The 72,089-nt window shown below is 36.2% G+C and overlaps 1 protein-coding gene and 1 non-coding gene across 11 annotated transcripts; one reads left to right on the top strand and one right to left on the bottom strand.

The window, feature by feature from the left end:
* Positions 1–28,396: 28,396 nt before the first annotated feature.
* Positions 28,397–28,467, top strand: TRNAG-UCC. The gene has a single exon. It is a non-coding gene; the product is annotated as a tRNA-Gly (tRNA).
* A 1,668-nt stretch (positions 28,468–30,135) lies between these two features.
* On the bottom strand, positions 30,136–42,340 carry LOC110889054 (type IV inositol polyphosphate 5-phosphatase 3). 10 transcript variants are annotated; one of them, XM_035979461.1, is made up of 13 exons: positions 42,149–42,340; positions 36,978–37,071; positions 36,797–36,905; positions 34,900–34,977; positions 34,146–34,218; positions 33,933–34,037; positions 32,951–33,806; positions 32,690–32,874; positions 31,852–31,960; positions 31,008–31,150; positions 30,693–30,924; positions 30,564–30,593; positions 30,136–30,451 (listed from the first exon to the last, which is right to left on the bottom strand). In XM_035979461.1, the coding sequence occupies exons 2-13, from the start codon at positions 37,053–37,055 to the stop codon at positions 30,431–30,433; spliced, it is 2,019 nt and encodes a 672-aa protein (XP_035835354.1). In that variant the 5' UTR covers positions 37,056–37,071; positions 42,149–42,340; the 3' UTR covers positions 30,136–30,430. The 10 variants fall into 10 exon arrangements, 8 of the variants coding, with proteins under 8 accessions (XP_035835354.1, XP_021992236.1, XP_021992235.1 ...); XM_022136544.2 differs by having other exon boundaries at positions 30,559–30,593; XM_022136543.2 differs by having other exon boundaries at positions 30,559–30,608.
* Positions 42,341–72,089: the final 29,749 nt, after the last annotated feature.

Consider the following 72,089-nt stretch of genomic DNA (forward strand, 5'->3'; position numbering starts at 1 on the left):
ATCGAAGTAAAAATAAGAAACTAGAAAATAAAAGAAATTGTAAGGTAGAACCCGTAAATTTCTTAATCTCTAAGCTTCCCACTTGACCCTAATGATTCCAAAAGCTTGATTTCTTGCAAAACAATTCGACCAAAATTCGTGTGTTATTACTTCGTGCGTCTTCTGTCTCTCCAGCCGTATATATCTCCCTGATGTATGTGCGGCTGATATCTTATATTCGTTCCCAGCTCCCAAAACCCAAAAATAATAGCCGCCTTCCAAGTTAATATTTATAATATCTGTTCTTTTTTTCCACCGATTCCTTCATGAAATGGGCCCCATTGCCCCATGAGCTTAGCAATACATGGAACGGCCCAATAGAAAACTAAAATGGTATCAGATCTTCGAACACAACAGTAGGCCATGCTTCATCCAATGTTATTTTAACTCTTTTTTGACCAAGAAGCTTCTGGGCTTCTTTTATTTTTTTCTTTGTTACTCGATCACATCACAGCTCCATAAATTGATTTATGCCCAACATTTACCATTTATTCATCCAACCCAATTAATAAATAGACTAATAATTCCACTTTAATTCTTCATTCCATGTCATAGAGATGGCGGGCGCGACCCAATCAAGGAAAATAGCGGCAATTTTAATTCGGTCTCTGGCACTTCACTCTGCTCAACTGGCTGGTTATTTCCATATTACTCGTTTTTGCTCCATTTGCACAAGGACCTGCCAAAACACCAAATAATGTAATCTAATACTAAAACTAAATAAAAATAAATAAAACCTACACAATAATTATACAATTTACACGGGACAAATATGTGTATTTTACCACTTATCAGTTGGACACAAGTTGCATAGGTTTAAACAAGTTTTTGATGAACATAAAAACAAACAGAAAGTTTATGGACTATTTCGGGGCATTTCCAGGTCTGATTTCTCCAAGGAGAAGTCTAGGAATCGAACCCCATGATTATACAAGCAAGTAGGAAAAAGAATCGAGTGAATCGGATAAGAATTGAGTGAGTTATGCTCATTTTCGTGAAGGGGTGTCAATCTACTCGAACCCTTGCTTTCAGCTACGGTTTGGTGGATGTTTTGTGAGTTTTTAGGGTTGCAAAAGTGGTAGGGAGGCTGGTTATAAGTGGTATTTTTAGGGGGAAGGATTAGGGTTTCAATGGGTTGGGCTTTGGAAGTGTTTAGAAGGGGTTACACCTTGAAACTAGCCCACAAAACCCAACTATATGGGCTGAATTTTGCTGAATTGGGGCTGCCATATTTCTTTATTTTTTATTTTTTTAAAACATTATAATGAGTAATTTTGTTAGTTAAGTTGTGTAATAATGTGCAACAATGTTTCCCCTAACTTGTAACAAGGTGAAATATGAAATAAAACATGATTTAACTAGGTAAAAAGTGTAATGTACAAGTTTTATTTACGAAGCAAGTTCCGTATTTTACAACGATTACAATGAAAGAATGGTTATAAGAACACAAGATTTCCAAAGTTAGAATTTCACGTAAGGTTTCTAAATGTATGAAGTTTGAAAACGCAGGGCGTTACAGTCTCCCCTCCTTTAGGAAATTTCGTCCCGAAATTTATTCAAGAGGAAGGCTTGAAAGAGTTTTTGGCATAAAGGTGATCATTAAGAATTGAAACTTGGGAAGTTTGAAAGTTTTGAAAAGTACCAAATTTTGGAGAACATCAAGGTAGATTTGCAAGGGGAAGTTTTTAAGGATAGTATAAAAAAAATCATACTTTCGTAAAACCTGTTTATTGAGAGGAACGAAAAGGTTTGTTACTTTAAATAAAGCAATAGAGAGATACTAAGTATAGTTACACAAGAATCAAGAATAGGGAGGCTATTTTATAGGTAATGAGGTAAGTTAGGACTCAAATGTTTAAACAAGCTGGATTGCGAACGAGTTTTGTATAAAATAATACGAGTATAGAATGAACGAATGGCTCTTAAAGAGTACAAGTATGTGAATAGCATAAGTGTTGGATAGATGAACGTAGTGTGTTAAGGATGAAGTCTCGTCATGAATAATCGGATATAATGCGTTTGTGAGTTGCGTGAAGTTGTATTAGGTCCAAAAGGTCTGCAACACACTGAATTTCTCATGGCACGTTTTACGAAAGTTTGGTAACATGGTGAAAACACTTATATATAGGAAGTACCAGCGGCGTATCCACCATGTTTTAACCACATTACGTCCGTTTCGTTACTCGGGGTCATGTTACGTTCCGTGTCTTACCATACACAGTAGTACACTCTATGGTTCTCATACGCCTATCACTATAATCCCGTGTGCACCCGCGATTATACTGATCGTCGCATGATCCACATAGCTTGTACTAGTTATGTATGAATCAAGGTATACATGAATTTGAAAATAAGAATGTGTACGTAGAATAATGTCGTATGTAAGCATGTTTATGTTTAAGCATGTATGGGACCCACGTAAGCGAATCCCTCGGATTACGCTCGCGTATAGGTACGAATGTACGAATCATGAGTAAGGATGAAAGTATGAGCATAAGTTTAAGTATGAATACGCATGAATGTATGAGCATAAACATAAAACGTGTAAGTAGTATGTGTACAAGTAGAAGCGTAAAACGTATAAGTAGTATGTGTATGAGTACAAGCATAAAACGTATGAACATAGGTGTAGGTATGAAAAATAAATATTGCGTATATGGTGTACGTTGAGACATTGCGGAGAAAAAAAAGGTTAAGTATGTAGATACGAACGATATAAATGATGTTATCGCGAGATATCGTCTAAAATGTGTATGATGATGTGCATGTATAGTTGTTTAAACAAAATGTTGAGTTTGTCGAATCGAAATTAGATTGAGCTTGGTTTGAAAGGTAGAATATAGTTTGTATATGTAAAGGAACATAAAGTACTCATTGGTCATGCTTAACGTATTTTGTAATGATTGAAATGCTACTTTTGTTAAAAAAAGGAGTTCACGTATGTTGAAAATTGTCGGTCCCCATGAAGTCTTCTAGCCCACGTGTTTTGAAATTTGGATGACGAGTTAAGCGTTGTAGAGAAGGTTTTTTTTTTTTATTTTTTATTTTAAATAACGGGTTTGTTTCATTTGCATCAAAACATGAAATTTTGAACTTTGAAAGTTCTTGTGAAAACGTCGACCCTTAGAAAAGAAATTTAGTAAAAGAACTTAGTGATTGTTTAAAAATAATTTTAACAAAGGATTTATTGATGTTGGAAAGAGTATTTGGTAAAACGATCATATAACATCTATGAGGCCTTATAAGTAATTGAGAAAGGTTAGTTTGATTTCGATTAAGAGTGGAAGTCTCTAGTATGATGATATAATGTGAACGTGTTTCAGCTAATAAGTCAGATGTGAAGTTCGTGGGCAAGAGATTCATTAGACCGATTAAATTGATAGGTAGCATTTCGTAAGGTTTGGAAATTCGTGTAGTAAAACGGTAAAGACATGATTAAGAATCTCGTGTATATGATTTGAGTGAAAATGGATGGTAGAATAAGAAGTACGTTTGATAAACAATGTATTTTGAAATCGGTATAAGTAGGTATTTTGAATAATGATAAATGATTTAGGTATAAAACATGATCGGGTTTGCATAATAAAATATTTTGAAAGAGAAGTTTTGGGTAACGGTCACCTAAGTAAGGGAATCACCCCTGGTGAGGTCGTTTTAAGGGAAGAGGGGTGGAGTCACTTGTCAAGGTAAGGAAGTCACTCCAATCTCGATGATACCTCTCCACTAGTTGTTACAAGGAATATGAATTTAAATTATATGAAAATCATGCATATATAAATGTATCGAAAAGGTTCGATATGTTGTGCGTGTGAAAAGAGAAATCAAAGGTAAACTCGAGGTTGAAAGATTGCATCGTATAAAATGAACAATAGAAACACATGTTTGACCAAAGTTTGGAGTGTTCCAAATGGAACTTTGACTAACCAAAGTGGTCGAAAAGTCTTTTGAATTTGAGGAGCATGCTTTGGCCTAATAGGTAAAATACTCTCGCCGACAAGTCGGTTAACGGTATTTACCCTTCCGGTTACTACATGTCCCAAATCAATCGAAATTTCGAGACTTGGCGGGATTTATGAAAAAATCAAGGAGTGGAACTAGTCGACAAGGTGCGGGTTTCACCCCTATCTTGACGATTTCGTATCCTAAGTGTGGTTGGTACTCGTCGGGTCAAAATTTGAATTTCGACATGTTGACGAGGGTCCACTAGAATTTGAAATTTGATATTTGCCATTTAGATGTGGATTTCACTCCTAGCTAAATGGCGATATCTCGTGTAAAAAGAAGAATAGATAGATTGAGAGTCGTTCACTAAACTGTGGGTTTCACGCCTATTTTGGTGAATTCGTCTCATTTGTACAATATGAGTGTTGTCGGATTTAGAATAATCGAGTAAAATGCATGAGGGAAGTGTGTGTTGAAGGAAATACACAAGCAAGTATAAACACATAAGAAAGCATATCAAGAATGGTACTTAAATAATGAAATGATAAAACAAGTGTTAACACATAATAGAACAAGCTTTAATGCGTACGAATAACATGTCAAATATTACACATGAGTAACATACATGTTTAAAAGAGCATAAATAAATAACAAATAAGGTATCATGTTGTAACGCCCGGCTATTTTGTACTTTCCATTTATAGAAAGTTTGATTCATAATTCTATTTTTGGAAACTTTGTATTCTTGTAATCGTTTCTTTCCTTGTAATCTTTATCAAATCGAGACTTGGATCATTAATGAAGCTTATATTTTGTTACATCTATGTTAAACGCATTCTATGTATACTCGTATGTTCGATTTGGTGAATCAGTCTATGTTTAATCGTGATTCTTGGAAACTATGTGCGAAACTTGTAATTAATCTAAACTTATGCATTGAACGTCTTTTGAACGAGAACGATACTTGAATATGACTCTTATACGCTTAAATATACTTTGGTTATGATCATCATGCTTAACTACACCTTATACTATGCTTTTATATCAAAACAAGTCCCTAAACTCTCAAGTTTGCACCAAAAGGGATTAAAAACAAACTTCAGGGACTAAAGTGTCACAAAACGAAAGATGGGAGACCATACCCGCCGCGTGACACCTAGGTCCCTCGCGTCACGCGAGGCCCTTGTTTCGGCAGATTGTGTTTTCTTCCAGCTTTGTGCACGAAATCCCATTAACCTAAACCACCCAATCACCTTTAATCCACCTCTAATCACCTCCAATCACCTTCTAACTCCTCCATTATAAATACCCACCTTCTCCAACCCATTTGACACTTTCACAACTCTCTAATCTTCACTAAACTACTCTCTAATCAGCTGAGAATCTGAGTTTTGGACAGATTCGTGAAGACTTACAAAAGTGAGTGTAACTTGCTCATTTCTCAACCAAATCACTTGGTTCTTCTTCCTATTGCTTTGTTATTTCCTTGGGTTTGAATCCTTGGTTTTTCCTTGGAAGAATCAGGCTTGGATTTGCCCTAAAATGGACTAAAACTTTCTGTTTTGTTTCAAACCTATGCAAACTTCATCTAACTTGTGTGAAACACATCTCAAACCAATGTCCTAACGCTTACAACCCCTCTCATGGTTGGTTAAGCTTAAAAGCATGGTTGAGACATCTAAATCAGAGGTTAAAACCTCATAAACTTTCTGTTTTAATTAGGGTTTTACCCACAAGTAGTGTTCAAGTGTGAAGCTTGATGTATGTGTGATGGTTGGATTAGCTTGGGCTATCCTTCATAAGAATCCACTCATTACTTGATGTTTTACTATAGAATTAGTTGTTGTTTATACCTTGATACTTGTATGTTCATGACCCTCCTTGTCGTTTATAACAACAAGCGTAGTGGTGAACAATAGAGGTGCCTAAATGGAAGCTTGTTCTTCCTACCTCATGTATGTATTCTATGACACAAAGAGGTACCTAAATGGAGACATTAATCTCCTACCTCATGCTTGAATCTTAGGACTTGTAAAACTATATAATATCTAAGTTATTCTATACGTAAACATCTAAGTAACTAAGACTTGATGATGACTTAATAGTTATTTGTTAAGTGGACGTTACATCATCTATGACCATGCCCTTGTTACGACTCTAATGGATCTTAGAATCCATGAAATCATACCAACTCTTTTGAGTTTCAATAGTGTCAAGAACAAGAGTTATGTGTACAAGATGATTATTTTCACCTATGTTACTTTCTTTATATCTTAAACTCCGAATCTATAATCTTCCGTATACGCCAAACTCACACACCTACGTTTCCTTGTGTAGAAGGACAAGGTGCTCCAAACTAACTCATCTACAAACTTGCTCTCGGAACTTCAAGTCACCACTTGTAAACCGTGAGTATACTCGAACCCATTTTTACTTTTAACACTTTGGGTGCAACATGTATTATATATTAAACACACACGACACTTGAAACTTATTTGAAACTTACTCTATCCATTTAAACATGAAACATGAAACTTGTGAATCTTGAGACTATTTTGTGCATTGTGAACGTTTAATTCTTGTGTGTAGTTCCGCCTTAACAATAGTAGCGCTATAGGAGTAATGCACCTCCCCGTTAGTCTTTGGGGTATTGTTAGGAGGAGACATATATACCTCCCGTTAAACTTTGGGTTAGGTACTTTAAACGCATTGGGAAACTTGGGCTATCACTTGGACTACGTAAACTAGCACGTTTAAACTATTTTATTATGTTCATGTTGGATATGAGTTGTTATTCTATTATGCTATGTAAACAAACTTGTATACTCGCTCTTTGCTTTTGCATTGAAACTCTATTTTAATACATGTTGCAGGTTGATTTTTGAAGTATGGATGATTCATGAAACAAGTTTAGGGTGGACTAGATACACACCTAGATTAATCTATCATTTTGTTTGTTATGTTATGTTATGAAACAAAGTTGTTATTTCCTTTTGAATTATGTATGACATCTAGTTTTGAAATGAAATTTGAATTTAAATCAATTATTGTCACATAGTGTTATGACGTTTTGAGCAATCTACACACTTCGTCTCATCCCGATGTTTCCGCCATCGGTTGGGGTGTGACAGATTGGTATCAGAGCCATAACTATAGGGAATTAGGAAAAATTGCCATGCTTTTGCCCTAATCTATAGTTCTAGGAATTTTGCCTCTTATTTGTTGTTTAAAACTTTGTACTCTACCATGCATGCTTCCTAGCTATACTTTTGATTAAATTTATGTGCCTTTCCTAAGGCTAACACGAATACACTTATGCTATTTTTATACTCTTGTAACACCAACGAGAAGAATTTACCAAAATAGGCGTGAAACCCACAATTTGGTGAACGACTCTCATTCTACCTTTAATCTATTTTTGCACGAAATTTCACCATTAAGCTAGGAGTGACATCCACAACTTAATGGTAATTTCCATTTCAACTCTAGTGGACCCTCGTCAAAGTGTCAAAATTTATTTTGGCCGACGAGTACCAACCACATTTAGGGTACGAAATCGTCAAGTTAGGGGTGAAACCCGCATCTTGTCGATTAAGTCCCATTCCTTGATTTTTATTCTCGCCAAAGTCCCGAATGTTTCAATCATTTAGAGATGTGTAGTAACCGGAAGGGTAAGATACCGTTAATCGCTTCTCGACGAGAGTATCTTACTTATAGGCCAAAGCACAATATCTCTAATTCGAAAGAACTTTCGACCCACTTTGGAATAGTCGACGTTTCTCTACCCGAAACACTCCAATGTTTTATTGAGCCTCTCTTTTATGTATCTCAATTTATATGTGATTTTATACTTGAACGTTCGTTCATTTCAAAATGTCGTTTTAAACATTTCGCACGTTATCGCAATCACAAACAATAATAATCCCTCGTGAACAAACTAAATTTACAATGCTTTCGTTTATTCATGTTATGCTATGTGGAATTCATGACTATGCTATATGAAATGTTTAAGTTTTCATGCTATGAAAATCAACTTGAACCTTTATGCTATGTGACTCTTTATGCTATGTGATCAATTTCATTTTCATAAACAAACATTATGACCAAGTCTCACTCATTTCGTTCTTTAAATCTTAGATGTCTTCTCGTCTCTCCAACGCGTCTAAGAAGTCAAAGTCTCGCTCCACCAAGAAGATGATGGCTTTCATGGCCGATCAATTCGCTCGCGTCGTCCCAAAGGTCATTTCCGAGATTCGTGCATCTGAAGCTCCTCACTCTTCCGTCGACTCTAAGGTTGAAACACGCAAGCCCGTCTCGTTCCGCACCAGTATCAAATGCGGACAAAAGCTTTGTGTCCTTAGAATTCGAATCATTGTTAAAATGTGCACGCTCTAAGCTACCTAAGTCGTTTTCCGTTGAAGTCGCCAATGGCAAATCTATCCTAGTCGATTCCATTCTCCTCGATTGTCGTCTTATTCTTAACGAACACGTTTTCTCTATCGATCTCATACCCATGCAACTGGGTAGTTTCGACGTCATCATAGGCATGGATTGGCTTCAAAAGAATCATGCCGAAATCGCTTGTCGCGAGAAATTCGTTCGCTTACCTCTTCCCTCTGGTGATGTTTTACACGTTTATGGAGACCGACCTTCAAGGGGACTGAAGTTGATGTCCTGCACACAAGCAAACAAGTACTTACGCAAACAGTACTTTGCCTTTTTAGCCCACGTTGTGGAAGAAAAAAGCAAGGGAAAGAGCCTAAGTGATGTTTCAGTGGTGCGCGATTTCCCTGACGTCTTCCCTGAAGATTTGCCCGGTCCTCCTCCTCCTCGATCCGTTGATTTTCGTATTGATCTCGTACCTGGCGCAACTCCTGTTGCCAAGGCTCCTTATCGTCTTGCACCTTCTGAGATGCAAGAATTATCCTCGCAACTCCAAGAACTCCTCGAGAAGGGTTTCATTCGTCCAAGTACCTCTCCTTGGGGTGCTCCCGTGCTCTTCGTTAAAAAGAAAGATGGTTCCTTTCACATGTGTATCGATTATCGTGAGCTCAACAAACTCACCGTCAAGAATCGTTACCCTCTTCCGCGTATCGACGATCTCTTTGATCAACTCCAAGGCGCTACCTGTTTCTCCAAAATCGATCTTCGTTCTGGTTATCATCAACTTCGAGTCCTCGAAGAGGACGTTCCCAAAACCGCTTTTCGTACTCGCTATGGACATTACGAGTTCGTGGTTATGCCTTTTGGCTTAACCAACGCACCCGCGGTGTTCATGGACCTCATGAATCGTGTTTGTAAACCTTATTTTGATCGCTTCGTAATCGTCTTTATTGACGATATCCTCATTTATTCTAAATCTCGAGCCGATCATGAGCGTCATCTTCGTCTTATACTCGAACTCTTGCGTAGTGAACGTTTATACACTAAGTTCTCTAAATGCGAGTTTTGGATCAAAGAAGTTCAATTCCTTGGGCACGTCGTTAGTGAAAAAGGAATTCATGTCGACCCTTCAAAAATCGAAGCTGTGAAGAATTGGACCGCGCCTAAATCTCCTTCTGAAATCCGTTCTTTCTTAGGATTGGCGGGTTATTACCGTCGATTCATCTCGAATTTTTCAAAGATCGCCGTTCCTCTCTCTTCGTTGACTCAAAAGGAGAAACCTTTTGCTTGGGGTCCTGAGCAAGAGGAATCTTTTCAAACTCTCAAGGACTTGCTTTGTAACGCTCCTATTCTCGCTCTCCCTGATGGGAATGATGATTTTGTGGTGTATTGTGATGCATCAAATCGTGGTCTTGGTTGTGTGCTCATGCAACGAGACAAAGTCATCGCTTACGCCTCTCGCCAACTCAAAATACATGAGAAAAATTATACTACCCACGACCTCGAGCTTGGCGCAGTTGTTTTTGCGTTAAAGATTTGGCGACACTACCTATATGGTACTAAGTGTGTGGTTTTCACTGACCATAAGAGCCTGCAACACATCTTTGACCAAAAGGAACTCAATATGCGACAGCGACGTTGGGTGGAATTACTTAACGACTACGATTGCGAGATTCGCTACCACCCTGGTAAGGCGAATGTCGTGGCCGATGCACTTAGTCGTAAAGCTCACGTAGATGTCATTCGTTGTTTTCATATCTCGAGCGATCTTCACGATCGTATTCGTGAAGCGCAATACTCATCTATCAATGAAGGTTCCATGGCCGTAGAAATACGTGGAGCATCTGAGAGTCAACTCGTTTCAAAACCTGATGGTCTTCTTTATTGTTGTGATCGCGTCTGGATCCCAGATCGCGACAATCTTCGTGATCTCATCATGAACGAAGCACACAAATCTAGGTACTCAATTCATCCTGGCGCTGACAAGATGTACCATAATCTACGTACATCCTATTGGTGGCCTGGTATGAAGAGAGACATTGCTGTGTACGTTTCCAAGTGTCTTACCTGTTCGAAAGTCAAAGCCGAGCATCAACGACCTTCTGGTCTACTCGAACAACCTGAAATCCCTGTTTGGAAATGGGATAGCATTGCGATGGACTTCATAACTAAACTTCCTCGTACACCTGCTGGTTACGATAGTATTTGGGTGGTCATTGATCGTTTGACCAAGTCCGCACAATTCATTCCCATTCGTGAGGATTTCAAGGTTGAACGACTTGCTCGTATCTATACCAGTGAAGTCATACGCCATCATGGTGTTCCTCTCGACATCATTTCTGACCGTGATGGTCGATTCACTTCGCGTCTCTGGCAAACTTTTCAGTCCGCTATGGGTACTCATTTGAATCTTAGTACGGCTTTTCATCCCCAAACGGATGGACAGACCGAACGTACTATCCAAACCCTAGAGGACATGCTCCGTTCTTGTGTCATCGACTTTGGTGGTAGTTGGGATGTGCATTTACCTTTGATCGAGTTCTCGTACAACAATAGCTACCACTCTAGTATTCAAATGGCTCCTTTCGAGGCATTGTATGGTCGCAAATGCCGATCTCCTTTAAGCTGGCACGAGATTGGTGATAAGCATTTTTCTGGCCCTGAGATCATACAAGAGGCAACGGATAAGATTCTCCAAATCCGCGACAATCTGCTCAAGGCTCGAAATCGTCAAAAGAGCTATGCTGACAAGGGACGAAAACCAATGGAGTCCAACGTTGGGGACCATGTCCTACTCAAAGTATCTCCTTGGAAAGGAGTGGTTCGTTTTGGTAAAAAGGGAAAACTTGCCCCTCGTTATGTCGGTCCTTTCAAGATACTCGAAAGGATTGGTAAGGTGGCTTATCGACTCGACTTACCCCAAGAGCTCAACAACGTTCATCCAACGTTCCACGTCTCGAACCTAAAGAGATGTCTCGCTAATGAAGGACTTCAAGTTCCTCTCGAAGATCTTCAAATCAACGATACTATGCATTTTGTGGAAAAACCAGTGGAAATCGTTGAGCAAGAAGTCAAGCTATTAAGGCGCAGCAAGATTCCTATCGTCAAAGTTAGATGGGAAGGAAAACGCGGCGCTGAATTTACATGGGAACTCAAAAAGGATATGAAGTCAAAGTATCCTCATCTTTTCCCTACGTCTTCCTAAATTTCGGGACGAAATTTCCTAAAGGAGGGGAGACTGTAACGCCCGGCTATTTTGTACTTTCCATTTATAGAAAGTTTGATTCATAATTCTATTTTTGGAAACTTTGTATTCTTGTAATCGTTTCTTTCCTTGTAATCTTTATCAAATCGAGACTTGGATCATTAATGAAGCTTATATTTTGTTACATCTATGTTAAACGCATTCTATGTATACTCGTATGTTCGATTTGGTGAATCAGTCTATGTTTAATCGTGATTCTTGGAAACTATGTGCGAAACTTGTAATTAATCTAAACTTATGCATTGAACGTCTTTTGAACGAGAACGATACTTGAATATGACTCTTATACGCTTAAATATACTTTGGTTATGATCATCATGCTTAACTACACCTTATACTATGCTTTTATATCAAAACAAGTCCCTAAACTCTCAAGTTTGCACCAAAAGGGATTAAAAACAAACTTCAGGGACTAAAGTGTCACAAAACGAAAGATGGGAGACCATACCCGCCGCGTGACACCTAGGTCCCTCGCGTCACGCGAGGCCCTTGTTTCGGCAGATTGTGTTTTCTTCCAGCTTTGTGCACGAAATCCCATTAACCTAAACCACCCAATCACCTTTAATCCACCTCTAATCACCTCCAATCACCTTCTAACTCCTCCATTATAAATACCCACCTTCTCCAACCCATTTGACACTTTCACAACTCTCTAATCTTCACTAAACTACTCTCTAATCAGCTGAGAATCTGAGTTTTGGACAGATTCGTGAAGACTTACAAAAGTGAGTGTAACTTGCTCATTTCTCAACCAAATCACTTGGTTCTTCTTCCTATTGCTTTGTTATTTCCTTGGGTTTGAATCCTTGGTTTTTCCTTGGAAGAATCAGGCTTGGATTTGCCCTAAAATGGACTAAAACTTTCTGTTTTGTTTCAAACCTATGCAAACTTCATCTAACTTGTGTGAAACACATCTCAAACCAATGTCCTAATGCTTACAACCCCTCTCATGGTTGGTTAAGCTTAAAAGCATGGTTGAGACATCTAAATCAGAGGTTAAAACCTCATAAACTTTCTGTTTTAATTAGGGTTTTACCCACAAGTAGTGTTCAAGTGTGAAGCTTGATGTATGTGTGATGGTTGGATTAGCTTGGGCTATCCTTCATAAGAATCCACTCATTACTTGATGTTTTACTATAGAATTAGTTGTTGTTTATACCTTGATACTTGTATGTTCATGACCCTCCTTGTCGTTTATAACAACAAGCGTAGTGGTGAACAATAGAGGTGCCTAAATGGAAGCTTGTTCTTCCTACCTCATGTATGTATTCTATGACACAAAGAGGTACCTAAATGGAGACATTAATCTCCTACCTCATGCTTGAATCTTAGGACTTGTAAAACTATATAATATCTAAGTTATTCTATACGTAAACATCTAAGTAACTAAGACTTGATGATGACTTAATAGTTATTTGTTAAGTGGACGTTACATCATCTATGACCATGCCCTTGTTACGACTCTAATGGATCTTAGAATCCATGAAATCATACCAACTCTTTTGAGTTTCAATAGTGTCAAGAACAAGAGTTATGTGTACAAGATGATTATTTTCACCTATGTTACTTTCTTTATATCTTAAACTCCGAATCTATAATCTTCCGTATACGCCAAACTCACACACCTACGTTTCCTTGTGTAGAAGGACAAGGTGCTCCAAACTAACTCATCTACAAACTTGCTCTCGGAACTTCAAGTCACCACTTGTAAACCGTGAGTATACTCGAACCCATTTTTACTTTTAACACTTTGGGTGCAACATGTATTCTATATTAAACACACACGACACTTGAAACTTATTTGAAACTTACTCTATCCATTTAAACATGAAACATGAAACTTGTGAATCTTGAGACTATTTTGTGCATTGTGAACGTTTAATTCTTGTGTGTAGTTCCGCCTTAACAATAGTAGCGCTATAGGAGTAATGCACCTCCCCGTTAGTCTTTGGGGTATTGTTAGGAGGAGACATATATACCTCCCGTTAAACTTTGGGTTAGGTACTTTAAACGCATTGGGAAACTTGGGCTATCACTTGGACTACGTAAACTAGCACGTTTAAACTATTTTATTATGTTCATGTTGGATATGAGTTGTTATTCTATTATGCTATGTAAACAAACTTGTATACTCGCTCTTTGCTTTTGCATTGAAACTCTATTTTAATACATGTTGCAGGTTGATTTTTGAAGTATGGATGATTCATGAAACAAGTTTAGGGTGGACTAGATACACACCTAGATTAATCTATCATTTTGTTTGTTATGTTATGTTATGAAACAAAGTTGTTATTTCCTTTTGAATTATGTATGACATCTAGTTTTGAAATGAAATTTGAATTTAAATCAATTATTGTCACATAGTGTTATGACGTTTTGAGCAATCTACACACTTCGTCTCATCCCGAAATTTGAATTTAAATCAATTATTGTCACTATAGACTAGGTGAAAGCATTCCTACTTTTCCTAATTCCCTATAGTTATGGCTCTGATACCAATCTGTCACACCCCAACCAATGGCGGAAACATCGGGATGAGACGAAGTGTGAAGATTGCTAGAGACATCATAACGCTATTTGTGACAATATTTAGAAAATCCAAATTTCATTTCATTTCATAACTTCAAATAGTCAACATTACAAGAAATTCAAATACAACAAGTTTAACATAACAACATGATAACATAACAAAATTTGATACAACATATTAAACCCTAACGTCTATATGTGTATCTAGGCATCAACGCTACTTCTTTTCTTAGCATCATCCTCATCAACCTGTAACATGTTTAAAATAATTCAATGCAAAAGCAAAGGCGAGTATACAAGTTTGGTACGTACATAGCATAAGATAAAAATGTGAACAATCCCTCATAGCAAGCATGCGATTCAAGATAAACATTAAATATGGCATGTGTCTAACATATCAAACCAAGAAAACGCAACTTGCTCATGACATAACCAAAGTTTCAGTAGAGGCGGGTCGTTAATCCTATAGCGCTACATATGTCAAGGTTTGGCTCGTACGAAGTTAATGATAAGTTCTACACATAAGAATCACCCAAATTTAAAGTATCAAGCCATCACATATACAAGCATGTTATAGGAATGTTCATGTGTTTAGACAAAAGTTCATGTGTAAGTTTCAATAGGTAAACATGTTACACCCCAAAAGTGTTAAAAGTAAAAAGGGGGAATACGAGTATACTCACAAAGTTTGCATATGTTTTCCGATTATCCAATTGTTGACGAGTAGAGATTTAGAGTCCGAATGTATAAGGGTTAAAGTTCAAGTATGTTTAGAGTCGAGATTCGGTGTTTAAAACAACGTAAAAATAAGATATGAGAATAACATGGAAAATAATCATTTAGTACATATGATGCTTGTTCTTGACACTAGGAAACTCGAAGGAGTTTAGATGTTTTCATGGAACAAGGTTCCATTAGAATCGTGACAAGTTATCATAGTCTAGGATGATGTAATCTAGTACCCCGACATATGAACACTAGTTCATCATCAAAGATTCGATTATTCGAATAATATATTTAGGTTATATAATATATGTCCAATAGTTCAAGCATGAGGTAGAAGATTAAAATCTTCATTTTGGTACCTCTAAATGTCATAGAAGTCATGTAGGAGGTAGGAAGATCAAGTCTTCCATTTAGGCACCTCTATGTGTTCACCACTACACTTGATGTAAAAAAACAACCAAGGAGGGTCATGAACATACAATAAAGAATAAGAAATATACACACTAACTAAGAGAAATCATCAAATCATGTGAGGATTGTATGTTTGGACAACCCAAGTTGTTCCATAATCACTCATGTATCAAAGACAAAGTTTGACATGACTTGTGGGTTAAAAACCCTAAACAAAACACCAAGTTTATGAGGTTTAATCCTCTGATTTTAAATGTCTCAACCTTGTTTTTAAGCTTAACCAACCATGGGATAAGTTGTAAGCATTAGGACATAGGTATGAGATGTGTTGGACACAAGTTGCATAGGTTTAAACAAGTTTTTGATGAACATAAAAACAAACAGAAAGTTTATGGACTATTTCGGGGCATTTCCAGGTCTGATTTCTCCAAGGAGAAGTCTAGGAATCGAACCCCATGATTATACAAGCAAGTAGGAAAAAGAATCGAGTGAATCGGATAAGAATTGAGTGAGTTATGCTCATTTTCGTGAAGGGGTGTCAATCTACTCGAACCCTTGCTTTCAGCTACGGTTTGGTGGATGTTTTGTGAGTTTTTAGGGTTGCAAAAGTGGTAGGTAGGCTGGTTATAAGTGGTATTTATAGGGGGAAGGATTAGGGTTTCAATGGGTTGGGCTTTGGAAGTGTTTAGAAGGGTTTACACCTTGAAACTAGCCCACAAAACCCAACTATATGGGCTGAATTTTGCTGAATTGGGGCTGCCATATTTCTTTATTTTTTTATTTTTTTAAAACATTATAATGAGTAATTTTGTTAGTTAAGTTGTGTAATAATGTGCAACAATGTTTCCCCTAACTTGTAACAAGGTGAAATATGAAATAAAACATGATTTAACTAGGTAAAAAGTGTAATGTACAAGTTTTATTTACGAAGCAAGTTCCGTATTTTACAACGATTACAATGAAAGAATGGTTATAAGAACACAAGATTTCCAAAGTTAGAATTTCACGTAAGGTTTCTAAATGTAGGAAGTTTGAAAACGCAGGGCGTTACATAAAGTGGGTCATTTAGCTTTTGAGTTGAAGGGTTTGGATAATAATAATACACTTACTCTTTGTTCAGCTGAAAAGTGCAATGATATGATCAACAAGAAGTCTGCTGTAGCTTCTTGTCAATTGTTTAGTATCCAGGATCAAAATAATGATAGGAATCAATTAGAACCTGCAATACAAGATATTGTACAAGATGATGCAATACAAACTTTGTTGAAACAGTTTGAAGATATTTTTCAAGAACCCACTCAGTTGCCTCCTTCAAGGCAATGTGATCATAAAATTGTCCTCACCAATGAAGAAGCTGCCATCAATCAGAGACCATATAGATATCCTGCTGGTCAAAAAGATGTTATAGAAAAGATGACTCAAGAAATGTTAGACTCAGGAGTGATCAGGGAAAGTCAAAGCTCCTTTGCATCTCCTGTGGTATTGGTTAAAAAGAAGGATGGTTCTTGGAGAATGTGCATTGACTACAGGAAATTAAACAATGCAACAGTTAAGAACAGGTATCCTATTCCTCTCATTGAAGAGCTTTTGGATGAACTGCATGGGGCTACTATTTTTTCAAAACTGGATTTAAGGGCAGGTTATCATCAAATTCGAATGTATGATAAAGATGTGCACAAGACAGCTTTTAGGACCCATCAAGGGTTATTCGAATTCTTAGTAATGCCATTTGGCCTTACTAATGCCCCAGCCACTTTCCAGGCTTTAATGAATTCAGTTTTTAAGGATCTCATCAGGAAATGTGTTCTTGTGTTCTTTGATGATATTCTGGTATTCAGTTCTGATCTACATCAGCATGTGAAGGATCTGTCACAAGTGTTTCTGTTGTTTAGACAACATGCTTTGCTAGCTAAAAAGTCTAAGTGTTCTTTTGCTGGTTCAAGAATAGATTACTTGGGGCATATCATATCAAAGGAAGGGGTTTCAACTGATCCAACAAAAATAATGGCCATCAAAGATTGGCCTTTTCCAGAGACAGTCAAACAGTTAAGGGGCTTCCTGGGGTTAGCAGGGTATTACAGGCGCTTTATTCAAGGTTTTGGTTCAATTGCTAAGCCTTTAACTGATTTGTTGAGAAAAGATGCTTTCAAATGGACTGAGGAAACTACTCAAGCTTTTAATGAGCTCAAAAATGCTTTGATTCACTATCCTGTGTTAGCTTTACCAAACTTTAATGAACCTTTTATTCTAGAAACTGATGCATCATCTAAAGGTATTGGGGCAGTGCTAATGCAAAAAGGACACCCACTGGCTTACATGAGTAAAGCCTTATCAGCCAGACAACAGAGTCTATCTGTTTATGAAAAGGAACTCCTAGCAATTCTGATGGCAGTCAAGAATTGGCATCATTATTTGATCATCAATAAGTTCATTATCAGAACTGATCAAAAAAGTTTGAAGCATCTGTTAGAACAAAAGGTTGTTACCCCTTTACAACATACTTGGCTGTCCAAACTTATGGGGTACAACTATGAGATTGAATACAAAAAGGGGTGTGAGAACAAAGTAGCTGATGCATTATCAAGGAAGCAGGGTATGTGCTTGTTACAGATGGGATTAAGTGCTGTGGAACCCTTATTATGGAAAAAAATTGAAGCTTCATGGAAATCTGACTTAAACTTGCAGGATATAATGAAGAAGTTAACTGAGGGTAAAATAGTCAAAAATTTTGTTTGGGATGGCCATAAATTGTTGAAGAAAAATAGGATTGTCATTGGTTGTGATCAGCAGTTAAGGCAGGAGATTATTACTCTTTACCACAGCTCAACTCTTGGAGGGCATTCTGGGTTCATTCCTAGTTATAGGAGAATCAAACAGTACTTTACTTGGTCCAGATGTGCTAAAGATGTGAGAAATTTCATTAAACAGTGCAATGTGTGTTTAAAAGCCAAGTATGAACCAATAGCATCACCTGGGTTGTTGCAGCCCTTACCTCTTCCTCAAACTGTTTTCAGTGATTTGACAATGATTTCATTTCAGGGTTACCTAAAGTGAATGGGAAGGAATCCATTTGGGTAATTGTGGACAGGTTCACCAAGTATGCTCATTTTTTACCCCTGGTGCATCCCTACTCAGCTTCTCAATTAGCTCAACTCTTTTTGGATAATATTTTCAAACTGCATGGCTGTCCACAGACCATAATCTCTGATAGGGATACATTATTCATGAGCAATTTTTGGCAAGAATTTCTTAAACTCCAAGGCATTGTGTCTGCTATGTCAACTTCTTACCATCCGCAAACTGATGGCCAAACAGAAGTCTTAAACAGGTGCTTGGAGACCTATTTGAGGTGTATGGTGATGGAAGTTCCTAAAGAATGGCCAAAGTTTTTATCTTTAGCTGAATGGTGGTATAATACTTCCTTCCACTCTGCCATTGGTATGTCCCCTTTTCAAGCCTTATATGGAATGATACCACCTTTACATGTTCCATTTATACCCTATGATACAAATGTGGCTTCTGTGGAACAACTGTTTTTGGAAAGAGAAAATGTGCTGCAAGTGCTGAAGTTCAATTTGTCAAGGGCAAGAAACAGAATGAAACAGCAGGCAGATCTGCATAGGTCAGACAGGAACTTTGATGTGGGACAATGGGTGTTTGTGAAATTACATCCTTATGTGCAATCTACTTTAAGAGCCAACAGATACACTAAATTGAGCCCTAAGTTTTATGGACCATTTCTGATTATTCAGAAGGTGGGCAAGGCTGCTTATAAGTTGGATTTACCACCAGATGCTCAAATCCATCATACCTTTCATGTGTCCTTGTTGAAGGCTGCTACTGGACCACTTATTGCTCCTACACCACTGCCTATAGCACCACGTTTTAGCCTACAACCTCAAGCTATATTGGACAGAAAAATGGTTAAGAGGAATTCTAAGGTGGCTATCAAAGTCTTGGTTCATTGGGCTGGGTTGCCGGCTTCTGATGCTTCATGGGAGTTTTTGGATGATTTTCGTTTGAGATTTCCAGATTTTGATACTTGAGGACAAGTATGTTGTTGAGGGGGAAGTATTGTTAGATTAGAAAACACTGTTGATATGTAGCAGTGGATAGTTATATCAGTGGTTAGTGTAAGGTCATTAGTTATATCAGGGGTTAGTTGATATGTAGCAGTGGATAGTTATATCAGTGGTTTGTTGCTGTAATAAGTTCAGGGACTAAAATGTCAATTCTGTAATAGTTCAGGGTCCTTAGTGTTAGTCAGTCATTGTAAATGCTGTTATAAATGGTTGAAAGTCTGTTAATGGAAGTTAGCTTGGTTTTTGGGTCTTTTCTCTCTCTCTCTCTCTCTTGTGTTTCTCTCTCTAAAATTGAGCTCCAACAGGGGGTGTCATCCAGCCCAGGTCATCAACTATAGCACCTCGGGGCGCTATACCTCCACACCCAGAGATTTAAAAGGGGGGGGGGGGCGTTATACAAAGGGCTCCATCATGTTAACGTCAAAAATAAAAGGTTCAGGTGAGGCCCACTAGATTTAATCCAATGAAATCTATTTTTTTTAATTTTGTTTAATAGGAGGCTTCATCCACACCATGCAAATTAAAGAGGGCTCCATCCACACCATGGATCCTACGTGTCGCTTACGTGGCCTGATAAAGCCCCTAGGGGACTCCAACCACACTCTCCAGTCTTAGCATTTCATTTTTCTTAGCTAATCATGATTTCCAGGCAGTACCCATGATCCCATTTTCACGGTTCATCTTTACAATTGTTTTCTTCTTTTGCTATCGTTTGAATTCAACAAAGATAATCATAAAAATTGGCTAAAGAAAATTGTATTGATCATTTCGAATACTTCTTATGCAATATGTTCAATAAATGATATGTTTTCGATATGTCTTTTTCTAATAAAAAACCCTCCTATTTACCTATATGATAACTTATCCAAATCTGTAAATGGCCAAATTCTTCATTTAAGTCCCAATTTCAAACCCAATTAAAATAATAACAAGGATGGGTGCTAAAACATAAACAAGGATTAGGGTTTCCCACTCCCAACGACATCGCAGAACAACGCACCAGCCATTCGGGGTTTCGATCATCATCAGCGATTGGGTTTCCATTCTTGCAATATTTCGTTTTCAGAATCAGAAGCTACACCGAATCCAACACAAAATCCACTTAGGGTTTGCAATTGCATTCTTGCTTCACAAATCACTAATCAGGTATGAAATTGCGAATTTGAATGTAAAATTTTGATTTTTGACGCCATTGCTTGATAAATGATGTTTTTTTGTCATGTTTGATTGTGTGCTTTGTATGTTTTAAAGATTGAAAGTTAAAATGTCAAAGTTTAGATTTAGAATTAGCCTTTAAATATTAATATTTATGCAAGATGAACTAATATCTATGTTTAAACTTTAAGTATGGTTATGTACTTGTGTGATTTACTGATTTTGATTGAGAACTTTACTTCCAAAAATGTTATGAGAGCCTCATGATTTGCTTAAGTAAGTTAGTTCGATCATTTTGTTACACCACTATTGTTTTGTTTATTTTATAACAATTAATCACTTATTGTTGTATTGCGGTTTTTGTATATATAATTGATAAGTTTATATTATAGGGAGGGGACCAATTTTTTCGTCTCACACGAGGCCCAAAAGTTTTTTTTGATCATTCTTGGGGACGATCCTGCTGAGTGTAGTGTATCGATCTTGCATAGTAACATCTTCAAAGCCCCTTTTTGCTATATTTACAATCTCCATTATCACCACTAGAAGGGATGATGTTGATGGAATCGTGGCGAGTTGATTGATGCGTGGAATGTGTATATATTGTTTAAGTTTTTTTTTTTTGACACAAATCTTTGTTTTAAATTCAAACAAATGGTTTTCACTATGGCAAAAACAAGTGTACATATTGTGACTTGTGTGGTGTGGTGAAAACTAATCATGGATCCATGGCCTTGGTGGCTCCCCTACTCAATCCATATTGTTGTACAGTCCATTAGAAAGTGAGGGTTTTGTACAAGTAAAAGCAAATAAACATAAATGAAATAAAAACAAAAATAATAGAGGGTGAAGGCAATCAATCAGAGATAGATATCACTTTGCCTTCGAATCCCCTTGACGTATAATATAATACTTGAAGTGATTTTACATAGTATGGTATATAGGGTATCACATCATGAGATGGAAAGACCACATCAAAGGAACTCTTTGTGCCAAACTAAAAAGTTCAAATGATTGAATTGATTGTTAGGTTTTACACTAGATAGAAGATATAATAGTTGAATACATAGTGTAAGGGGTTGTTTGGCAACTACTGAATGGTTAAGTGCTGAACGAGTAAGATGTCTGAATCAATAAGTGCTGAACCAGTAAGAGGTCTAAACCATTAAGAGCCAATATAATGCTTAATCGTTCAGAGGCAAATGTCTGACCAATTCAGATTAGAGGTCTTAACCATTCAGACTCTGTATAATTCTTAACCATTCAGAGGCAAATGTTTGAACCATTCAGACATTTGCTCGTGAAACAAACAGTCTGAACCATTAAGTGCTGAACAGTAAGAGGTCTGAATTATTAAGAGCCCCATTAAGAGGTAAACAAACAGCCGCTAAGTAAAAGAAAAAATGTAAGGATGTAATTCTTCTAGATATGACAAACGACTCTTAATTGGCAATCATCAATGGTTGTCATGATCTCTCAAATATGGAAATGATGTTAATGTTGATCATATAATTTTTTAAATATTTATTTTTCTAACCCCCCTCCCCCTCTCAAGTTGAGTAGTGGGATCTTCAATACTTAACTTATCAAGACATTTGCTAAAAATCCTTCTGTTAACGGATTTTGTTAGTATATTGGCTAATTGGACTTCAAATCGGACAAAAGGAAGCTCTATAATCCATACTTCAAGCTTCCCTTTGGTGAAGTGCCTATCAATTTCAACATGCTTCGTCCATTGTTTGGAACTGGTTTTATTGAAATTTGGATTGCTGCTTTGTTATCACACACCAGTTTACTGATTTTGTTGGGAGGAAAATCAATTTCAATCATAAGTTTGTGTTTCCATATAATATCTATTGTACCCCATTCGAGTCACAAGATTCCCTCCAGTTGTGGTGAAATTCACCACAACTTTATATAGATCTTTTGTTTCCTTTGTAACCTCCCAGTCTGCGTTGGTGTACCCAAGAATCTCTAGATGCCCATATGGTTTGAAAAATAATGCCATGCCTAGCTGTTCCTTTGATACACCTGATGATTCGCCATACTGCATTCATGTGTTCATCTTGAGGTTGATGAATAAACTGACTTACCACTCCAACAACATAAGCAATGTCCAACCGAGTGTGAGATATATATTAGTTTGCCTAATAGGCATTGGTATATCTCTTTATCTACCAATTTTACTTTTTCTTCGATACAAAGTTTATGGTTAAGGTTAATCATCATTGGAGTGTCAACATGCTTGTAGTCGATCATTCCTGTCTTGGCAAGAATGTCAAGCACATATTTCTTTTGACATATAGAGTTCCCTTGTTTAGACCTTAGTACTTCAATTCCAAGGAAATATTTAAGTCTTCCCAAGTCTTTCCTTTCAACGAACTTGTCCTTAACTTCTTCATTTCTTCCTCATCATTATCTGTACTAATCATGTCATCAACATATATAATCAAACAAGTGATAAGTTTACATCTTCATTTAAGAAATAATGTGTGGTCAGATTTACTTTGTTGAGATCCATATCATTTCGTTGCTAGAGTAAATTTGCCAAACCATGACCGAAGAGATTGATTAAGCCCATAGATAGATTTTTTAAATGGCATACTTCCTTTGTCTTAAAGTTTTCCATGAATCCAGGTGGAGCTTCCATATAAACTTCTTTTTTAGCTCTCCATACCAGAAGGCGATATTAGATCAAACTGTTGATACAAACATCACTGGTGTATTTAGTGTTTTAACTCCTACTAACGCGTATGCGTTAATCGAGAAACGAGCTACAAATGACTATCAAGCATCTTGAAAGCTTGCTCAAGTCAAGAGGACCGGTATCCATCAAGTTGATGCAAATGTTGCACTTAATCAAAGGTAGGGACACTTGCCATTCAAATGGAGCGATTCTTTGCAAAGAAGGGCCCCACCATAACTGAAAGTTGCATAACATGTGGAGGGGATCATGATGCTAACGTTTATCCTTTCGGAGGAGGTACTGAGGATGTCTTGTTCAATGGAAATCAAGGAGATAGCAAAACAACCCTTATAGGAACACGTCTCCACGAGGATTTAATCAACGGTTAAATTTAGGGAATAACAAGAACAATCAAACCTTGAATATATATCGAAGAAGTACACGAAGGAAAATGATACAAAGACACCTAACACTAAGACTGAACTAAAGCAAAAAGGAGCTCAATTTAGAATATTGAGAAACGCATAGACTAACTGGCTCAACAAATCTCTGAAAGACCACCAGGGGGATTATGAGGCAAAACCCCACTGCTCAAGTAAAAGTTATCATGAATAGCAGTGGAGACCACTCAATATCTCGTTATTAAGCATGGAGTTTCAAAGGGGGTAGTTCAAGAAGAACCACATGTGGAAAAAAAGCACTTGAGAAAGAGTAGCTTGTGAATAAGGAAAGAATCCAGTGCATGAGTACAAACCTTGTATTTTGTATCCATGTAGGCTAAAAATGACAAAATGGAAGAATAATATGAGAAGTTCCTTTAACTTTTCAAATCCTTACATATCAATCTCCTATTCATTGATGCATTAATGCATATGTATAATTATGTCAAGTTTCTTAAAACATTGTTATCTAACAAGAAAAAACTTGAAGAGGTTTCAAACATGAAGCTTAATGAAGAATTCTCTACCATTCACCATGAGAAATTTACATGAGAAGTTATTTGATTCGCGAAGTTTTACCCTTCCTAGTGAGATAGGTAAAGTATCGGTTAATAACACGTTAGTTGACCTTGGCGAGAGCATTAACCCGATGCCTTATTTAATGTTTGCCAAGTTAGGTTTAAGTGATCTTTCACCTACACATATGAGTATATAGCTTGCTAACACATCGGCGAAACACCCTCGGTGTATTGTGAAAAATGTGATGGTCAAGACTAGTGAATTTGTACTCCTTGCAATTTTCATCATCTTGGACATGGACGTGGATACAAGAGTTCTTTTAATCTTAGGACATCCTAGAGCCTTGATTGATGTTTATGAAGGAACAATAGAGTTGATGATAATAAGATATTGTTTAACATCAAGACTAACTCCACCAACCACAAGGAACACTTGAAGGCGACAACATACTTAATTGAGACTATGAGAATTCCTAACCATCATGAATTAGAAAGCAAATGTGAATCAAGTATGTCATGGTAAGAATAATTGAAGGATGAATTTCTGAATCTACCATTGGTATATGGGAGGAACAAAAACTTTAACTTGCTGAAAAAGACATTAAAGAATTAGAACAATTAATCTTTGGGAAACCACCTGATGAGGTGACTGAAAAGCTAATAACTCCCAAAGAAGTGATTGAGGATTTAGAAAAATCTAAAGAGGTGACACCTATCCAAGAAGATAATTGTGGGGATGGGAATGTCAGAAGTGATGTTATAAGTGATACAACCATAGTCGGAAAAAATGTTAAGATCAAGCACCACAAAATTAGACCACATTGGAAAAAAGTTTTAAAAAAGGAGTTTCATTGAAAGGAAACGAATTCAATCCAAGTGGTTAATATTGTTCCAACAATGGATTACCATGCTGACCCACACTGAAGATGTCATTGTTTTTGGAGTTTATCACATCATCTTGAAAGGAATAGGAGAGAAAAATCATTAATGAGAAGCCACCTGATAGTGAGGAAGGCTCACTAGTCATGGTTTGGTAGAAGTTCGATTGGGAGTTCGTCTGAAGACTCATCTAGCGCTACCAGGAGGCATCCTGAGCCTTAATTTATCTCCAAAATGGAGTAGACAGTAATATTTTAGGGTTTCCAGTTGTAACCATTACTTTTGTGCAATAAAATGGCATATTGTGGGCTTGCTTGACCTAGGTACGACCCGTACCCACTTAAGTGAGTACAGTCGTACCCACTTTCAGGCGCCTATAAGCCAACCGTCCCCTATTTAGGGATGGAAATGGGGCAGGTTTGGGTAATCTCGACCATATACATGTAGGGTTTTTATCTGGTAATTACTTGTTGGGTAGTGGGTATACCCGCGTTAATTTATAAAGAATAACCGTTGGGCATGCCCGACCCAAAACTCTTAAGGTATATATCATGTAACTATTAGTCAATTGCAATTTGGATGTTGCCGAAATATTACAAATAAAGCGTATGCCAATCTTGAAGACAATATATGGTTTTCAGCAAATCGTGTACGCCATTCGTGATATTTTCGAAAGGTATGAAATGTGGTGCAATAAAAAGGAAAAGAACAAAGAAAACTATGTAATTTAAGGGCATATCATATATATGACATAGTTAAAATTAATAAAAAGGAAGTTATTGTAGGTATATAATCGGGTAAACGGGTATACGTTATCGGGTCGGGTAAACAGGTATATCAATAAATCCCATATGTGCTCTATACCCTCGAAAAATAAAATAAAAAATAATCCCATACTCGATTACCCTACCTTATACCTGTCTTAAAAGTTTGGGGTTTCGAGTTTACCCATCTGGTTTGGGTAGAGGTGCACCAACCGGGTATTTTTAATAACTGGTTCCGGTTATGGAATCGGTTTTGATTTCTCGTTTTAAAGGTTCGAACAAGATATCGCTATAACCTGTTCAGTTCCAGTTATTTGACAAAAAACCATACCCTATGTGCCTGGTTCCGGTTCTTAAGAAATCGGGCATTAATATACCTTATTTTCGGGTTTTTCTATACCTTATTTCCGAGTTTTTTAGTACCTACTTTTACGTTTTTTTAAGACTCTATTGCATTTTTGCAAGGGCGGCCCTGAGGGTGGGCAGGGAAGATCACCTGCCAGGGCCTGATATTTCGAAGGGCACATTATTTAAAAAAAACCCGATATGTATATGTAAAAGAAATTTTTTTAATAGGGTATACCCAAACAAACACCAACATAGGCTCACTTACAAAACTATTCTTATGGCTTAGATTAGTTATTAGCCCATTGGCATTAGGTTTAGACATTTAGTGAGCCCAATACCCAATTTCGTTAAGGCCTAAGGGCTTTTCAAGCTCGAACAGGGTACACGAATTCTCAGGGCCGGGCTGCATTTTTTACCCTATCTATACCCTACAGGTATGTTTGGTTTCGGTTTCGGATACAGAATACCGGGTATTAAAAAAACCGGTTCCAGGTTTTTTTACCGGGTCTAATTCCGGGTACGGTTTTCTTGTGCACCTCTAGGTTCGGGTTCGATTGTCATCCTATACACCTCCAAAAAACACACAATTAAAGATTCCCGATGATTTTCGAGTCCATTCCACATTGACATTTCGGTAAATACTCGTTTATGTTTTGCAAGTTTAAAACCCTAAATTTTTTATATCCATGATGCACGTTGGCTTTACTAGGTGGTTTTCTTGATTTTATTTTGTTTTTCACTCATTTATCATCGAGATGCCCAACGCTACCGCATATTCACAAAAGAAGCTATTAAGTATCGAATTGTGTGAAATTGCATTCAAAGAAGTAAAAAATATGAGGATAAACATATCTTGAAAATATGTATGAATGATGGCACATCAATACCATCATGGAATATAGATACAAGAAGACAATTACATGCAAAGTCCACCTAAAGTGTAGAAAAATCTAAAAGCCTAAAATAAAGCTAAGACATATATGTACCCTACTAAAAGCCCTTACCTTTAGTTCTACATCTCCATGAACTCTTATATTGGATCATATTCTTAGAGATGTGCAACTCTTGCCAATATACATAATATACTCAACCCAAGTCAAATTGGGCTTACCTCTACTCTTCCTCCCCTCCATAGTAAAACTATGTCTCATATATGGACTATAATTTTATGTTTCTAACAATTTGGGCCTACCCGTCGGATATTTATTTTTTCCATTCTTATTTTTGTATAATTTTATGTTTCTAACAATTACAATAAATTGAAATACGATAAACTACATACATACATATCCCCATAAAATATACCTTTTTCAATCTCATACTTGATCCCATACTTGACAGTTTCTGGTATACCCGTCCCGAACGTTTGAGTTATGGTATACTCGTCGAGCTCATGTTCTTTTTGTCATCTCTATTGGTATGACTCTTACTACTATATCTAGGTAATTCCAAAACTCTCTATTCTCCAGATTTCTTAGTCGGACATGCGGTAAATATACACCACTACTACTAGTTCCCACACCAAGACACGCTAGACACAAACCAAAATTCAAGAAAACAGTTTTTTATTTAAAAAAATACTTGACTATATGTTTAATAGTTAAATCAAACAAATTACACAATAAAAATGAGTGTTTTTTTTTCCTTTTTAAACACGATCAAATTTGATATATATATATATATATATATATATATATATTAATTATTTTTGTTATTGTATTTTACCAAGTCATGAAAGTTTTGGCACTATAAATTAAGTTATTTTTTAAAATAATTTTATTTGATTACAACAAAATTTAATCTGATAATTATAAACAACACTTTCTTACTCTGCTACATGCAATTTCATCAAGCTAGCAACAACAAATCGACCAGGTGGTGTCAATACATACATTTTTTATAGTTATGAAACTATATAAAGTTGTAAATACAGAGTCCATGACTAGGATTATTATATTATATTATATAGAGAACAAACATAACTCTTCTAATAGGCTTAACCTTCATTACATACATAATCTTTAGATTTCAAGAGACGTTATCTAGCTAGCTTAGTCATGTGATACATTACAAATCATTTCGTTACTATAAGAGTGATTGTCTTAAAAAAGTTATCTAACTATAATCAATTACCTAACAACTACTTTACTACCTAAGATGTCATTAATAGTGTGTGGGGCAAATACATCTTCTATTCATATATTATCAATCTATCTACTTAAATCAGTAGCACCAGTGGTCTAGTGGTAGAATAGTACCCTTCCACGGTACAGACCCGGGTTCGATTCCCGGCTGGTGCATTTTTTTTATATATATGTTACTCTTTACATATTTTACACCCCTTGTACTTTCTACTAAGAATGAAAAAAAAAAAAAAAAATCTGGTATTATAATTTGAACAAGTTTTAAATAAACGAGATTTTCCTTTCTATATATTTCTTTTCTTTTTAATTGCATCAAACGGTAATCTTTTAGCATCCAATTTATGTATCACTACTCATCACAGCCATGTTCTTTTGAATATTGTGCATCAAACTTGTTTTCATGGATTAAACCTTCATATTTGCTTCAAGTGCATAAACAATTCATGTCTTTGATTACAATGCATCAAAGCTTTAATCATCTTCTATGCAATATGAGATGATCTAGGTGATTAATGTGTATGTGTGATTGTGCATTACAGATAATACATATTAGTAACATACTTGAAAGATAAAATTCTTATTTTGCTGATGAAATTCGTTTTCATAAGAATTCGTGTTCTCCGGTTGACATGAAAATCTCTGGTCTTGATCTTCGATCTTAATAGAAGTGTTATTAAGTGTTTAAAATGTTATTAGTTAAACCTTTTGTACCTTGTGACTCTAAATATGTTTTGTTGACTTACGATTAGTATGTATGACAATCTTTTACCTACTTATTTTAGGGGGTGTTTGGTGTTGCGTTTTCAAAATAGATTCTGCGTTTTTAAAATAGATTTTGCGTTTTCAAAACTGCGTTTTGAAAAAGCATGTAGATACATGCTTCTCCAAAACCGCGTTTTAGAGGCAGATAATCACTTTTTCATCCAAACACTTTTTTAGATTATTTATGTTTTACAAACGCAATAATCAAATAATCACTTCAAAACACAATCCCAACTGTAACCCCATATAGCCTTAAGTGGATTTAGCGAGCACATGAGTTAACTAGCGAAATACAACTCTATTACAATGTGATTGCTATTTTGGGTTTGTGGTGTTAATGATTTTTTTTTCCTTCTAACAACCTACTTTGTTATAAGTTATATCAGTTAAAAAAGATATTCCTTAGAAATTAACTATGCACATTAAATATCATATATTTACAATAGTTTGTTTTTGGATATTTGTCGTATATATATCGAGCAACGCATAAACGTGTATGCAATGGCAAAGCTTGAGATTTTCGACCGGGGGGGGGGGGGGGGGAGTCACCAGACCTAAATATTTCTATAAAACCGGGGGGTCGAAAACGTATATACCCAAAAATTAATATATGAAAACTACATACTCTCCACTACTAAACGAAAAGTTCGGGAGGTCGACCGCCCCCTCCCGCCCCTTAAAAGCTTCGCCCATGCGTGTACGCGTGCACTCATATACACACACATTTTTTCAGAATCAATATTATGTTGAAAACTGCGAGAACCGCATAATTTATCACCAATTATTAACATAAGGTCATGTGTAGTCATAAAGATCTTTGTGGGGCGTTATGCGACAAGTGGCGAAACACGTAAGATAGGGTCTTTATATCACAAAAGGCTGTAGTGGGGTCATATATGTATGGGGTTTTATATATATGTATGTATATATGTGTGTGAGTGGGGTTTCATGGGCAACACCGTTATGCATTTCGCGAGGAGGAGGGATTTTTCACCCATAGCGCCATGGAGGATTCCGGCGGTATACACCGCCCCACTACGTATAGTCTAAACGAACAAAGAATACTCATAAAATCTCTTTATTTCAATAAACAAAAAACAAACAACTTTAAAATCCATAGCTTATAACCACAAGAAAATCCTTAAAACAGAAACTACCTGGAAAAAATGTTATTTGCACTTCAACAACTTTATTAAAAAACTTTATAGCATGTAGGACTACCTTGCTAACCTAATATGAACACAACATAATTTACACACAAGTAGCACCTCATGAGGTATAGATGTATACTTCTGAAACATTAAGTATAACATATGATGATAGTAAATGTAAAGGTTCCGATTCCAAAACGACATCGTCAACTCGATTCCAATATATCCTGCCATGGATCAAAATCAATCAATCAATCAATCATACCCAGTATAATCCCACCCATAGCCATAACAGCTATTAGTAGGGTATGGAGAGGGTGCGATGTAGGCACACCTTACCTTTATCCTAAGGGACAGAGAGGCTGCTTCCTGTGAGACCCTCGGCCATGGATCAAAAGTCAGTTCCAATATGCATAACATTACAAGATAGAATACTTTTATTTGAAACTAAAAACTTGTATGACCAACCTCAGGGATTAATCTTAAGCAATTTATTCCAGCATCTACTATCGCCATTTCATCATCATTTTCGATCTCCGCATCAGTGAATGTGAGGGCCTTTTGTAACTTTCTTGGAGAGAAGACTTCAACTTCTATCATATACGATGCACTCACCGGCCTATGGTCTGAAAACCTTATTTCAGACCTTCTGTAGCCCAGCTGCCTAATTCCTTTCCCATACGAAAGTATGCGGTCACACCTGAAAAACCAAACATCCATCAGACCCACCATTTTTTAAAACATTTTTTCATTGTGCTCGGCTCAGTAGCAGTTAATACATACCACGCAGGAGTTCGTCTTCCAACTTTTGGATCCGCACCAACATATTTGTCTGAATTTCGCTCGTACTTGTAAGTTGGAGGGAAATCCAAAACGCCTTCTGACCATCCATCAAATGCACGACCTTTTCTTAACTCACGAAGAAGCTGCAAAATATCCAATCAAGATCAAACCCATGCATTTATGCAGATCAATACACGAGCATAATGATTTATTGACAGGTTTAATGACATAATGTACATACAACAAATCGTATTTGGTTAATAAACTCTAAATCACTCGTTTGCAATGAAAAGAACATCAGTGGATCATAGGGAAAGCATATAAAAATACTAAAATTGAAACTAAACTTGTACTGAATAAAGATCATCATCATCATCATCATGCTCTGGTAAATCCCACCAATAGCAAAGCTAAGATAGGGTCTGAGGAGGGTAAGATGTAGACAGTCTTACCTCTACCCCGTAGGAATAGAGAGGCTGCTTCCAGTGAGACCCCCGGCTCGATGGTAGTTTTGCATCAAACCTTGGACATAAGGCACATAATACTCGGCAATTAAGACAAAGGCCAATTAGTGCATGTACTCCCTTATCTTTCGGCTATCAACGCCACCACATGATGCATGATTAACCATCCCCCTCTTTTAACATTATTTTCACGAAATTAGTAAACTAACGTTAAAATTAGCGCACTTTCACTTTTGCCCCCCGAGCGCCCAGACAATATATACATTATATGCACGTACCACAAGCGGGGCGTAAACCAATTTACCGGTAATACCAATATACAATGGAAAAGATAATTATTCAATATACAATGACGGATTTAACCGGTAATACCAACTTACCTGATCACACTCTAACAACTTGGACCATTCATTTTGGGAAATTAAGTCGCACGTCTTCTCATATGACAAATTGAGGCGGTAATTTAGGTCACCCAACCAAATAATTCGACTGGAAACACACAAAAGCTATTTGTAAGTTGAGCTTCAAATCAACAAAAAAAATATATATTAAATATATTTTTTACATAAACCAGCTATTAGAACAATTACACGCTAGAGTAGTATTTTTCTTGCAAACTCATAGCCAAAAAGTTTCAGTAAGTTCACCATAATGCTTTAACACAAAACAGAGACCAACTCACATTTTATCAAATATTTTAGCAACCAAATGACTTATCAACAATTGCTGATTTTTTAAAAGTTGCTAATATCGCACATTATCTGTCATTTTTTTGTATTAAGTATATGCCACTCGTCATCTAATGTAACATTTTAAAAATTACTTTGAACATAAATTATAAGTACATATCCTTTTTAAAATTTGAAAACAAATTTATATTATTTATTTCACAAAAGCTTTTTTTTTGCTTATGTAGCATCTGATGTGGTGGCTAACTTTGCCTCAACCAATGCCGCTTCAAACATTTGTTGGTAAAACTAGTGAAAATGAGGTTGGTCACTAAAATTGGAATTTGACTGAGTTGGTTACATTTTGTGTCTAATCTATAGTTGATTGCTAAAATAAAATTGGTAAACCGTAAAAGTGTAAAGTTCGTTTCTATATCATACAGTTTGCGTAAAAGTGTACTTACAAACTGTAAGGAAAATATGTGCTTCACCATCAAACTTACTTATGAGAACGAAAGGAAAAGGAAAAATCAAAATATATCATACTTACTCATGATTCTCTATCCTTCTGGGAAGAGTAGAATTTAAAAATGAATTGAAGCGTGTTCTTTTACGTATTTCATGAACATCCGCGTTTCTTTTAATTGCATCAGCATCCTTTTCACCAGAAGTTAGGTGAGTACAAATGAAACAGAAGAGTGTTTGATATATCGACATACTCACTGAAATAGATCCCTGAAATTGTAAAAATAAGTCGATTATATCAAATAATAAAAACATTTAAAAAAATCGCATATGATTCCAATTTTACCTTGTTACCTATGTACCCCATCACACCAACACCAACAGCGGACACATGTACATTTTGGATATGTTTCCTTAATTGTCTACGCACCCAAATAGTAATAAATACGCCAACCATTTGCTTGCTTACTATTCTAACATATGCGGGTCTCCTCTTTCGGTACAATGTCGAATCAAGGTTCAGATCAGGAAGAAAAAGTTCCTCGGGCATGACCCGATTGTCCACATTTACGTAGGACTTAAAAGAAGCATAGGTTTTAAAAGATTTCGAAGCTTTGAACGATTTAACAGTTTGCAACGGGCTTGGTCTCTCTGGTGCTGATACGCACTGTGCCAGTAGATCCAACGGTGGCTCGGGCCAGCTCAATCCGATCCTTTCGGTCCCACTGAATAATCTGGCTAACTTTTTACTATTACCCGAAACCGAATCATTTATATTTTCTTTTACAGTTCCTTCAGACTCTTCAACCGAAAAGCAATTTACTCTGTCTAGCGTTTTTTGAGACGAATAGCGTTTCTCCGAATCCCCGACAACTTCCATACTCACAACGGTACTCAAACTGCGATTTTGCCCTGCGGGACCGTCCATGAGGTCGTCGAAATTGGATTCCTCGTTAAACGGGTGGATTTCCTCCTCACACTCACTATCCGTTTCCAGCACTACAACATCTTCTATATCCGGCACATCGTCAGATGGTTTAAACCGTGACGGAGAAGGGGGGTTGCTGTAGTATTTGAATTTAGTTTTTTCGGATGGAATTTTATTGAGGGTCTCGCGAATTATGTTTTCCCATACCGGGACCGGACGGTTACTTTCAGCACCAAAAATATTTCCAGCGTTTAAAGGTATTATCTCCTGAAAACTGTACGGGAATCATCGTTAACTACTGTTAAGTTGAACCTTTTCATATACACATTACTAATCAAAGGAGTTAAATTCATGAATAGGTACGTGTCATAGCCGTAAGCATAACTTTCGGAAGACTTACCCAATGACATATATGTCAGCAGGATTGTCAACATCAAGCCAGTCTTTAATATCTAAATCTTCTGGTGGCAGTTTCCCGGCAACATTCCATGTACTAACAGACACTCTAGAAAAAAACAAAATAAATAAATAAAGAATAAAATACAAAGTATCAGATCAATCCGTTAAATGCTAATGGTAGCCAAATAATGTGTGTGAGGGAATGCCATCATACTTGAGTTCTTTTGCATCAATGTACTGTGCTCTAAACGTCTCTGACTTTCGTCGTCTTGGTCTAGGAACAGCACCTGAATACCCAAGATAAACAAGCGTACTAAGATAAGTGAAGAAACATTTGTTTGAATCTCAAGTAAAAGTGTTGGTAAAGTTATGCATCAAAGCAATATCATGATTTTAGTTTTTGAAAGCAATAACATCTTCGAAGTCTGATATGTTCATATCCTTATAAAAGAGCTGAATTGTGACTATCAATGATGCGGTATCTTAACATAATAGCAAAATGTGGTAAAATAGTACCAAAGAAGTTTTCTTTTATTTGTCTGTTGTATCTTTAACGACCGATTAGAGAAATAAAATGAAAATCATGAACTTCTCCTGATGATTTGAAAAAAAAGTTGCGAGTGTTCATAAATCCTTTAGTCAATGCATGTAGGTAGCATTCTTTAAAGATAAACAAAGTGATTGTCTCTTAATTAAATTTAAAGCATTGATAGACCAATAAAGAAAGGTTAAAAGTTGTGCATAACCAAAGCACATGTTGTATTGAATAACAATTAAAACTTTAAAGCATCTACACCAACAAAAGGTTAAGGGGAAAGCAACAAAAAGCTTATCCCCTACACACCAATAAATTTTTCATGTAATTAAAAAAAAAGCATACGGTAAGACTTGATGCCAATAAACTAGTAACCGTATCTACTTCATTTAATAGCAAAAAAAACGAAAAAGGATAAACCGTAAACTTTTACCACTGGTATCACTCTGTAAATCATCTCCTTGTTTATTATCCTTGAACCGTAATTCTTTCGGCCAGTCAGAAGACTCTTCTGTATAAACAAAGTTATACAAATCACTTTCAAACCACAAAATATACAAATCACTTTCAAACCACAAAATTAAGGTTCCTATAGAGTGTTGCCGGTGGGATCCAGTACAAAGGAAATTAACCTACTAAACGTACAAATCACTAGAGTAATTATTATTATTATTACTCTACAGTATTGAACTAGAGGAATTACACTACAAAAAATGATGCAGAGTAATAATATTTACTCTTGTTTAAATCTCTAGTGTAGTAGTAGCAGCAATAATAATAATAATAAGGAAGATTTACACTTTTCGTCCTTTACGTTTGTATCGGATTGCAATCGATAACCTTTAACTTTAATAATTACAGTCACAGTCATTTCTTTGTTAAAAATATTACACCCTATATCCTTTAGCAGTAACCCAATTAAAACTATCGGTTGAGTCTGATAATGTGTAAGGCACATGAGGGTATTTCGGTCATTTAACATATCTTTTATTTAAAATTATATATTATAAATAAAAAAAAAACAACTTAAAAAAACAAAAAACCCAACGCACCACCACCACATCAACACCAACGCACCACCATTAAAAATAATTGTTGTTTCATTGGGGCATACTAAGTTTCGATTAAAAAAAAAAAAAAAAAAATCCAAACATCAATGGCAATTTCCAGTCTACACCTTCAATAAAGCACCTTCAACCCATCATCCTAAACAATCATAATTTACACCCATTAAACCATCATCTTCCTATGTAAAACTCTTCACACCCTTTAAAACCATCCTCCTAAACAATCATGATTTCCTCAAATTTCACTCAATATTTGTAGATCCACCAGATGTTCATCAATCGGATCGGATCCAAAACAACCCATCCAGATGTTCATCAATCGGATCCAAATCTCGAACCAAAACACAAAACTCGAACCAGTAATGTAGATCCGCCAGATCCAAAACTAGAACCAGAACAAAATAGATCCAGAAGATGTGCAGCCGCTGTCGCTTCTCTTTGCTAGTCCGGTAGAAGGGTGAGGGAGATCCGAGGTGTGGATTTGGATGGTTGAAGGGGTGTTTATTTCTTGTTCGATTAATTAAAAGGTTGAATGAATGAGGGAAATGGGAGGTGGGGGTTTGGACGGTGGGTGGGTGGGTGGGAGTTGACCAGAGAAAGCAGGTGATCGTCAGTTCGTGGTGGGGTTGAATTTTCATTTTCAAAACAAAACAAGTAATATTATATACATATTTAAAAAACTAAATTATCCTTATATAATCAGACTTAACTGATAATTTTAACTGAGTTAACGCTAAAGGACCTATTGTGTAATGTTTTTAAAATAAAGAAAGAACTGCGACTGTAATTATTGAAGTTAAAGGTCATTCATTGCAGTTTGATACAATCATAAAGGACGAACATTATAATTTACCAATAGGGTGGAGGTTTATTGGCAAAGACAAAATCTTTAAACATCTTGGGAGGGAGAGATTTTGGATTCGAGTCCAATAAAAGAAATTTGCCGTTAAGTAGTTTAGTGTTAGCATAATTACTCTAGATATATTTGTATTACTAAAGTGGTAAAAATGGCAAGCAAAAATGAAAATATAATATTAAAGTTCAACAACCCTATACTTAGTTTGGAATCCATGAATTAGCTATGTAACCCTAACCTATTCCCCAATTAGCCCATTGGTTTGGTACTAATTGACCAAACACGCGTGAACTGTATGTGCCAAAATCATGTTCCTTCCCTCACACATAATCCAAATTTACAATAGATTTTGTCTAAGACTAACTAACAAAGCTGAATCAAGAGAAGCTAAATGATCGAAATCTTACCGTCTCCGTCGGTTCCGTAAGCAGTATCATCATCCGAATCAGCGTTGTATTCGGAGGTTCTGGAAGACCGATTGAGCCACTTCCTTATCACCAGTCTCGGCCACAACACCTACAAAAGTTGTAATAATTGATGTGTGAGTGAGTGGGGAGTTAGAATAAGTCATGGATAATGAAAAAGTACCTCGGAGCTGTGACTTCCTGAGCGAGTATGAGAACGAGAATGAGGATGATGATTGTTTTGCTGCTGCTGCTGCTTCATATTTGCAGAGAAGAATCTACAAGGAAGGAAGGAAGGAACCAAAGTCCAGAGAGGAAAAAGGTGTTTGTATGTATTAACTACCTGTGTGATATGATGCAAAGTACACTAATATTCGCCCCTTCAACTATTGCAACTCAACAGTTTTCTGTATTTTATACTGTTTTTTATTTTATTTTTTGTTATTTTCTTGTCAGCCACTCATTCATTTCCATCTTTATTATTTTATTTATTATTGTATATTATTATATCTAATTATTATATAAATAAATGACCATCCAATTCCAATTAATGTGCTATATCATGGTTAGCATAGACTCAAAAGCTCATTAGGCTAAAGAGTGTAGGAGATATAGGTTGTGTCATTAATGTCACATAGGACCCTTAAGGGATTGCTATATCACTCTCTTGTCTCATTCACCATGGTTAGCATAGATTAAACCATGACAATCATGGGCCTCCTTTCCTTTTTCAATATGTCCTTTTTCCTTTTTAAAAAATAAATTAAAAAAATAGTGGTTTGAGTCATGGTCACATCCTAGTGGTTTTGGATGATGGATTAGAAGTGGGTGAAATGACTCTGATATGGGGGGTCATGATTATTATAAAGGTCATGACTACACCCTATAGCCTTATAGTAACTTATTCGGTCATTTAATACATCTGCAAGCAACGGAAGGAGGAGGTGCCAATGAGGTGGTGGTGGTGGTGGGTGATAAAGAAGAGACTTGGTGTTCTAAGGGACCCAAGTTCGATTCCTGGCCTCCCCATCATTTTCTGCGGCACCTGGTGATATTGGGAGACTAGGCGAAAAGATGAAGATCGCTAGTTCGATAAGTTTGGTGATTTTGAGTTCAAGTCACACAAACAATAGAAATAAAGAAATTCGTCTTCAAAAGAAATCGAAGTTCGGGTTTAACCAATTTCAAAGAAGAGAGTTCTAAACCAGTTTCTATGTATATTGATTTTGATTGGAATCTCTATTCAACAATCGGTTACTTTTTAATGCACGCCTATCATAACACCAAAAAACCATCCTACAAACTTTTCATGAAAATCTACTTCATACATCAAAGCTAGTGCAATGCACATCATCATCATCATATAACTAAAAGTAATATATATTATTTAGTATATTTAGTTATTGTATAATATAAGTAATATATTTAAAAAGATGTACTATTTATGACTACAAACATTGCATGTGTCCCCTCACTATAATATACGTATTTTTGTTTTGGCCAGAAGCAAAAGTCTTTAATTAATTTATTTTATTGAAGAATATTATTTTAGTTTATATTGTATCAAAAAACATTATAACTATAGCATCGCATCAGACATGAAATAATAAATAACACCGATTGTGACAATTTGTCTTCCTTCCATGCCCCCACAATCCAAATAGATTCGGCACCCCGAAACATCCACCATCAACAAAGAAGATACACGAGACCACACATGTATTTATGCAAATGTACCCATATCGTAACGTGTTTAATAATTATTTCTTTTTCCATTTTAGCAATTTAATATATATAATATCAAAGGTAATATTTTTTAATAATTTAGAAAAATTCAAGAATGACCATTTGTTTTGTGTTATGAAAACAACACCCAAACTAGACCAAAGATTACGTGTTATAGGTGTGAACTTATACGGCATGAAAAAATGTTTCATGTTGGCAGTTAATTTGATAACCAATTACTGCTAAGCTATTGTTCATGGTTGGTTCCTATGAGCAATGACTTTGTGATCGCCCGCTGATTATTAGTTGTCACTAACTACCAACACAAGTTCCCAATGATGGCGGTTAGTAGTTACTAGTTACTACTGATATTCTACTTCTTACCATCAATAAATCATTCCTTACATATATTAACGATAACCAAGCAAAACTCAAACCCTTTCAATTAATTGACTCATGAGTGGCTCAACCCCATTACTGATCTTCCTTGGAACCCCGATAGAGAAGGTTGCCCCTTGGATTGCCCCTTCGAACCACATGGGTTCGTTGGTGATGGAAAGAAGAAGATAGTCTCGATTGAGCGTGCATTTCACACCTACTAACTTTTATTGATATTTATAATAATTTCCCTTGTAATTGAGTCAATAAAACGTTAACTAATGATGTCTTTTATGTTCAACAAATTAAGAATGATATATATTATCATTTGAGGGTATCCTATGTTTTGAATTTCATTAGCCAATCATTTGAGGGTATCCTATGTTTTGAATTTCATTAGCCAAAAGGAACGTACACCTCCTATCACCAAGGCAAAGAAAACACCTGGATGCGGTCGTCGTAAAGCGATTGAGCATGTGGCGGGGGCTCTATTGTCGGAACTGGTTTTGATCAAAATCCCCCACCACCTTTTGTATTTTTCATCAATCCTTCCATTACAAACTGATGACACTACCTTATATTAAAAATGTTTTTTTTAGCAAAGATAGCTCGACTTCTAGACTTTAAGTTACATTGGTGTTATCATGTTCTATTATGGACATTGGCAAAAAAAAAATAAAGCTGTGATATGTCCAAAAGAATAACGAGACGTGTTTTACATTGATCGAAAAGCATAACAATATATACCGACACTGGTTCCATTAATACCAGTACCAGTACCAATGTTGTTCAGTCAGTATCGATTTGGTTCGTTACGACACCTATCGAATTCCATAAAAAACGAACACTAACACCAGTACCGTTACCTATGTTGTTCCGCTCGGTATAGTTTACGATAACGAAAGATATTTTATTTTAAATAAAACTCCGTTTTCATTGTGAGTATTCATCTAAAATATGGAATTGTGGTCAAAGATAAAAATGACTGATCATGTCCATCTTAGAAATAAGTAGACACATGCGAAGGAAGCTTAAGAACAAATGAATTCACTTTTTCTTGTGAGACAACCCCTATGATATGTTATGTGATATTTATTAAAAAAAAGGTTTCAATCATTAGGAGTATAAGGATTCTTTAGGAAAATAAATAAAAAAAAATGTCTCGATCATTAATTAGTTTTGGTCCCCCAACAGATAATTTGGACCTCAAGCAATACTATCTCGTATTATGTAAATACCACAAAAAAAATTGTGAGTATTCATCTAAAATATCTTTTGTCTCGATCATTTTTTTTCCTGTCAAAAAAAAAATGTAAATACAACAATTAAAGTTTACGTGTCTTATGTATTAAATTTTTAACGTTATATTCAAATTATGAAGTTCTTTGTTGGAGTATATATTAACTTTAACTTTAACTAAACTATGAGTAACTTTTCATATATATGGGATTAATTTGACTAGAATGTGTATTTGTTTTACAATCTTGATATGATCATTTAACTCATACAAAACACAGTGTGGTCTAAATGGTTTGTTATTTGTAGAAAGTCATGGTTGAAACACATAAGGATTTGACTAGAATGAGTATTTGTTTTACAATCTTAATATGTTATTTAATCTTTAGATTTCTTTACAATATTTTGCGGTATGATTATTTTTGATGAAGTTACAATATTTTTTATTTTGCAATGAGTTGGATAAGGTCTGCGTTAAGCTTGTGGTATGATTAAATTTTTGATGAAGTTGCAATATTTTTTATTTTGCCGGTGAGTTGGATAAGGCTTGCTTTAAGTTTGTGCTAGACTACAATAAGTCGTTTTCGATATCTTTATGGTGGGTTTTTTTTTACTGAAAAGCTAATGTAGAGGCCCTGTAAAAGACGAGAATGTTGGAACACTAACAACATATTCATTGTAATGGTGACAAGATCCAAACCCTTATGAAAGTATGTTGGTTAGCTGACGCTCATCAAGACAGTGTAGTTGGTTGAGCATAATGTGTGGCAACACATAAGTCATCTATATCTATCAACGATGCTTTCGTCATATGTTAAATCAAGAACATTACATATGAACATGGTACTCTCATCATGATAGTTCATAAATCCTAGTTGGGTGGCATTATGACTGCAAATTTTCTTTTTAAAAATATTTTTTAATAACAACTAATGAAATTGTTTGATTTACAATCGTTACACGCTAGTGAAATTTGTATAACTTAGCTTAACGTTTTGGGAAGCCATATGAGAGGTGTGCACAACCTGTCACGGTCCATGTGTTGGAGGCCAAGTGAGTTGCGAAAGTGGTTTAGTGGACCCTATTGTCTGAGCAGCTTAGCCCGTGCCAGGTGTCATGACTGACACCTAGCCTCGACAGTAGCCTCTCCCCTTTCTATCTGGATAAGTTGGTCTTTTACCGGCATGTATTACTTCTTTACACCAATCATTCCAAACTATTCCTTTTTGCCTATGTTTGAACTTGAAACCTTCCCTTAAGAGGCGTGTGTCTCTGTCTCTCGATCGGTCGATAAATTGTTTTGTATAAACAAATTTTCTATATCATTGGAGATTTTGATTTAAATAAAATTATTAGAGATTTTATAAATAAATTTGATTTATCTGAACTAAATATATATTTTTTTACTGAAAACAACTCTTACTGACGTTAAAGTAGCTAAAAAGAAATAGTCACAGTTTATTGATGAAACAATTATAAAAAAAAAATTATAAAATATCGATTTCTATTATTAGTTGCTCATATAGTGTTTTATATGGATAGAAGGGAAGTTGAATAAATTATAAGTTTATAACATCATATAAAAAAGGCTATAAAATTATACAAATTCTTCAATCACACCCATAAGTGCCATAGTATTTGTAATCACTCTTCTATAGGATGAACAATCGATGTTTTAGTAACGTTGTCTTCTAAAACTGTTAGTAAGAATATTATTTTTATGTACAAACAAATTATCGTTTCATACGTACATCGAATGTGTGATTGTAATTATACAGTATATAATTAGCTAGGTGTACATCGGACGTGTGACTGTAATTATACATATAATTAGCTAGGTATCAAAAGTGAACATAACTTGAATGTTTTGAACACATCAAACTTAAAGTTAATCAAGTTTGATGAAAACTTCTATCCGTGTGTGTATGTATGTAGACAGAAATAGGTAGATAGATGGATGGATGTGAGTGTGTGTGAGAGAGGATGAAGAAAGGAAGGACAAAGACACATACATACCTTTTGCCTTGAATATATGCTTTCTTGATTTGTTCCTCTTTGGATGAGGGGAGGTACTTGAATATATCTGTGAATTTTGACCCTTAAAGTTTAAGAAAACACACACACACACCTTTTATGTATTGTTAAGGATGGTGAAAGGAAAAGGCAGAAAATAGGGTCCGAGTGATATGGATGTGGATGTCCATTTCGATATGCCTTATCATAATATATACTTGTTTTATGGTCACTAATTTTCAAGATCCATCATCATTGAAATTTAGAATTGATATCTTTTGTGATAATCTTATAAAATATCATTATCATCATCATCTCATACTCAGTAAATCCAAGTATCCAACCAATAACAAATCAAAGGTAGGGTCTGAGGAGGGTAAGATGTAGACAGTCTTACCTCTACCCCATATGAATAAAAAGGCTACTTCCAATGAGACCCCAGCTCGAATCTTATAAAATAACATTTTGGTAAAAGATATACCACTTTTACAATCTTTTTCTTTACTGGCATCAATGTGTAAATCAAAGACCCATTAAAATTACCTCCAAATCTACAATACTAGCACCACCTACCTTGTTGCACAAAACCACGATGTGAGTTTTACTAAATTTATTTTTGATTCTACTAAATTAGTCTTATCCTACTTTTTCTCATAGTGGATGCATTAACGTTATGTTCCCGAGTTTCATTAAATTAGAGAAAAGAAAAGATTTGAAATGAAATAATTTTTAGTTTTGTTTCAGAGTTTCGTTAAAGGAGAGAAAAGAAGAGAAAATGAGAGATTTTTTCCTAAAATTAAGTATACATAGGATATGTCATGGTCTTTTCTGAGAAACCTAAAAAATTCTTTGAACGTAGTTAAAATCGCACCATATAAAAGTATTAAAAACTTAAAATATATAATCAGAATTCAAATATATATAAAGAAACAGGATCAAGAGATAACGCCTCAATGTGTGAGAATGGTGAGAACGATTCTGAGCCACAAGATCTTAGTGGTTTGTGGCTTAGATTGATGCGGTGTCATTTTTGTAAATAATAGGGGCCTTGGAACTACCACGAGAGGTAAAATATGAAGATCCAAGCAAATGTGCACATGCTAATCACATGCCATTTTCCCCCATCATATTTAAACGACAATAACTTTTTTATACGTGATTATTTTTCGAAAAAAAATTACACCATAAAACTCAACGTTTTTTTATCTTTCCAACGAGTATACTATTGATACACTTTTCGAAAAAAAAATTAAATGGGTTTTATGGCGTTTTTCTGAACTGAGTGTTTTATGACATTTTAAACTAGGTATTTTCATGGCGTTTTTCTGAACTTGCTCCATAATAGCGCATCCCACATAATAACGCATGCCACATATTAGAGCATCTGTTAGAGCATCTGATTAGAGCATCTACTACTAGAGCATCTATTAGAGCATCTGATTAGAGCATATAGTACTAGAGCATCTATTATATTAGCGCATCAAACAATAGAGCATCTGCTGCTACTCTATTCTGCATTGCTTGCATACTGCATATGGCGTTTTAACTAGATATTTTCATGGCGTTTTTATGAACTGAATGTTTTATGGCGTTTTCAACTGAGTTTTTTCATGGCGTTTTTCTGAACTGGGTGTTTTATGGCGTTTTTAACTGGGTATTTTTCATGGCGTTTTTTCTGAATTGGGTGTTTTTATGGCGTTTTATTTGAACATCTAGTTCATATGAGTGGGTTTTTTTGACAATATTACCCCTTAGTGTAATTTAGCATCAATGCCACATGTCACCACCAAAATCGTTCTCACACTTTTCACTGTTTTCTCCAAATCCCAACCCTATATATATATATATATATATATATATAATCATTTTTTAAATCAGATCCTAATATATATATATATATATATATATATATATATATATATATATATATATATATATATATATATATATATATATATAGGGTTGGGATTTGGAGAAAACGGTGAAAAGTGTGAGAACGGAGAGAACGATTACGGATCGTCCGATCAAAACAATCCATGGACTAGATTGCGCGGTGACATTTTCGTAAATAACATCAATATTATTAGGTGGGACGCGTTTCATTAAGGGTAAAAGGGTCTTTTTACCCCTTATATTCAAAACGCCATCATATGATAAAACGCCATACAAAAAATAAAACTCCATTAAAAACAAAACGCCACAAATTAAAAATAAAACGCGTTGAATATTACAGGAAGATGAAAACAACACAAATAACTGAATTTCAGTTACTAACATTTATTAGAAGAAATTCCCTCCTAAATTACGCGCCAAAACATCGTTATATAAACAAACGTAAACCATAGCTTCTATAATCACTTCAATCTATCCATTTTCTACAAAAAAAATCGTTAACCAAAAACGCCAACTTAAGCAAAACGCCAAAAATGGCAACAATCGTTTCGTGGAGATACACTCTGGGGATCAGGCGATACGTCATCCATTTTGACAACAGAAGGAGGGTGTATGTTAAGACGGTCAGGGCAATTCTAAAGATGGAAGAACAGATACAAAGGCAAATCTTATCCATTGGCGTCGCTCTAGAGTCTAGACAACGAATGCCATGAAACGCATATGCTTATGAAAGCATTAACCAGAAAATTTGGACCAATCAAAGGAGATGTGAAGCCAGACCCTGTCATGACATCATGGCGTTTTGATGATGAAACAGACATGGTGACGATTACATACGACAGCGGAGAGCAGCAAGTTTACTGGCTAGGGAACATCATGACAAAGCAGCGACTGGATTTCATGGAAGAATTGCATAACGCCACCTGTACCAACCCAGAAATAGACTCAAAATTGGAGTTAATGCAAGAAATGTTCAGGTGGAGGCTTCAAATTCTTCAGGAACAAGAAGCTGATGAAGGTGAATGTGATGACATGGATGAAGATCAAGATCAAGATGAAGACTCCGAGGATGAAGAAGATGACACAAGTGATGGATACTATTCAGATAAAGTACCTTCCGACGAAGGATTTTAATTTTTTTTCCTCTTTTTTTTTCTTCTATGTAATCTTCTTTTTTTTTAAAGATAATTAAATGATCTATTACTATCTTTATTAGCAAAACGCCAAAATAATACTAAAAATGGTTTACCCTAACAAAACGTCATAAATAACAAAAAATATTTTCCTCCTTACTATTTTATTTACTCCTTTATTGTATTTTGTCATGATGGTCTGCATAAGGCCATTTAAAAAAAACGCCAAACTTAGAAGATGGGACGTCTAACCTATAAAACTGATAAAAACTGATCAACACAGTAAATACAAAATACAGTAACTGAAAAGACATTTACTTTATAACTATCATCTATTACAATAAAAAGTCCTGCCTAAACTACGCGCCAAAAAACCCATATAAGAGAGGAGTCTATACACAATGAAATTAATCACACCCAGAAAAACACAAAAATGCCATATCCTCTAGAAACCACTCCCTTTAAAACGCCACAGATGTCAAAACTTTCACTGAAATGGATCCTTTTTCTAAGAGGGTTAACTCAATAATATTTTGATGGATGGGATGGACAAATATTCAAGAAAAAGAGACTGATGACAGTGATATGCCATCATGTGAGCTTTCTTCTTGATGATTATAGGCATGGAAAAAATGGTTCAACTAAAGTGTAAAATGCTATTTTGGACTCCATTATTACAAATAGCATCAAGCAAGAGTTGATCTTCAATGACATGCCGCCAAACAAGAATATCACACCAAAAAACAGGATGTCACTAAGCAGCTTCTTCTGAAAAAGACGGGGTTTATGTAGGAAAGTTGGCAACTAGCAAAACTATTCAAAAAAGGTTCAAAACGCCAAAACAAATTCAAGAAGATAGAGGCTGATGACAGTGAAGATTCGGAAGAGAAATTATATTACAATTTTTTTTTATTTTAGTTTTCATTTTATATTGCTTTGATATCAAGTTATATGTTGATTTGTTAACTAGTTCTCTATAAAAAAATAACATTATTATATAAAACGCTAAAAACTACAAACACCAAAAAGCTAGAAGTATGGAAACTGGGAGAACAGCTGCTGGCAAAACACCTTGTAAATGGTATTAAACGCCAAAAATTTCACTAAACACCAAAAAAAATTGGTCTTATTGTAATCTTATGCATATATCAGACTCGTAGTGAATTATTATACAAAACGCCATAACGCTAAAAAAATTAACCAGAAAACTCTATAACGCCAAAAAATTATATATGTGACACAAAAACAATTAATTCAACGCCAAAAAGTTTAAAAAAATACGATTAACGCCAAAAAAAAAACTTAGACGCCATAAAATATTATACCGCGTTGGGAAATAAAAGAAGAATGAAAAGACAAAAAAGCCCCTCCGCCCTACTCTATGACGCGGGACACGTGTTAGGCCAGGATGTGTTCTCACCACTCTCACACTTTTGAACGTTTTCTCCTGAACCCTTTTCTCTCTCTCTCTCTCTCTCTCTATATATATATATATATATAAATGGGATCAGGAGAAAACGCTCAAAAGTGTGAGAACGGATCCTGGCCCAACATGTGGCGCGGGACATTATCAGGGTCCGAGGTGTTTTTTTGTCTTTTCAATCTTCTTTTATTTCCCAACGCGGTATAATATTTTCTGGCGTCTTAGTTTTTTTGGCGTTAATTATATAAATTAAACTTTTTGGCGTTGAATTAATTGTTTTTGTGTCACATAGATAATTTTTTGGCGTTATAGCGTTTTCTAGTCAATTTTTTTGGCGTTTTGTATAATAATTCACTACGAGTCATTAATATTTTCATAAGATTACAATAAGACCAAATGTTTTTTTTTGGCGTTTAATACATTTTTCAAGGTGCTTTGCCAGCACTCGTTCTCACAGTTTTTATACTAATAGCGTTTTGGTGTTTGTAGTTTTTGGTGTTTTATATAATAATGTATTTTATTTATAGAGAATTAGATAACAAAACAACATATAACTTGATATCAAAACAATATAAAATGAAAATAAAAAAAAATAAAAAATGGTAATCTAATTTCTCTTCCGAATCTTTACTGTCATCAGCCTCTTTCTTCTTGAATTTGTTTTGGCGTTTTGAACCTTTTTTCAATACCTTAGCTAGATGCCAATTTTCCTACATAAACCCCGTCTTTTTCAGACGAAGCTGCTTAATGGCATCCTGTTTTTTGGTGTGATATTCTTGTTTGGTGGCATGTCATTGAAGATCAACTCTTGCTTGATGCTATTTATAATAATGGAGTCCAAAATAGCATTTTACACTTGTGTTGATCCCTTTATTCCATGCCGATATTCATCAAGAACAAAGCTCACATGATGGCATATCACTGTCATCAGTCTTTTTTTCTTAAATATTTGTCCATCTCATTCAGCAAAATATTATTGAGATAACCCCCTCAGAAGAAGAATCCATTTCAGTGAAAGTTTTGCCGTCTGTGGTTATTTTAACCAACATTTTTTGGCGTTTTAAATTGAGTGGTTTCTAGAGGATATGACGTTTGTTTTTCTGGGTGTGATCAATTCAATGTGTATAGACCCCTTTCTTATAGGAGTTTTTTGGCGCGTAGTTTAGGTAGGATTTTTTTATTGTAATAAATGATAGTAATAAAGTAACTGTCTTTTCATTTACTGTTTTTGTATTTACTGTTTTGATCAGCTTTATCAGTTTATAGGTGATAGACGTCCCATCTTCTAAGTTTGACGTTTTTTAAATAGCGTTATGCAGACCAAGATGACAAAATACAATAACGGAGAAAATAAATATTAAGCAGGAAAAATATTATTTGTTATTTCTGGCGTTTTGTAAGCAATAACCTTTTTTTAGTATTTTTTTGGCGTTTTGCAAATAAATAGAGACTTATATCATTTAATTATCTTAAAAAAAGATTAAACATAAGAAAAAAAAGAAAAAAACAATAAAACCCTTCGTCAGAAGGTACTTTATCCAAAAAGTATCCATCATTTGCGTCATCTTCTTCCTCGGAGTCTTCATCTGGATCTTCATCCATGTCATCACCTTTACCTTCATCAACTTCTTGTACCTGAAGATTCTGAAGCCTCCACTTGAACATGTCTTGTATTAACTCCAATTTTGAGCCCATTTCTGTGTTCGTACAAGTGGCGTTATGCAATTCTTCTATGAAACCAAGACCCTTCTTTGTCATGATGTTTTCAAGCCAGTAGACTTCCTGCTCTCCGCTGTCGTATGTAACGGTTACCAAGTATGTTTCATCATCAAAACGCCATGATGTCATGACAGGGTCCGGCTTCACATCTGATTTGATTGGTCCAAATTTCCTGGTTAATGCTTTCAGAAGCATATGTGTTTCATGGCATTCGTTGTCTAGAGCGATGCCAAGGGATAAGATACCCCTCTGTACCACTTCCTCCATCTTCAAAATTGCCCTGACCGTCTTAACATACACCCTCCTTCTGTTGTCAAAACGGAGGATGAATCACCTGATTGCTAGAGTGTATCTCCACGAAACGATTGTTGCCGTTTTTGGCATTTTGGTTAAGTTGGCGTTTTTGGTTAAAGATGTTTTTGCAGAAATGGATAGATTTAAGTGATTATGGAAGCTATGTTTTACCTCGTTTATATAATGATGTTTTTGGCACGTAATTTAGAAGGGGATTTCTTCTGATAAATGTTAATAACTGAAATTCAGTTATTGTGTTGTTTCATCTTCCTGTAATATCCAACGCGTTTTATCAATAATTTTTGGCGTTTTGTTTTTAATGGCGTTTTATTTTTTTTTTTGAATGGCGTGTTATCATTTGATGGTGTTTTGAATATGAGCGGTAAAGACCCTTTTACCCTTAATGAAGCGCGTCCACATAATAAAATTGATGCTATTTACGAAAACGCCACCGCGCAATCTAGTCCATGGATTGTTATGATCGGAGGACCCATAAGCGTTCTCTCCGTTCTCACACTTTTCACCGTTTTCTCTAGATCCTGGCCCTATATATATATATATATATGTATTACAAAAGCATAAAATATATAATAAAATTTTAAAAATATATAGAAAATCATCTTCTAAAATTTCAAGTCCTACGGAGATTTGATCCTCGGGTGATCAGCCGACCCGCCCAACCCCAAAACCGACCCCGAGATACATTAGGTCACCCTTTAAAAACTGACCCTTCCAGTTTTACCCGGACCAATCTTTTATATAAACATATATATTTCATAAAATTATGACAAAATTGTAGAAAACAACATTTATGTTATATCTAAACTGCACTTCATACCTTTCACTATGAAATCGACAAAACTCAACCTTTATATTCATGTTTTACTACAGAGTATAATCTTTAACACAAATGATGTTTGTTTTCTTGGTTAACTGCCCTCACATGCAATGCATGTGAGGGCTTTTTGGTCTTTTTAGATTCTTATTTAATTCATATTAAAAAAAACCCCACAACAACTGCTTACCTTCATCTTTATCATCGAACCACCAACAAACATTATACAAAATCATCTACCTCTCTCTGTTTTCCATGTACAGAAATATCTAGAGAGAGAGAGAGGGAAACTAGAGAGATCTAATGCGAGATAAAGCGTAGAGAGAGAAAGAGAGTCAGAATGCGGTGTCAGGCGGACTGGCGGAGGTTACTGGTTGATTATGGTGGTTGTATCACCAGTGACGAAAATGAGAACAGAGATGAGATCGGATATGAAGAGAGAGATAGAGAGAGAGATAAGAGATCGGAGGTGAAGAGAGAGAGAGGGGGAGAGAGATCGTAGAGAGGGATAGATCGGAGATAAGGTTCAGTTGTTATGAGTCCTCAACTAAAAACAATATCGACCCACCATCACCATAACCATAATAATCATCACCATCATCATCATCATCCATATAGTCACTCTAGAAGAAATTCGCAACAAAAATCGTTAATTTGTTGTTCATCTTCAGAAGCCCTTTTAGCTACTAAAGCAATTGCTCCTAAAGTTTTAAACTTTATACTTACTTTAAATTCATTTGGATTAAGACTTAAAGTCCCTTTCAGAGTTTTGATTCTGCTCTTTTTGCCTTCAGTTTATTACTTTTCTTTGAGTTATTGACCTTTTTATCTATACATACTCTTTGTTGTTGCTTTCTGTGGTGTTGTGTTATCTTCTTTTAATATTAAGAGTTTTCATGGTGCTAATATCCCTTCAATAAGGTTGTTTGTTGCCTGGAATTTTCCAAATCTGAAGCTTTATAAGTCAGGAGATGATGGGTCAAACTCAAAAACACACCCATCAATTGTTTGGTCAATTCGGTCAAAGACCAAATTGAGGAGAAATTGAATTTGGGTTTTTTGGTGAAGGTATACAGTAATGGAGATGTGTATGCGGGAGAGTTTTGCAAAAGGGAAGTGTTCTAGAAGTGAGGTTTATTATTACAACTTAAACGGGCAATACGAAAGTGATCAAGTTTAGCATTTGATGCAGATTATTGGCTTACCAGGGATGAAGATGATAGCATTCTATTTCCTTTGTGGTTTATATAAAAAAACATTAAAATGATAACTGAAATGACATAATACCCTCGCATGCATTGCATGTGAGGGCAATTAACCAAGAAAACAAACATATTTGTGTTAAAAGTTATACTATGTAGCAAAACATGAACATAAAAGTTGAGTTTTGCCGATTTTATAATGAAATATACGAAGTGCAGTTTAGATATAACATAAAGGTTGTTTTCGGCAATTTTGTCTAAAATTATTGATATTCTGATATATTTATTAGAATTTAAAACTCAAATATGAAACCTTAAGTTATGACATCTATACTATATAATAAATGAAAACCATGTTAGGGACACATGGCGCTCTATGAGGCGGTCTTAATTATTTTTCTAAATATTTATTATGGAAAGTCAATTATTAATAATATTAAACATAAAATTTAAAATTTGTAGAAGATATTTTAATGATAAAGACAAAGATAACTGATAATAATATATTAATTATTAAAATCTAAAAAAAATTATTAGCGTTTTAAATATTTATAAAGATAAAGATTTTATTTAATTGATAGTTTTAATTGTTTTTATATTTTGATGATAAGGACAAGGATAACTGATAATCACATATTAAAATAAAAATATACTGATAATAATATATTAATTATTATAATCTTATATTAATTATTAAAATCTAAAAAAAATATATTAGCGTTTTAAATATTTATAAAGATAAAGATTTTATTTAATTGGCAGTTTTAATTGTTTTTATATTTTGATGATAAGGATAACTGATAATCACATATTAAAATAAAAATATTTATTTTAATCATCTGTTTCGTTAAAATGATTTATTCAATACATGTAAAACATATATATTTTTTATACGTATGGTATATTTAGAATTCTACTTCTAATAAAGGAGTCCATTATCCCGTTTTACACTCTAATGAAATAATAATAGTAAATCATAATATCCACCTTATCTCTTGTATATTTAATATTTTTTACTAAAATATTTCTTTTCTTTTTTTCTGCTGATTATCCAACATCAGGTAATACGTAAGTTTCTAACCTAGTAATAAATAAAAAAACAAAGTAAAATGTTATAAACCATGTAATACACAACTCTTTAACCTAATAAAAAATAAAGTGATATGTTACAATAAGTAAATAGTAAGTCAAAGTTCATTTTGTTAGAAAACACATCTTGATGACTAAATGTGTTAACGGATTACATTATTCGTGTAAGATATGTGTTTATTCAAATCGTACAATACACGAGTTTTTAATACATGTAACTATTTTATTACTTAGTATATAAAATTATATTTATTTAACCCGTGTAATACACGGGGTTCTAACCTAGTTGAAACGTAAAAATAAATATTTTACATTCAACAAACTCACATATAAACCATAATACTTAAAACAATAAATTAATTAATTTTTACGTTATTTTTTTCATAAAAAATGTTATTCCTACGTTACTTTACATCAGTTATCTAAATTATTCAACTTGTCTAGATTTAAAATTAGGATCTTTCTTTTAAAAGAAATATGCCTTTATCGGTTTAGTATCAAATACAAAAACTTCTAAAAATAAGAAGTGTACAAAAACTCTTAAAAATAAACACACTAAAAAAAAAAAAAAAAAAACCTAAACACTCACCACCACCCAAAAACCTAACACCCCCCCCACATCCCCTCCAATTTTTTTTTTGCCTAGGGGGTGGGGGGTTTAGGTTTTTGGGTGATGGTGGGGGTGGGGGTATAAGTTTTTTTTTTTTTTTTTTTTTTTTTTTTTTTTTTTTTAAGGTTTTTAGGGGTGGGGGTGGTGTTTAGGTTTTGGGTGGTAGTGTAGTATGTTTTAGTTTTAGGTTCTTGGACACTTATCAATCTATAATGTCTTCTTACACTTTTTATTTTTAGAAGCATTTATAGAATAACTTAACCATTTTTACCAGGTGAGTTTGACTCATGTTTAGGTTGATTTTTATATTGTTAAATGTGATTCACGAAGTCAGCTGCATGGGTGTGATGTCCTTATCTGCATAATTAGATGCAATTATGCCGTAAAAAAAATTGTAATGTTGACAATTGTAGGCATACCATGTGAATGACACAATAATCAAAGGAGCTAGGCACATGATTTTCGCTGATTCTTCGTTTTCATAATCATTTTATATACTCTCACAATAATACGTGTATGTATATTTTCTCACCCTCTTTCTTGAAACGATTCCAATGTATAGATTTTCCTTAACAAGTCGGATTGTCGAGCCATGAGCTGTCCCAGTTGTTGTAAATGAATTGATCGAGTTTTAACTTAAATATTAGTGTAGATGAAGATCTCGAGCCAAGCTGACTCATATACTTTCAAGCTTGAGTGAACAACCCAAGGTTGACCCTCTAAATCATTAACTTGGGACCCTTATTAAGCAAAAAAATATAGGATTCTTAAATCTATAGAGGAGTGGTGTTGTGAAGCATCTACTCTCTCTCAAATAGATCTTTGAATGAAATACGTTACTAAAGTTTTTATAGAGTTGTTAAGCGGTATTGAATTTGGAACACGAATTTATTTAGGAAGTCATAAAGGAATCGCATTATTCACATAAGACCATCCATAGTAGCTAATACTTCATAAGAGTCGTTTTCCGTCACATCAGTATCATAACGTCTCTTCAAAAAAATATATAATGGTTATCGCCCCTTAATACCCTTTCAATCAGTACTTTTCTTCTTTTTGGCGTTATAATATAAATGCCCCTCCCTTTTCATGCCCCTATAACGCCTAGGGGACGATGTTGGGGGACGTTATCAAGCCTATTCACGCGCATGATGAATCAAATAACATTCTATCAACAAATCAGAGAAATCCTCTCTAGCGACTACCATCGGAAAATATTGAACAATATCTGTGTGTACAAACAAAGATGGAGTGGTCCTCATGAGCCTTGCTCCCCAATAATTTATCCTTAATTATTTGTTTGTTACCATATGAATGTTGTATACTTGGCTGTTAAAGTTTTCAACTTTAATAATCTCCACCTTTGTTGAGCAATCCTCTAATCATCCCCAAATCAACCAAACAAATCAACATCAAAATTTAAAATCGTATTCGGCACTTAGGTATTCCCATGTCTTTGTCATGAAATTACGTATTCGGCACTAAGTTTGCTTTCTCCACTAACATACATAACACTTGATTAAAAAAAAACATCACAGCTTGTCAACAAGGGTATGAATACTGTTATTGCAATGAAAAACAAGTACAACTCGTTTGGGTACCCGTGGCGCGTTGGCGGCGCCGTACACGAAATGATAAATCAACCCGACTCATTTTCGAACTAAATTTACGTTGAAACGTAGCGTAATCCGAATTCATACCGTCGAAGGAAAATGTATTATATTTGACCCGACTTATTTCCAAAAAAAATTATGTCGAAACGTAGACCAACTCAAAATATACGTAAAATAAAACACGTGCAGTGGCGTCGTACGCGGCGCGATAAAGCATAGAATACAATCAACCCAACTTGTTTCCCTAACTAAATTTACGTCGAAACGTCTAGTAACTCAAAATTATACCGTCGAATGAAAACGTATTATATATGACCCGGTTTGTTTCCAAATAAACTAGATACATAAAGAGATAAGCTAATTTGGTTCTTTCAAGGAAATTAAAACTTCCTTGACACCCATTCAATTCGTAAAGTCATGTGTTTGTATTGTTTTCGGTCTCTTAATTTATATGCATTTGAATAATTGGTAGTGTAATTTCAGAGGGTTAAAAACCAGTGTGTATATTTGCTTGTGTTGCATTTTATTAGAAGTTCAGAGAAACCTTTGAGCCTAACCCCCTCTTTATTACCCTAATTTGTTTGCTAAAGAATTAGCTTTACTCCCTTGATATTATTAAACTATGATCGACTTTCTCCTAAAGTCTCACAATCTACTAAAATTATTAAGTTATTTTTTTTTTTGAACGGCAAAATTATTAAGTTATTACTTGATCATTTTTGTTGTTTAGACACTTTGGTTCTTATATATTGATCATGTCATGATTGGGCTTTTGGAGCTGAAAGTTTCACTAGACGTAACCTCTTTGTCCCTTAGGCCATCCGTAGTCATAAAGCCCCTTGTGGGGCGTTATGCGACACGTGTCGTGCCACGTCACACAGGGGCTTTATGGGGCGTTATATCACTAGAGCTCGTAGTCATAAAGCCCCTACCTATCATTACCTAATTATTAATTTTCAATTTTATTAATTAATTAAAAAACACTTGCTTATTTTTTATTGGTCCATTTTTAAAATCCTCCCCCCATCAAGCGCTATATATATAGCGCCACCCACCATTTTTTATCTCATAAAACCCCCCATAGTGGTGCTTGTGTAGTGGGGCGTTATATGCCCTCATAAAGCCCCTATAAAGCCCCAAACACCACTACGAGGGGCTTTATGAGACAAAAAAAGTTGGGTGGCGCCATATATATAACGCCGGTGATGGGGGTTGTTTTCAAAGTTTGGACCAATCAAAATAAAGCAAGGTTTTTAAAATTAATTAATAAAAACGAAAATTAATAATTAGGTATTGATGGGTAGAGGCTTTATGACTACGGATGGCCTTAGGATTAAAGTATGATATGTTTATATCTCACTCCTATTGGTCTTGGACCTTATCAATAGCTTGGCTATTGATGAGATTTTATCATATATGACTTCCTCCTACAATTTCTACCTATAATAATTTCCCTATGTATTAATTGCGGTTGGCATTAATTGCCACCTATGAAAAAAATAATGGAAGTCGTGAGAGAAAGAAAGAAAGAAAACTTGCATGAAAAGGGTATGTGGGACAATCAAATGATAACGACCATGTTCGGTACGTAGTTCATTAATAGCTGGTTGGCAAAGATGATACAATACAGCCACATTTATGAATTCTCATTTCCATGCAAACGACCAAATAAATGTTGCCTGATCTGTATCTATCTACGTTGCATTATTGGAATAAGTCAATTCTAACAATAGATACATCATATTCAAGAGTTGTTCGATCACAATAAATACAACACTATTAATTAATTAATTATAAATAATTAGTCGTATTTATAAATTATATAAACTCAAATTTTCATCATCCACACCTTCTTATTTTCAAGTTTGTAATTTGTCGCTGGGGAAATTTCATATTACGAAGAAATATAAAGGAAAGGATTTTATTATTTCTAAAACCGCATGATCCATTACACATTGCTCCCGAACAAAACAGATGTGAAACGTCCGACTCCTGTTTTTATTGGCTGGTTCAATACTCATCTATAAATAAGTGCATATTAACTTTCTTCAGATATTTATTTAGTTACTAAAATATACATACTAAATAAGTGTAGATTGTCTTAGGATTTTGTAAAAAAAGACATTTTTTCGTGAGAAATGTGAGAAGATGTAAGAATTGACATGTAGACATCATGTTTTGCACTTAAACATGATGTTTTGGGTTGTTTTGGCAAGACAAACACCAAACAAAACAATTTAAGACACAACGTAATGAATTATAGGCTTAAAACATAAAACACTATGTCAAGAACGTTAAGTAGTGTCTTTTAAGTGTTAAACAGTGTGTTTTAATTGTGTTTTAAATTTCATTCCCATAGTACGTTGCATTGTGTTTTAAATTGTTATGTTTGATGTTTTTCTTGACAAAACAACCCAAAACATCATGACTAAGTCCAAAATATGATGCCTCCTATGCCTTCTCACACTTCTCACAAAAAATATCATTTTTATAGGAACCTCACTCAGTGTAGATTAACTTCTTTAGTTACTAAAATATAAATACTAAAAAGTATATGATTATACAAATAAATTGTTAATTATAAGATGAATCATGGGAGAATCTAGTTCTATCATCATACAAATAAATTGTTTATTATAAGATTAATCATGGAAGAATCTATTTCTATCATCAATTGTTACAAAAACTTCCCCTCACATGCATGAGACTTCAGTTGTTACATATTTTATCAATTATTCAACTTATTAAAATTAAAGGAATATTGGATTTTAATAATCCCAACTATTCGTCGTTGGTCGTCAACAATTCCAACTTTAAAAATAATCACTTGCAGTCCTAACTTTAAAAATAACCACATGACTAGTGTACGCATGTGAAATGAGAAGGTGATTAATACATTAATATAGGGAGATTTTGTAGGGTGATAACTACCTTGACATATCGAGACGTGTATACTGATGATCTTTTTCGTTCAAGAGAAAAAATTAATTGGAGAATCACGAAGAGAATTATAGAGATAATTAGTTAACATCACTTGAACCTCTATAAATTGTTTTCGTCAATCCTTCCCTTAAACTCTTTACTTTCTTGCATTATAAAATTAGTGTTTTAATCAAGCAATTTTTTAAAATACCTTTTCACCCTCCTCTAGTTTTCTATAGTTTGTATTTTTGAAATTTGTTTTGTAACATATTTTGTAATATCTCTCTTATTGTCAAATCACCCATGGGTCATAGCATCAAACGCAGTAAGGGATTTTGAACTTTTAAGTAGTGGGGCCAAAAGTTTTAAAGAAAAAAATAGAGTGGAGGTTAATACATATATTTTTTTTGGTAAAATTTACATTTCGAAGCGAAAAAACAAGAGTGCCCGACCACACCCTCTGTGCGGGCCCCAACCAAGATCCTCCCCTGATCTAGCCTAGTACTCCTTTTTTTACAAGTGTGAAATTTGAGAATAATTGGTGGAGTGCTTTTAAGGGGGTAGGGGCGTTCCCCTAGTGATGGAATTATATCACTCACAACATTCAATCAAGTTCTGCCACGTCATCGAGCTTTTATTCTATCACTAGTGATGGATTTTAGTGGAAATGCCAATCACTAATGATGGTTTTTTTTATTATTTTTAAAATTATAAATTAACAATAAAACAATAAAATTATAAAATATAAATTTCACTTAAATAAAAAACAATATTTCTAGACATATTTTAGGTTACAACTTAAAAATAAAAAGATACATAAAGAAAACCAGATCAAGCCTGAGCTTAGATTTTCAGTTCGAGATCATGTTGAGTCACTTTTTTATACAAGAAGAAAAAGAAACAAGTGAAAACACATAACATACTTTGTTTGTTGTTTTGACTTTTGAGCGTTTAGTTCATCACTTCATCCCTAATTTCTCAAGAAACACCCACAGTCCACATGAGAGAATTCTGAAGTTTTCTCCTCCACAACGCCAATCCAAGATTCATCAGGTACCCATTTCTTCCACCAATCTCTTCTAATTTTTCCTAATTTTTCATCACTTCATCTCTAATTTCTAAAGAAACACCCACAGCCCACAACAACGGTAACTTCATAACGTGTTCATGGCCACGCGTTTTATATTCCATGCGTGAACAAAGGTGGTGGTGGCGGTGTTTCACTGTCCAAAACGCGTGAATGTTGGTTCATCAAGCAGCGCCCCAGGTGGCCTTACAATTGATCCATGATCGCTCTTGACGTACTATGAGACTTCTGACAAGTTAGTCCTTTAACTAGTTTGCTTGATACTAGGGCTTTGAAAGATACATGCATTTATATTTAAGCACTTGCCCTACATGTTAACATTTTTTTTGTATCTAAAAAACAACATTTTGCCTCGATAAAAACGAACCAACAATATGTTGTCAATATCAAATATGAGGAGATTGTTTCTCATGAGGGTAAATTCTTACCAATGATTTCTTACCATGTCAATTCCCCTCTCCAACTCCTCTCTTTTACCCTTAATCACAACGGGTGGTTTCATCCAAACCATTTAAAAAAATGAAAATGTGTGATTGGTTGAAAGAGAGTGGGGCCCACCACTACCCCTTCTCTCTCCTCTTCACCGCAAGCGGTAACAAGTTCCCGATTCTCCTTTTCACCACGGGGAATTTGGGTGTTGGAGGCGATCCATTTTGCGGCAAACTCCTTCACCGCATCTACTTGCCGCACGCACCCCTCTTACCCTGATAGTTTAAATTTGAGTATATTGAAAATAGAAACACAAGTCCTTACTACCAAAGTTTGATTAGATATTTTAAATGGTAAATTACACTTTTCGTTCTTTATGTTTGTATCGAATTGCAATGGATAGCCTTTAACTTCAATAATTACAATCACAATCCTTTATATGAAAAACTCGTTACACCTTTCGTCATTTAACACTAACTAGGCTAAAATTTTCAGTTAAGTCAGAACACGTGTCTTGCACATGTGGGTATAATTGTCTTTTTACATTATTATTTAAAAAAAAATACTTTAAGAAATTAATATATATGATTAATCCCATTATCTATCATAAGTGTCTCTCTCTCTCTCTTTCTGAAATGGTCATCACCAAATTACATGAACCAGAAGGTCAAATAAGGGCATATCTCAGTTATAAGTCTAAAAATACCGATCATCACCTCCATCATTTCCGACCACCACTTTCGGCCGCCTGAAAATAGCCACCGTCACCAAAAAAACCGGGTGCAAAAATCAACCCTTGACCATCTTCCCCCCACCCACCTGTTCATCATCAATCCCTCAAATTCATTTGAAATGGTCACCAAATTGTAACACCACGTAAAAATGTGTCCAATTATGTAAAGACACGTGTCCTAAACTCTAAATGTGTGAAAGTTTGAGTTTGAAGGACTAAAGTTGTCAAAAGGTGAAAATATGTATGCGAAAGGACTAAAAGTATCAACATGCCAAACTTATGCCTCTGAATGACCATATACGAAGAATATATTCTTAAACGAGTGATTAATTGGATATGAGAAGTTGTTTATGAAAATAATCGAAAGATTATAAACTACAGGGGTTAAACGTGTCAACATGTTAATTCTTACCTCTGAGTGACCTTTTCACGAACCCAAGGCTTCGAAATATTCAAATATACTCTCAAGAATAAGTTGTATAAATTTCACGTGGTTTCGAGATCATTATGCAAGTTTTCAAGACTTTGGGTAAAAAGTGTCAATGTGATGAAACTTGTGTTTATGGTGATATTTAACGAAACCGGGCCTAACGGAGTTTGGATATACTCCCTTGAACCTCTACAAACTAACTACAAGGGCCTCATATGCCAAAAATGTAGTTGTATAAGGTTTAAAATGGCCAAGGACTGAATCTACCAAGATTCAAAATGTTTTAACCTGATTTACCAGTCGTCGCGGCCCGCGTAAAAATGCCCAGCGCAGAAAACACCTGCCAGGTGCAGGTTTTCAGCTCCAAACTGACTTTAACTTGTTCTAAGTGATACCATGGGCTATTTGTCGGTCTTATAATACTACTAGGACACCTGGGGTGATCCTAGATGCCTCCAAAACAGATGCAAAGATCCAAATGCATGGCCAATTTGTATATAAAGGCTTCTAAGTTCTTGTGAACATTTGCTCATTCACTTACAACAACATTCAAACTCACTTCTGGAGATAGCAAGCTGTAACACCTCGAAATTTTGTGTACAATAATGTGTTAACACGTGTCATGAGTTTACACGTGGCATTAAATATTAAATAAAGGACTAAAGTTGACAAACCTTGAAAGTATGTAAATTCGAGGTTATAAATGTCAACAAAGGGTAAATATACTGTATAGTAACACTAAGCGATGCTCGTACCTTCAAACGAATAAATCATGGATCGTACGGAAGCGAAACGCGAAAGAAAGTGAGAGATTACAAGCTACAGGGGTTAACTGTGTCAACATGTTTAATTATACATCTGAGTGACCCTTTGACGAACCCGAGGCTTAGTAACAGTAAAATACGCTCACTAGAATGTACTATATAAATTTCGCGAAGTTCCGCTTTAAAACGAGAAAGTTATGATCAAATTCGTATGAGAGGGGTTAAAAGCGTCAACAATAAAAGTTAAGGCTTTCCGGATAGTAATTGAACTAACCGGGGACTTAACAGTGCGGGTAAATGGCACGAGGCCCTTAATTGTAATTAACCGAGGGCCAAATCGCAAAGTTACCCCTTCGAACCCGAAAGGTCAGGTTATTAATTACCGAAGATTCGGTTAATCATTACAAAAGATTTAAAATCTTTGAAATCAGGCCTCAGGCGGCCCACCTGAGTGAAACAAGCAAGTTGAAGCGGGTCGCGAGCCACCTGTGAATAAAATGTTATCCTCCAGGAAGCCCATAGTTCCAAATATTCTGTTCACCCGGGAGCTGATAAAATGTATCAGGATCTAAAGGCAAATTATTGGTGGATAGGCTTGAAAAAGTCTGTAGCCGCTTATGTAGCAAAATGCTTAACTTGTGCGCAAGTCAAGGCCGAGCATCAAAAGCCATCTGGCTTGCTACAACAGCCTGAACTTCCTGAATGGAAGTGGGAATGTGTAACTATGGATTTTATTACCAAGTTACCCAAGACAAGGAAAGGAAATGACACAATATGGGTTATCGTTGATAGGCTGACTAAATCAGCGCATTTCTTATCCATCAAGGAGACTTATAGCTCCGATATGTTAGCCCAGTTATACGTTGATAAGATTGTAGCCTTGCATGGCATACCTGTGTCTATTATCTCGGATCGGGATACTAGATACACGTCGCCTTTCTGGAAGAGTTTCCAACAATCTTTGGGCACACGTTTGAATTTTAGTACGGCTTACCATCCTCAAACAGACGGTCAGAGTGAGCGTACTATTCAAACGTTTGAAGACATGCTACGTGCATGTGCAATCGATTTGGGTGGTAGTTGGGATAAGAACCTACCATTAATCGAATTCTCCTACAACAATAGCTACCATACCAGCATTAAGGTTGCGCCTTTCGAGGCATTATACGGTAGAAAGTGTAGATCGCCTGTTTGTTGGGCGGAAGTTGGAGATGTCCAATTGTCAGGACCAGAGATAGTTTTCGAAACGACGGACAAGATTGTCCAGATTCGAGACCGTCTCAAAGCTGCCCGTGATAGGCAGAAGAGTTACGCGGATCCAAAGCGTAAAGAATAGGTGAAAAAGTGTTACTTAAAGTATCACCCTGGAAGGGGGTGATGCGTTTCGGTAAGAAAGGCAAACTAAGTCCGAGATGCATAGGACCTTTCGAGGTTATCGAACGGGTCGGGTCAGTTGCCTATAAGCTAAACTTACCGGAGGAGCTCAATGGAATTCACAATGTGTTCCACATCTGCAATCTAAAGAAGTGCTTCGCTGATGAATCATTGGTGATCCCACACACAGATGTGCATATAGATGAGAGCTTGAAATTTGTGGAGAAGCCTTTGTCGATTGAAGATCGACATGTGAAGAAGCTTCGAAGGAAGCATGTACCTATAGTAAAGGTCAAGTGGGATGCCCGTAGAGGTCCCGAATTCACGTGGGAAGTTGAAGCCACGATGAAAGAGAAATACCCTTATTTGTTTGAGTAAATCTCGGGTCGAGATTTATTTTTAAGGGGGTGAGGATGTAACACCTCGAAATTTTGTGTCCAATAATGTGTTAACACGTGTCATGAGTTTACACGTGGCATTAAATATTAAATAAAGGACTAAAGTTGACAAACCTTGAAAGTATGTAAATTCGAGGGTTATAAATGTCAACAAAGGGTAAATATACTGTATAGTAACCCTAAGCGATGCTCGTACCTTCAAACGAATAAATCATGGATCGTACGGAAGCGAAACGCGGAAGAAAGTGAGAGATTACAAGCTACAGTGGTTAACTGTGTCAACATGTTTAATTATACCTCTGAGTGACCCTTTGACGAACCCGAGGCTTTGTAACAGTAAAATACGCTAACTAGAATGTACTATATAAATTTCGCGAAGTTCCGCTTTAAAACGAGAAAGTTATGATCAAATTCGTATGAGAGGGGTTAAAAGCGTCAACAATAAAAGTTAAGGCTTTCCGGATAGTAATTGAACTAACCGGGGACTTAACAGTGCGGGTAAATGGCACGAGGCCCTTAATTGTAATTAACCGAGGGCCAAATCGCAAAGTTACCCCTTCAAACCCGAAAGGTCAGGTTATTAATTACCGAAGATTCGGTTAATCATTACAAAAGATTTAAAATCTTTGAAATCATGCCTCAGGCGGCCCACCTGAGTGAAACAAGCAAGTTGAAGCGGGCCACGAGCCACCTGTGAATAAAATGTTATCCTCCAGGAAGCCCATAGTTCCAAATATTCTGTTCACCCAGGAGCTGATAAAATGTATCAGGATCTAAAGGAAAATTATTGGTGGATAGGCTTGAAAAAGTCTGTAGCCGCTTATGTAGCAAAATGCTTAACTTGTGCGCAAGTCAAGGCCGAGCATCAAAAGCCATCTGGCTTGCTACAACAGCCTGAACTTCCTGAATGGAAGTGGGAATGTGTAACTATGGATTTTATTACCAAGTTACCCAAGACAAGGAAAGGAAATGACACAATATGGGTTATCGTTGATAGGCTGACTAAATCAGCGCATTTCTTACCCATCAAGGAGACTTATAGCTCCGATATGTTAGCCCAGTTATACGTTGATAAGATTGTAGCCTTGCATGGCATACCTGTGTCTATTATCTCGGATCGGGATACTAGATACACGTCGCATTTCTGGAAGAGCTTCCAGCAATCTTTGGGCACACGTTTGAATTTTAGTACGACTTACCATCCTCAGACAGACGGTCAGAGTGAGCGTACTATTCAAACGTTTGAAGACATGCTACGTGCATGTGCAATCGATTTGGGTGGTAGTTGGGATAAGGACCTACCATTAATCGAATTCTCCTACAACAATAGCTACCATACCAGCATTAAGGCTGCGCCTTTCGAGGCATTATACGGTAGAAAGTGTAGATCGCCTGTTTGTTGGGCGGAAGTTGGAGATGTCCAATTGTCAGGACCAGAGATAGTTTTCGAAACGACGGACAAGATTGTCCAGATTCGAGACCGTCTCAAAGCTGCCCGTGATAGGCAGAAGAGTTACGCGGATCCAAAGCGTAAAGATTTTCACTTCGAAGTAGGTGAAAAAGTGTTACTTAAAGTATCACCCTGGAAGGGGGTGATGCGTTTCGGTAAGAAAGGCAAACTAAGTCCGAGATACATAGGACCTTTCGAGGTTATCGAACGGGTCGGGTCAGTTGCCTATAAGCTAAACTTACCGGAGGAGCTCAATGGAATTCACAATGTGTTCCACATCTGCAATCTAAAGAAGTGCTTCGCTGATGAATCATTGGTGATCCCACACACAGATGTGCATATAGATGAGAGCTTGAAATTTGTGGAGAAGCCTTTGTCGATTGAAGATCGACATGTGAAGAAGCTTCGAAGGAAGCATGTACCTATAGTAAAGGTCAAGTGGGATGCCCGTAGAGGTCCCGAATTCACGTGGGAAGTTGAAGCCACGATGAAAGAGAAATACCCTTATTTGTTTGAGTAAATCTCGGGTCGAGATTTATTTTTAAGGGGGTGAGGTTGTAACACCTCGAAATTTTGTGTCCAATAATGTGTTAACACGTGTCATGAGTTTACACGTGGCATTAAATATTAAATAAACGACTAAAGTTGACAAACATTGAAAGTATGTAAATTCGAGGGTTATAAATGTCAACAAAGGGTAAATATATTGTATAGTAACCCTAAGCGATGCTCGTACCTTCAAACGAATAAATCATGGATCGTACGGAAGCGAAACGCGGAAGAAAGTGAGAGATTACAAGCTACAGGGGTTAACTGTGTCAACATGTTTAATTATACCTCTGAGTGACCCTTTGACGAACCCGAGGTTTTGTAACAGTAAAATACGCTCACTAGAATGTACTATATAAATTTCGCGAAGTTCCGCTTTAAAACGAGAAAGTTATGATCAAATTCGTATGAGAGGGGTTAAAAGCGTCAACAATAAAAGTTAAGGCTTTCCGGATAGTAACTGAACTAACCGGGGACTTAACAGTGCGGGTAAATGGCACGAGGCCCTTAATTGTAATTAACCGAGGGCCAAATCGCAAAGTTACCCCTTCGAACCCGAAAGGTCAGGTTATTAATTACCGAAGATTCGGTTAATCATTACAAAAGATTTAAAATCTTTGAAATCAGGCCTCAGGCGGCCCGCCTGAGTGAAACAAGCAAGTTGAAGCGGGCCGCGAGCCACCTGCGAATAAAATGTTATCCTCCAGGAAGCCCATAGTTCCAAATATTCTGTTCACCCGGGGGCTGATAAAATGTATCAGGATCTAAAGGCAAATTATTGGTGGATAGGCTTGAAAAAGTCTATAGCCGCTTATGTAGCAAAATGCTTAACTTGTGCGCAAGTTAAGGCCGAGCATCAAAAGCCATCTGGCTTGCTAAAACAGCCTGAACTTCCTGAATGGAAGTGGGAATGTGTAACTATGGATTTTATTACCAAGTTACCCAAGACAAGGAAAGGAAATGACACAATATGGGTTATCGTTGATAGGCTGACTAAATCAGCGCATTTCTTACCCATCAAGGAGACTTATAGCTCCGATATGTTAGCCCAGTTATACGTTGATAAGATTGTAGCCTTGCATGGCATACCTGTGTCTATTATCTCGGATCGGGATACTAGATACACGTCGCATTTCTGGAAGAGTTTCTAGCAATCTTTGGGCACACGTTTGAATTTTAGTAGGGCTTACCATCCTCAGACAGACGGTCAGAGTGAGCGTACTATTCAAACGTTAGAAGACATGCTACGTGCATGTGCAATCGATTTGGGTGGTAGTTGGGATAAGAACCTACCATTAATCGAATTCTCCTACAACAATAGCTACCATACCAGCATTAGGCTGCGCCTTTCGAGGCATTATATGGTAGAAAGTGTAGATCGCCTGTTTGTTGGGCGGAAGTTGGAGATGTCCAATTGTCAGGACCAGAGATAGTTTTCGAAACGACGGACAAGATTGTCCAGATTCGAGACCGTCTCAAAGCTGCCCGTGATAGGCAGAAGAGTTACGCGGATCCAAAGCGTAAAGATTTTCACTTCGAAGTAGGTGAAAAAGTGTTACTTAAAGTATCACCCTGAAAGGGGGTGATGCGTTTCGGTAAGAAAGGCAAACTAAGTCCGAGATACATAGGACCTTTCGAGGTTATCGAACGGGTCGGGTCAGTTGCCTATAAGCTAAACTTACCGGAGGAGCTCAATGGAATTCGTAATGTGTTCCACATCTGCAATCTAAAGAAGTGCTTCGCTGATGAATCATTGGTGATCCCACACACAGATGTGCATATAGATGAGAGCTTGAAATTTGTGGAGAAGCCTTTGTCGATTGAAGATCGACAGGTGAAGAAGCTTCGAAGGAAGCATGTACCTATAGTAAAGGTCAAGTGGGATGCCCGTAGAGGTCCCGAATTCACGTGGGAAGTTGAAGCCACGATGAAAGAGAAATACCCTTATTTGTTTGAGTAAATCTCGGGTCGAGATTTATTTTTAAGGGGGTGAGGATGTAACACCTCGAAATTTTGTGTCCAATAATGTGTTAACACGTGTCATGAGTTTACACGTGGCATTAAATATTAAATAAAGGACTAAAGTTGACAAACCTTGAAAGTATGTAAATTCGAGGGTTATAAATGTCAACAAAGGGTAAATATACTGTATAGTAACCCTAAGCGATGCTCGTACCTTCAAACGAATAAATCATGGATCGTACGGAAGCGAAACGCGGAAGAAAGTGAGAGATTACAAGCTACAGTGGTTAACTGTGTCAACATGTTTAATTATACCTCTGAGTGACCCTTTGACGAACCCGAGGCTTTGTAACAGTAAAATACGCTCACTAGAATGTACTATATAAATTTCGCGAAGTTCCGCTTTAAAACAAGAAAGTTATGATCAAATTCGTATGAGAGGGGTTAAAAGCATCAACAATAAAAGTTAAGGCTTTCCGGATAGTAATTGAACTAACCGGGGACTTAACAGTGCGGGTAAATGGCACGAGGCCCTTAATTGTAATTAACCGAGGGCCAAATCGCAAAGTTACCCCTTCGAACCCGAAAGGTCAGGTTATTAATTACCGAAGATTCGGTTAATCATTACAAAAGATTTAAAATCTTTGAAATCAGGCCTCAGGCGGCCCGCCTGAGTGAAACAAGCAAGTTGAAGCGGGCCGCGAGCCACCTGTGAATACGCGTCTGACATGAAGATTCATGCGGCCCGCGTACAAGCTGCATGAAATCTAATGCGGGTCGCGTGAATGCCCCAGATGCAGAAACTTTGGACAGACTTGTTGTTTGAAGTTGTGAACGATCAAAAGTGCAATAAATGAAGCATGGGCGCCCTCTACTTGCCTCCTAGCACCAAGGGCCACCTGCTGCACATCCATGCTCCATTGTAGGTTGATGTGTAATGATCTAGAGGCCATTCTTTCACTATAAAAGGCATACATTGTGCATAAGTGAAAACACACCTCAAAACTTACCTTCTGATCATTCCTAGAGCTCTCAAGCTTTCTTCTAGCATTCTAAATCGTGCACCAAGCTTCTGTAAGTATGCCAACCCTTTTATGGCTTAGTTTTTGCTTAGTTTAGTCTAAAAGTCAATCCGTCGTAATTAACGATTGACTTTGCGATAAATCACGAATGGTCCAGTGATTTGTCGAATCAAAGATAGTTATATGATGGTAATCATGTGGGCATTAAACCCCTAAAAGGGCACCCTCTGATTCCCACTCTAACTAGTTCAAATATCGAGTCAAACGTGCTTAGAAAAAGTCAACAGAAAATGTCATTTTGCGATTTCTTGCATAATCTGTAATGTAGATGATATGTAACCTGTTTGAACACTCATAAAGCATGATAATAAGTATATAAACTAGTCTAAGCTTGTTTGATCCGACCATTTGCTATATTAACCCGGTTCGGAGCCGAAAGTCGCAAAAGTTTGACTTTTGCATTGACTTCAGTTCTGACCCGTTAAAATTTGATTTAGATATGCCTTAGGACTCTCTTAGGACCAGGTTACATGATGGTATAACCCTCTGTGACCGGTTCGTTGTTTGTCCGAGTCTTTTACACATTTCCGCTAAATGCTTAAAAGTTGACCGTAACGCCCTTTTTAAATTAAAACGAGAATTTCGGACATGTGAAAGGATCATAACCTTGGTTACTGATTTCTAAGCATGTCCCTAAAATTTCACGTCAGTCCGAGGTCCAGAATATGAGTTATGCTAAATAGCGCAAATTGCGAAACTTTAGTAATTAAATAGCGCAATTAGCATAACGCCTATCTAAACCCGGATTTCGACACCAAGCCTTTTACTCACTGTTGTAAAATAATAATTTGGGATTATTAAAGATTTTTAATTATTTTTAACCTGCTCATAACCTGCGGTTATGGCAACGGTTCGGTAAATACCGAATATGCCCTTTTCGGCCATAACTTGAGTTCCACAAGGTCTTTTGACCCGATTCCAGTTGCTACTGATTTTAAATAATAAATAAAGTATTTTAGACTTTATAAACTGTTCGGGAAACTCAGATTTCCTGTAGAACTCTAAAACCTCTTTTATAATCTTTAAAAAGACCGAAATACCCCTACGGGGCATAATATGAACTTAAACTCGTTACGGGCATTATGGAAGGTATCCTACTGATACCACAACCTCTTTAAGGCATGTTGACTTAGGAAAACAGTGTAGGACTCCTACGGTTACCCGTTGCATCTTTTGCGCGCACGGTTCGGCTTATGTAACTAGTTTGCATAAATTAGCCGAAACGGGTCAAACCATATTGTTTTGACCCCAAAATCCAGAGTATGAATATTATACCCATATAAGACAAGTCTTCAAACTTGTTGGGTCAAAATCACACTCCATTCACGGTTTTCGCCTTTCACGCGATTAAACCGTAACTATCCTTTGAAACTGACCGGTCTAAGCTACGGCAATTATGAAGACCCGTTAGGATTCTAATAGGTTATTTTAAAACCTTCGTTCCAGAATAGGAGACCAGTAAAAGCTATCTGTGATTTACTCAATTAAGGATTATACTTGCAAAGGTAAATACTTTTAACTTATTTTCCGTTATACGGGCTTGGGTTACGGTATCTAAAATACCGCTTGATCGGGCAATTGACCCCAACTCATTTGTAGTTGGGTATTATCAATGTGACCCGTTTAAAAATTTGTTTTGTTGGCTTAACGCCTTTGGGGGCTTAATGACCATGTCCCGGATATCCTTGGCAGCATTTACGAATGGCCACGACCTTGACATCCCGGTGTAGGCGTACACCCGGCATTATGTCTATAACTATAAAAAGTGTAGCCGTTGGTTACCCGCCAAGGTTTTATACTATGTGGTGTGTCTGTTAAACTTTAACCCGATACGACTCGGGCGACCGAACGCATAGTAACATGTAATTCTTTACAAGATTTGATTATAAATTATCCCAAGTTATAAAGAGTTTGTGCCTTGAGCATTTAAACCAATTTTATTAAACATTTTTACAAAAGTGTCAGTTGAACGTATTTACCAGTGTAAACTGACGTATTTTCCCCAAAAGACTAAATGCAGGTACTAGGCGTAATTGGCTGGGATTTCTCCTTAGCATCATTAGAAGTCTCGCAAGCTTAAGATGCCTGAAGTCTGTTGAACAATATTTTTTTGTTATTTTTATTGATCCCCTTTGGATTATTATTTCAACAATGGTGATACATTGATATTACACTTAAAGTTGAAATATATTATCTTTATGCTTCCGTTGTGCATTCATATAATTGTGTGGTTTGACTATATTGTTGCCAACTACGTCACGGTAATCCCCCACCGGGCCCACCGGTGATACACGTGGAAATCGGGGTGTGACAGGTTGGTATCAGAGCCAACACTGAGTGAATTAAACACTAGCCTTTGTGTTTAATCTCAGTTACACAATTGCACATACTTGAGTCTAGACAAGAACATAGGACAAATTCGAATTGTTATTCCAGTTTGTCTTTTTATTGTTATTGTATTTAAAGTTTTGAAAGCAGGAATTATGCCACCTGCAATCAGACGAGGAAGAGGAGGAAGAGGCAGAGGAACAATCATTACTCACCATGATCACGAAGCTGGACCTTCAAACACGCGAGCTCCTTCCAGTACAAGGAGTGAAGAACCACAGAGACGAAGAAACCTTTTCGAACCTGGGAGACATTCTACCTCGCATAGCTCAACACCCTCATACCGCCATTCATTTGGCCCAGACTCGGAAAATAATCCCGATAACCCTCAACCATCCTTTTTACCTCTACAGCGATCTGCATCGCACCGTGCTTTTGATGATCCCACTCCTTACTTCAGAGGTCAGTTTAACCCAGCAGATTACATTCAGGAACCTGCAGGCTTTGTCCCGTTATGACCACAAGATCACTTCTCAGAAGACCATATGGATGAGGACACAGATCCCATAGAACCTGCTCGTGGTACGCCCACACATCCTATCGAGATCTCTGATGGATCTTCTTTTCATGGCACACCTTATCAAGGGCCAGATAGTTTTCAAGCGCTGTTCAACCAGCACGAGTGGTACTTCACACCCTCCTATCAGACAGCGCAACACGAGAAGCAGCAACAACAGGATCCTTCAGAGGATTCGCGGTTTGTGGCCGTTACGCCACCACCACCGCCACCGGTTCAACCAGTAATTCCAGATCCGCCTAGGCGTAGAAGATCAGGCGCACGGATGTCTACCCGAGGAGGGGAATTCCATTTCAGCACCCCTCGCCACTCGAGTGTTAGTCACTATCCGTCAGTACCTGAAGAAGGACCTTCAAGTCCAGTACAGGAGGCGAACTCCGCACCAGTTGCACCATCTTCGCCACCATTTGGGTATGACCACCCAATACCTGCATACACGGGTCCAACGGCATACAACCCGTTCGAACAGCCGTCGCATACGCATTACAATTACAACTATGAGCGCGATCCATATGTGATAGCGGCTAGGTATAATGCCCACTATCCCGACGGAGCTTTTGGAAACCTAGGGATACCGGACTACTCAGCTCATGGGTATCCAGCACCTCTAGACCTCCAGTTCCGCAACCGGCGCCACAACCACGTTTCTCTCCTCCTGAACAAGAAGAAATCCTCCATCGGTTAAGTCGTGTGGAACGGGATTTCGAGGAAGAATGAAAGAACAACAGGGGATTCCTTAAGGGTCTAGCAAACCTGTTGAAGGGCAAGAAGAAGAAACGTGACCATTAGTCTATATGTATGCTCTAATGTAATGTCTATTTTAAATAAGTCCCTGCATGGACGTTTATCGTATTTCAGTCCCTACGTGGACTTATCCTTCAGTCCCTGCGTGGACACCTATCTTGTATTGGTCCCTGCGTGGACTTGTCTCTTTATTAACCTCTATGTAGGTATGTACTTGTTTAAAAGTCCCGTTTAGGGCAGCGTGTAATCGTATTTGAAGTTTATGGAATGTTATGTTATAAATTTCATTTTTGTGGCTACTATATATGAAATAAATCAAAATCATTCCTTTTAAATTTAAATCTGCCTAAGTAAAGAATCTTAAGAGTGAAACGTAGCCAGGTGTCTTTTTAGACCCGGCCAAGATGGTAAGACCTGATTAAAAGATTCAGAATTCCAGTTAACCTCTGTAATCATGTTAACATTCATGGCAAATGTGATTCGTTAAAATCACACGCGTCATTCTTATATAAGAATCCTTCTAAGGATTCCAAAGCCCAAATTAATGATATAATAAATCATGGGTTAAATCGTCAATAAAGATGATCAATTATTTAACATCCATTAGCGATGTATTGCCTACGAGCCAAACTTGTTAACATCCATTAGCGATGTAGTGCCTATGGGCCATAATTGTTGTCATAATAAGACAAAAGACAGTGGTGGTCTATGACTCCCTGTCAGAAAGGGTAAAAGGACTACGGTTCAAACCTTCATACCTTGATTCTCTGTAATCTCGGCTGATATTATAATAACGTCCTCGTGACTAGGCATTGTGCCAATAGCAATATTATTTGTAATTAGGATAAGTATGTTCAAATCCTAAATAAAAGTGAGTAACAAATTAACCAAATATGGTCTCTGTTACCATGGTTAATGAATTGCCATAAAAGACAATTCCAAAATAAACTCCTAAATAAAATTTTCGTTATCTTCTGTAACAGATACAAGTTACCATGGCTGACCCTAGAGGAGAAAATAGCCACTCGAAGGAAGACGAATATGATAACGCCCAAGTCCATCTGACGGGCGCAGAGTTGAAAGCTCTTGTCGATAATGTTGTCAAGGCAGCTCTGGATCGACAATATGAGGAATATACTGAATCTTGGAGCCGAACCATATCCAAACCACACTCCAAGCCAAAGACCCACACAAAATCTCACAGCAAACCGCTGTCCAAACCTAAAAAGGACGATGATAATCATTCGTCAAATGAAAACAGTGTCCGTCAAGAAAGAGTATATACTGACGCATCTCGCGCCAGA

The sequence above is a fragment of the Helianthus annuus genome, chromosome 11 (assembly GCF_002127325.2).
Source record: "Helianthus annuus cultivar XRQ/B chromosome 11, HanXRQr2.0-SUNRISE, whole genome shotgun sequence".
NCBI classification, from domain to species: domain Eukaryota; kingdom Viridiplantae; phylum Streptophyta; class Magnoliopsida; order Asterales; family Asteraceae; genus Helianthus; species Helianthus annuus.

Excerpts from the sequence above, each read along its gene's own strand:
- LOC110889054 (XM_022136543.2), bottom strand. The coding sequence starts at position 37,055 with ATGAAGCAGCAGCAGCAGCAAAACAATCATCATCCTCATTCTCGTTCT. Across the intron at positions 36,906-36,977 it reads CAGGAAGTCACAGCTCCGAG|GTGTTGTGGCCGAGACTGGT; the intron begins GTACTTTTTCAT and ends CAACTTTTGTAG. Across the intron at positions 30,609-30,692 it reads GCTTAAGATTAATCCCTGAG|CCGAGGGTCTCACAGGAAGC; the intron begins GTTGGTCATACA and ends TTTGATCCATGG.